Raw genomic sequence first — 70,568 nt, forward strand, 5'->3', positions numbered from 1 at the left:
TGCAATACTGGAAGAAAAATAAATAACTATGATATAACTCTGTGTCAAACTTGTCAAATATATGCAGCTGAGAACAGCAAACTAGTGAGACATTTACATGTATCCTATAGTGATTCTTTTTACATTTTGTAATGTGGAATGAAGTGTGAAGCTTTTGTTTTCACATTAATCTCTTACAAACTTATAACAGCCAAACTGTGATATATATAAAGGTCAAGCATGGACACTTTAACATACTATCTTCTTTACAACCAACTGCCAACATACTCATTACACTGTCTGAAGTGAGCTAACAGCCAAAGAAAATGAATAAAGGCTTATCTACCTGATTTCTTTCCTATTTCCTGATATTCTTGCATACTACATATGCAGTCCAAAGGATATTTTTTTTGGGGGGGGGGGTTTTGCCTTTATTTTTAGATAGTAACTGGCAGAAATGCCGACAGGAAACAGGGAGAGAGAGGGGACAATGACCTGCCGGATTCGAACCAGAGATGCTGTGATTGCATGTGCTCTAACCATTCGATCACACGGGGGGTGGGGAGGGGGGGGGGGGGGGGGGGGAATTTAAATACAAATTTAAAAAAAATGTAATCTTTATAGAATAATCTTTGTGGAAAAGCAGGGGATTCGTAATCACTTTCACAAGTTTGTTTACACATTAATCTGTTGTAGATTAATTTTAAGTGGTTGGCCTGTGAGCATGATTTGTGACATCATAACTAATTTTGAACCAGTTTGATGTGAATACTTGAAGCCTCCAGTACTTGTACACTGAGAACTGGGATTTTTAATGAGGGTGAAGGGAGAGATGCTGTTTTAAGAATTTTAATTATATTATAATGTTGTAAAAAGTTAATTAGAAAGATATTATTGTTCCCAGCTGAGGTTGTTTAAAAAAAACCCATGTCTGTAGGAGACCTTTAACCTTTTCTTCAGTATTCATTTATCATCATCGCACTCCAGTACAGTAGGTGGCGGTGTGCACCTGTAAAATTTGTTTACAATCGACATGACTCAACAGAACGAAGAAGAAGGAAGAAGAGGAGGAGGAAAAAGAAGGAGAGGACGCGGATTAACCATGGCTACAGCTGACAGTGGCCCGAAGCCCCTGCAGAATGCCATGAAAATGGCTAAAGTAGCAATACAGCTGGACGGAGGGAGCAGACATAAGGTAGAGTGACACTCCCCTTGACTGCACTGATAACAGAGTTAATGTAAACAGACGGAGCTGTCAGCTAGCTAACCTGTCACTGCACGTAAACACGCCTGCTGCCAACACACTAATGCTTATTTAACAGAGAGACTCAGCACACAGTGATGCGTATTGTACAATCTTGCCATTAAATGTAGGAACTTATAATATAAACTCTTTACTCAATGTTCTAGCACTTAAAGTCACTGGTGTCATTTTTAGACGCACGAAAAAGTCACTTTCAGAAGCTGTAATGGTAATGTGGTGTTCTTAAAGATTATTTCCCTTTTTTCTTTAAGCTTTTTTTATAATAAAGCATAAAGTTTTTTTGTAGTTGGCATATTCAGCTTCACTACAATGAATAAAGATATCCTTAATTCTGACTTGTTGATATTATCGTGTCATAACCATGCTATGACGATGCAAGCAAAGGATGTATTACGATATTTATTATGACATATGGGGTGTGTATTTTTTAAAATGAACTGCTCTGAAATATGATTTTTCTACTTTAATAAACATTCACTCATTCACACACACACACTAATGTAATGGTGTTGTACATACTATACATATACACAGAAAAACCCCGTGACTATTCGACGACTCACTTTATTTACTGAGCAATGGCCGCCCCAAACACCTGTTCCGTATCTATAACACTTTCTTAAACATCTTGACATAAAATGAAAAATAAGTTAAAATGAAAATAATCACTGTTTATTAATAGTTGCAAGACTACTCACTTGCATTACATAACCACAGCCTGGTGTTAATGTATTACCAGTATCCTGTAATTGCCACTGTGTGTATTAATGTATTTTCTAAAGTAATAACCGAATGATCCCTTAATCATCAACTGGAATACTATTACAAAAAAGTGCCCTCCCCCCTCCCTTTCACAAGGCCCTGTTTAGCAACAGGGTTTGCTGTGTGATAGATTATTCATTTCAGCCCCATGTTTCAGTTCATCTGTTAATTGATGATATCACACACATAATAAAATGTCAGTTTCAGTTGAGTAGTTTGGTTATGTTTTGTTGAAGGAAAGATGTGCTGTGATGTGTGGGGTTTTTTTTTTGGGTGTGTGTGTTTAGCGATGTTAGGGCAGATATGTGTTGCATCGGTGGGAGTGAAGACATGTGTTTCTCATTAAGTGCTTTGAGCAGTAAGTCACCAGGCAGCGTCAAGTTGAGGCAGGAAGGCTAAAACCGTTCTCTAGTAAATTCTATTTTGTTAAACTCGATGTACTCATGACTGTGCGCGTGTGCACATAAAAAAAGGGATGGTCAGTAAGAGAGAAATCTTATATTAATGTTTGTTTTGTTTGGTTCTGTTTGTGAGGTAGCAAGGTTTCTCTCTTTTCTTCAATGTTGTTATTCTTGTTTAGGCCTGTCACAGTCATTCTACAATATTGTGTCAGAAATAATTTGAAGATCATTTAATACCACTGATATAATGATAATATAATAACATAATAATGTAGGGGGGGGGTGGGGTTGTGATTGGAAGGTGGGCACTACACTTCCGTAAAAAACACAGACTGTCATTATAGGCCAGGAAAGAGTTATTTACCTTTAGTTCCATATAAGCAGCAGCGCTCACTTCTGCAGTCTCCACTCAGGATGTGCACAGTGAGGAATAAAGGCAACCGCTTGCTTAGCCAATGTGACATAACCTCTTAGCTGCTAATGTGTGGCAATATTGAGGTAATTGAGGTTGAGTTCCTTTTAAAAATGTCCACACAGGTTGCCTGTTTGATGTACAAGATCTATGAAGATGCCACACCATTCGAGCTTTGGGGGTCATTAAAACAACCTTGAAATCAATCCTAAAAGAAACAGTAGAGTCTTTAAATACAGAAAAGGCAATATTAGAGATGGGAGAACTGGAAAGATCAATAAAGTAATGACTAGCATCTAAAAGAATAGTGGCTACTCAGTAAAGAAAAACGTTCTGGAGTTGAAATTACAACTCCAGAACTTGAACTTGAACTTGAACTTGTGTGTTTACAACATGTGGCATTGAGACAACCCAACAAATGAACAAGCAACACATAATCCAACACATAAATGGTTTTAGAACGAACATAAAGTGCAAGAACATAGTTGAAATAACAGGCCAGCCAACAGTAAAACTCTTAACTTTTTATGTTTGAGTTGTCAGCCAAATGAAATCTTGATTACTATGTCTTAACATAGGCGTATTTCTAACTAACATGACACTGACAATGATTGTTACTGCGATGCATGACTATCTCTGTGGGTATCTTGTATTGTTTGCTGTTGACCTCAAAGAAAATATCATATGCGTGTGGTCTCTCTGCAGGAAGCCTACTGTGAATATCTTCGGACAATCAACTACATATCACATGCACTTCTGGAAGAAGCTGACTCACAAAGTAAGATCTGAGCGGTGGCATATATGACCGATGATAAAGACATATTCTAAAATGCATTATTACAATAAAATATCTTTGTTTGTACCAAATGGGCCTTCAGTCAACTTTTCAAAAATGAAACTTCCTATTTCTCCTCTTCTGTATCTTAGCTGAACACTTGAGCTTGTGGTCAAGTTCACAGGAAATGATTCAGCTGCTAGCCAAATTGTTTAGTTTACCATTAAACACTACTGACTGTGATAATGTGTTACTGCTGTATTGTCTACTAAATAAAACATGTCAGATTGATCAGAAAAGTTGCTGAAACCCTCTACATGACTTTGTTATACAGTAGAAACCATTATATCAGTATAAAATAAAATCAGTCTTTTATATATAGCTCACAACTGTAATTTAAAGCATACATGGGTCCCTTCTTCTGGATAAGTAACTTGGGCCCCTTCTCCATGGCAACATCCTGTTTTACACCTTCAGTTTTCAGGTCTTATTTTGTGTGAGCTTGTAAAAGGTCTAACTAAGTTGCGAAGACAACTGATATAAGCAGTGATGGTGCGTCATGGCTCCTAAACATCTTATTGATTGATTTTTTTATGGTCATTTAGATTTTACATGTATGGACATATACTGCCATTGAAATAAGAAAGATATAGGCTAACAATATTGGATTTTTTTTTTAATGGATGGTTTCACAGTTTTTCAAGTTAGGTGCTCAAATGAACATTCCTCCTGTTCATACTGACCATTAGAAAAAGATTACAATCACAGTCCTCCTGTACAAAAATGTATTTAAACGTTAATATGAAGCTAATATGAAGCTTTAGCTGGCCATATCAGTCAAATTGATATATTTCATCATTAAAGTCTTTTTAGTGCCAAAGTCCCTCTTTTTGTCAATATACTTCCACCACAGCTCAAAAGCGAAACAGTCAGAGGAAGCACAAAGAGGGAATTTGATGCTAAAAACATGTAAATGTGTCAGATATCCACTTGATATGACTAACTCACACTGCTGAAGACTCATATACGCTTCACATCTACTTTTAAGTGACTGTGTGGACACACTGTGGATTTGGCCCTCCATCACATACATTGAAAGCACATTTGAAAGGGGTCTTTTATGACAGTGAAAGTACCCAAATTGTGAACCAATCCTAAACTCTAAACTGCATCAAGCACACTCAGCTCTCTACTTCCCTCTGGTGACCACCAGTAGGAACTGCAACATCAATCAATTCATTGGTACTGATCAGCAGCCCTGTCAAACAGGCATATTACAGTATCTTCATTTTATACTGTGGTGGAAGTCAAACTGCTAAACGTGGCTCATTTGAATTATTTATCTTGCAGCCTTGTCAGTTTGATTAAGTTGACATGTAAAGCAGCTAAAGACAAAACAGCTCACTGTGGCCTACATTTAAGTAAAATCAGTGTTATCAACTTTTACTTTTTACTTTAAGATGTGCTGTACGATCTTGCTATATATTAGAAAATATTGTATATGTTAATGTATTATATATTGTAAACAAAGGGTAGACAAAAGAGAAAAAAAACAGACTGAGAATCTCTCTCCAGTCAACACACATCGCTGATGTGAACATGAGCTTAATCATTGTAAGTATTTAGACGACGATATTTAGGAGAGTGGGTAAGGGTCAAGGTCTCCGTTGAAACATAAGCATAGATACAAATATTATGTAACATACATGTATGTTTAAAATAAGTCACGAAAATTTTTCAAAATGTGGGTAGGGTTGGATGGGAGATATATCAGATATATATATCTGACATATTGTAGTCATAGGTAACTATATATATCATATGCTCTTTACTGGACCACGATGATGATGTCAGATCATGAGCTGAAAGGTGATCAATACACCAGACTTGCCTCACGGGACAAACAGACCACAAAGTAACAGCCCCTGCCAACCTAGTTAATCATTCTAACCAGGCTTGAACTAATCAACTTGATCACAGTAGTTGATAACATGAAATTGAATCAGAGCTCTCTCAATGCCACGTGATGAACAAAAAAATCCTTTCTCATGACGTCCTTTCTCTTCTCTTCCTGTCTGTCCTGGCTTCAGACGAGAAGGAGATGGTGGCAGTGGAGGGGGAGCGTATGTTGAGGCTGGCTGAGCAGTGTCTGGAGCGAGCCAAGTCATTTATAGGAAAGAGCGCTGACCCCCCTGAGGTTTCTGCCTCTGCCTCTGCCCCTGCTTCCTCCTGCTTGTCACCTGGCCAATCACAACTCCATCAAACCGCTGTCCCCACAGGCACGGTCATCAAAAACACTGGTAAATATTTCCTCTCCAGTGAGAAGCTATGACTCTCTTTCATAGCTTACTAAGGTGGAGCCTGCCCCAACGTTCCCAAATCAAACTCAGCCAATATACAACCACATGATTTTTGTCCTTTAAGCCAATCACCACTTTGTGTCTCTCTGACTCACCTGTGCTGTCATAGTCCCTCTCTCTGACCTGCCTGCTGACGCAGAGTGTAAAGCAACCAGCCCAACAAAAGCCGGTCACCGCCGGGTGCTGTCAGACGGCGGCGGGGAGCGCTCCCCCTTCCTGCCTCCTGAAGTCTTTCAGAGACTGCAAACAGTGGAGTCACAGGACAGAAGCAAAAAGTAAGAGACCCGTTTTTATCAAGGAAAACAAATATTGCTTCATTCAATGACAGAGATTGCCTGAAGTTAACAACACAGCAGGGATAACTCAGAGATTTCCATGAACCAGTCACATGCTTTTACTGCAGAATGTTTTCAACCGACCAATCAGGTCAAAACATCAAGTATATTCTTTAACGCCTTAAATTAATTTATCTACGTTTTAGAACCATGGTTGGAAATACAGGTTATAATATTACAGGTGATTTCCAGGGTTTAAAAAATGGTGTGTGTGTATGCGCATGTGCTGCAGGGGGCTGACACCTATTGAAGAGGCCTCCCGATTGAACCAGAAGTTGAAAGCCAATTATGAGGCTCGTCTGGCAAGGCTCACCCCTGGCCAGGCTTACCAGAAGACGTCTTTGGTAAGTGTGTGTGTGTGTGTGTTTTATATGTGAGCGAGACAAGGAGGGGGAGAGGCAGACCTCCAGATTCTGAGATCAGTCTCTGACCAAACATTTTGTTTACATGAGTTACAGGCCTACTAGAAGTTGCTTTCTAGGAATATGTTTGCTAATTCATTGGCCACATCTTCGTCTTAACGTTTGAGCAATGGACAAACTGGAATATGAGTTAATTACATGAGGTATTACAGTAAAAGTTATGGTTTTCAGGAATGCTATTACATTTGAGGGTCCCGTGCTATGTGCAGTACATCCAAAACAGAGCAGACCACTCTACCAAAGTAGCTGAAAAGTAGGAAATACTATGAAAATACTTAAAAACAAGTTTAAAATGTAGAAAACCTTTCTGTCTAAAAGTGAGCCTATTCTGTCACCACTGTTGCAGCTGTAAAATGGTGGATAAATTGTTGTTGAGTGTCACACAACTCCCATGAAATGTCATTTCATTGTAAGAATTTGATCGGTTTGGTCCAAAATGAAGTTGAGAGGAACCACATGATTAAAATGTTTTATCCCTGTTTGAGTTAATACAGAGTAACTGGGAGTTAGCTGGCACAGCCAGTGGAAGTCTACAGTGGCCCACAAGGGCAAACAAGCTGCAACTTAAGAAAACACATGCAAATAAACCAATCATCTTCATCAATATGCCAACATGTGCACAGCATTTGAAACACAACACACTAACAAAACATACTGCAAATACACCAAAAAACACATTACAGAAATGACAACGGAAGTGTTTCCATGGTGATGAACACATCAATAACACATAAGCGAGTTAAAACACAAATGATGCTTCTTTCCTACCGTAGTAGGGTACACAATGAGCTGCAACCTTATTTTCACCAAAACAAGCTGTCCTCCATGTTCATTACTCTGAACTGATAAACGTACATTGTCGTTTCTGTAATGTGTACGTGTGTGTGAGATCCAAGACCTTCAGAGTCCTTTATTTTGAACACTAGAAGTATATTTTCAATTGTATTACCTAGTTGAAATTAGGGATGAAAGTTTTATTTAAGAAACAGCAAAAGAGAAGGCAGAAACTGAAAGGTAACATGTTTTGGTTCTTATTTTATCACCGTTAGTGGCTAAATATAAAATAGTTGATAACACTCTCAGGTGTCCAGTCACAAATAACTTCTGACAAAAATGGGCTTCCCTACAGACATGATTGATCCTGTATCAATTTTTCTCTGAAGTGTGAAATGCTAAAGCATCGCAATTACTTGAATTACTTAATACCTTGAACAAGAGTGACAACAACAGTTGGTAATTTGTTAAACTTTTAATCTATATCTAACGTAACAGTGCTTGAGTCCATTCTTACATAATTGATCTCATTCATTTCACTCTGTTTACTGTACGGTTCCAGAAAGGCATGATATATGTTACTAATATGATAACATGCTGTTAAATACACACAGTGCACTTTTTACAATGGATACAGTACATTGTGTCATTGAGGCTCAAGCATTATCATTGTTGTATGTTAAACACTGTAGATTAGACTGTTGCTTTAAAGATCCAAATGATTGGTTGTTAACGTGCTTCATGGCCAGTAGTAGCCGGGTAAAACCGCATCAGGGATACAGTTCACTTATTTATTTGTGCAATCCTTGTCCACTTATATCATTAGATAAATAATGCCTCATTCAGCAGATATTTATATATATATATATATATATATATATATCATAGTACTTATCATCGCTATTTACCACAGGGTCTTTGTGATTTTTTTGTAGTTAAAATTATTATTATTATTTTTTTTTTTATAGCAGGCTGTACAGTAGAAGTCAAACAGACATCAACCAATGGTAAGGCTGGTGTGCTCTACATACCAGAAAGTTACTAGTCACTGATTTTCTAATTATAGTAAACCAACATTTGGATGAATTATATCCCAAACACCTGGAATGTGCAGGTACATTTGTGGCTGTAAATCCTACTAAAAGTTATGGTCCTAGGGATGGATTACTGCTCATTTGAAGGATATTTTTAAGAGTTTACATTCACTAGTGGAACTAAAACTAAATTGGTTGATCATGCGTGGTTGGACTGTGTTTTGTACAGTTAAGCCATTGGACATCCATTGTAAACACAAATAAAGTGGACAAACACTGTAGCTGTTCTCCAAAACAGCTCTATCAGCCACAGCCACTTTTCAAAATAAAAGCTCACTCAACAGTTTAGTAAGTGCCAATGCAGCAGTTACTTAAGGCTCATTTTAAGTCCTTAAAATCGATGATGAAGTGAGTTTGTAAAGCTTGCCTCCTCTGTTGATGTGAGTAGTCAGTCTGGAGGATCATTGGCACATGGTTGCTCTTGAATGGGTTTATATAGCTTTTTCAACCTCAGTCAGGACTCTGTCAAAAACGAGAAATGCTCACATGACTGCGTGTGTGTGTGTGTGTGTGTGTGTGTGTGTGTGAGATCTCTAATTGTTTATAGTTTCAGCAGAGTTTCTATCACATATATTCATAGTTAAAGTTTTAAAGGGATACCGCCTGTGCGTTGACTTCGAAGTTCTGGTTTCCGGTGGCATTTCCGGTTTAGAGGTGTGTCGCTTAATGAACTGATGAATGGATACCTGAGCATATAGGGGGTGGGCTGTGTAGAGGTCTGTATCGCCTGTGTTATTTAAGGCGAGATAAGGTGTTAGCGACACAGTAGTCTCTTTTCTTCTCCGTTTAGTCTCTATTTCCAGGCAGAGAAAAGATGGTAAGCCATTTAAAAACCTTTAGTTGTCGTCGGAGTTAAACTATTTCCTTTATTATTAATAATGCTACATTGTGTGCTGTGCCGGAGATTATTATTATTATTGTTATGTTAATATATCATCAGACACGGAAAATGTTTGGTCGTCAGGTGGAGCTGCGTGTTTACTGGAGAAAACTGAAGGCGTTTGTAAAGGTAAAGTTGCACTGAACTGACTCCATTTACATTTGTGGAAATTATGGTTTTTCTGCGGTTCGTTAAACTTCTGCCACTTGTAAGAAATGTTGCTAATATTCTTCAACTTGTTAACATACACAGTGACTGTCGTGTCGGTAAATGTAGCTGCAAATATATTGGTTTGCATTCATTTGGTCTTTACCCCCCCCCCCCCCACCGAAATTCAGCTACTGACAATTAACGTTATTTTTTAATAAATTAATTTTCTTAGTGCAGGTTGAGTGATTAACAAAAAAATAAATAAAATAATTTTAAATAAAATAAAATCCACATATGGCACTAACCAGAAAATAAACCAAACTAAACAACAGCATGAACAAAATACAGCAAATCTTGGTTTAAAACTAGATGAAAGTGTGTGTGTCATTGGCCTGTTTAGGGGACAACTTTCAGACTAAGGAGAAGTAAATTAGGGATTACTTGTGTAACTTGGGCCAAACCATGTCCTCAATTGTGAAAAAGCTGATTTTTGGGTTAGAGTTAGGGTTAGGCGGTTAGTGATGAAGGTAAGTAACTGGGAAATTAATGTGTGTAGGTGGTGTGTGTGTATGAGAGAGAGAGAGTGAGAGTGAGTTTAAGGATGTTTAATGTTAGTGTTTTTAATATTAAGAAAATTAAAACAAAATCTACAGACTAGTACTATGTTGTTTGATATATCACTATATACTTCATACGGTGTTTAGCTGTTTGTTGTAATGGTTGGCAGTATGATTTAGACTTTGGTCTAGATCATACTTTGGTCTGAGTGTTGTTCCTGCACCCATGGTGGTTCCTTTTGTTCCTATTTTGTTAATAGACACATTTTAAGCATGTGATTGGTCTATCTTTACATGATTTAATTAATTATAATTTTAATTTGTTTTTTTTGTTTTCCTCATACACATTTAGCATGAGTTGATTCCACAGTTTAATAAATGGATTTCATTTACTTATTGCATTTACTTATTGCATGATGCAGTGATATTCTCTCCTGTTTTCAAATGCAGACGCTCTCTCTCCAGCGCCAGATGATGGAGAACCTCATCATAGCCAAAGCCAGGCAGGATGCTGTATCCTTCTGTTGTCAGCTGTTGTCCTGTTTTCTGAGGTTTTTGAAAACATCTTTATGTTCCATTGCATTTTAGTGAAGGCTAGTCTGAGTTTGATTATTAACTATTTAGTTTTGCACTATATTAGTTAGCGACACTTTAATTCCCACATCTATTCTCCTAGCTTCTATCAGATTTGATAAAATCCTTGAATGGTTGGCAGAAATGGACAGATGGCACACATCAGTCTCATTGGAAACTAAATATTTAAGAGGTATCTAGCACACTGTTATATCTGCTGATACACTGAGGCATTTAAGGTTTTTGCTCCCAGATCACTAGAAATTACATATAATTGTGTGTAAAAATAATGACTGTAGTTCCTTGTAACATGTTTAATTGGTCATGAAATATGCAAAGCATTGCTTGGAAACAAGCTAGGAGATAGAGGCTCATGTGATGGGAGAACATACATTTACCTGTAGATTTATGATAAAATAAGGTCTGGTAGTTGATATAACTTTCTATGCTTTTGGGGGGAGGGTGGGGGGGGGGCTGTGATCTTTGGAGGTTTTCTTTAACGTTTGTTGTAACACTAGCTTCAGCGGAAGATGGAGGAGAGAAGACTGAGGCTACAAGAAGAGGCCAACAGGTACGCCACAAAGTTCTCTACAAACACACTGAAATAGCTTGAAAGTTGCGTCTGTTTTTAGCTACTGCCTTCTTTCTTTAGTCACCTGAAAATGTGTGTACTTTGTTTGTTAGTTAGTACTACAACAGCTGAAGCTTGCAGTGGTGTGACTTTACTGAGATGACATGTGCAATGCTTCGAACGTTGCTTTAAGAGATCACTCTGAATTCAGAAATTAAGTTTTCTAACAGGTAGTGTCAAAGTTGAACACTTACTGTAATACATGCAGACATTGCTGTATTTTACCACAGTTGTGTGCATCTTTGACCTCAATGTTCCTTAATTAACTGTGGTTAGTGTTGGTGAATATATATTTTTTTTATATTAGTTGTTTTTAAAAGTGATACCCATGTTGTTTCACACAAGGAGGTTTGCAGCATCTGGAGCAATGACAGCAGAGGATCAAGAGCAGCGTATTCTCTACACCAATGTGCTGGAATATGAGCAAGATCATGTAAGTTTGCAAGTAATCAGTAAAATGTAAAAAAAAAATAGGCACTAAACATCCAAGCTAATAATAAATGATGGTAACAATGGAACTGATCACATTTTTTGTTGATTAAGTAAATCACAACCAACTAATTGCCACAGCAGTTCAAATTTTTGATCCAAAAGGGAAGCATTTTATACACTTGTTGATCTTTTTGTTTTCTGTTTAGGATTGGCCCAAACTGTGGAAAGCAAACATGAAGACGAATCCTGATGACGTCACTTTAGTGTCAGGCCTAGTCTCCTTCCTGCTCAGGTAATGAGAGAAAAAAACTGTTAACTAATATTTTCTCTGATTTAGCTTCTGTTTCCCATATTCAGCAGTGAGTTTAGTCTACTGAGACTTTAATTATAACTTGTTCTTTGTAATTCTTCTGCTTTACCACAACACAACAGATAATATGTTGTATTGATAAAAACCTGACTCCTGAATATCCCTGTTACTATAGCAACTTATCGTATGTTCAAAACTAAGCTGCGATATGAGAAGGCTTTCAGCATGAATGTTAACCCTGTGTTACTGTCATCTAGGATTACTACACACACCAGTCATCATATTTACACCTCCAGCACTACACAACAACCGATTTTAGCTTGTGTTCAAAAGGTCAACTCAGACCTGCCTGATTGTGTTGTATCAGCCTCTCTGTCAATACATGATGGTTCAAAAGTTTTTTGTTTCCCTTTTGTAGCTTGACTGTAGAGATAGCGCCAGTTAGTATGACTCCAGATTGTTACTATCCACACGTACTGTAAGTCAAATACATAACAGACATGGAGAGTTTGGAGAGATGGCAATTTGGCCCTTGTCGAAGTCATTTAAATCCTTACACTTGCCCATTTTTCCTGCTTCAAACACATTACTCAAAGACCTGACTGTTAATTTGCACACCCCATCCCTTGATAGATGGCATTTTAACAAGATAATCAATGTTATTATCTTCACCTGTCAGTGGTTTTAATGTTTTGGCTGATAGGTGTACATAGGTATAGGTATACATCTGAATGGCATTACAGAATATTTGCACTCTATCTTCAGCCAGTCTGACCATCCGGTGGTGAGGCTGCTAAGGAAACACCAGTATCGGGTTTACAACAGGCTCTACCCCATCGTCAGTAAAGGTCTCCCCCAGAGCCCTCCAGTGCCACTGAGACCTTCTCGCAGCTCTCACAACCTGCTTCACCCAGGTAGGTTGATTTATACAAAGAATAGATCGCATTTATCTTTATCACATTTTCTCTGTTCTTATCTAGATTCATTTGTGACCATTTTGCTCTCTGCCCCGGGGTCAAAATTGTGTGAAATGTAGTTTGTACTTTCCATTTTGAGATGTCACAGAGTAGTAAATAATGTGATTTGGGCACAAGTCCATCAGCTGATAATTCAGTTGTCCTCTTGAAAACACAAAATGTACCCAGGAGTGTCAGAAATCATTAACATGTTGACCACTAACAATGTAAGAGATACTTTGTAAAGGACTGTATAGCGAGTCAGAAAAACAGAAAACAGTTTATCCAACAGTCCTCTGAATGCACCTTATTTTTTTGATAGTTGGTTCTCTTTTTTTTTTTTAATTTAAAGATAACTAAAACAATCATCACTTAATGTAGATTTACACTGTTAGGGAGTCACAGTTGATGAGGTGACAGTGCTAATTGCTGTGCTGAATGTTTGCCATTTTTCTAAAGGATGCTCGTCAAAACTCTTCTGCATTACACCATCATTTATTCCCCAAAAAGGTTTGTGTCTGAGGTTGCTTCTGGTTTCAATCAGTCACCGCCACAGATCATCACAGAAACTATGTATAAAAAATAATAGTACCATCATATATTTTTTAAATCCTAATTTTTAATACTGCATTTACTCCTAGGAATTTTACAAGAGAAATCCACTCATCATTTCATAATATTCAAATACAATCTTTAATCAAAAAGGTTGAATGTTATTTTTTCAATAGAAAGTTATACATTCTGTACTCTCTTTGTAGTAAATAAAGCATTATGTACTGGAGAGGAGTTTTTTAATATTGATGTATTTTCATTGGAGCTCACACTGGTCTGATTGTACTGTGTTTGCACTTTCAGTGAGAAATCATCTTTCAAAATGAAACAAAACATAGCCCTGACAGTGTTTTAATGTATACAGGAATGGCTGTTTAATCATACTAAATTACATACATTCCTGGCTGTAGATCATTATTATCTGACAATAAGGGGCACTACTTTACTGGGATCATCTTACAGAGACGCAGAAGAAGCCAACTAATACTGCAGGCAGTAGCGTTGGCGCCCAGAGCTTCAACACCGACTGCTCGCTCTCCCCCTCACTCTCCCACGACCTCAACACAAACTATGATGACGAGGAAGTGGAGGAGCAGGTGACGGTGGAGAGGGAGAACTCATTTGAAGATCTGGAGCAGTTCCTGACCCAGCTGGACTGGGCCCCACCTCACGGCGGCATGGACGACACCTGCTCCGATTCAGAGCTGACCTGCGATTCGTCAGTGCAGGCGGAGCAAGATGATACCCACGTATCCGAGTTGGAGACAAGGGCACTGAAAGAACACCTGAAAGCTACTGTCAAAGACATTCATATAGCGATTGGTGAGCATGATGAGAGAGCAATTGAGAGGAAATTGATTGTTGGAAATGTTCAAGGATGAATTTTTACATCAACAGTCAGTATGAAAGTTATTGGGTATTAAATGTTAGCTGTGTTTCTTTGTATTTCAGATCAGCTGCTGTCACTGTGTTTGCTGTCCTTTGAGTGTCTAAACACAGCCAGCTCTAAGGACCTGTGCCTCGCCAGCATAGAGGAAGCATTCTTCACGCCCCTGTGGAGCGCCCTAGTGGCTCTTTTCAGGTACTGCAGCCTAAAACACATCATGCTTTTGTTATCTTGAACATGGAACGTTCCTCACTGCTTCCACTAACCAGGTATGCAGCACTTTCTTAGACTAAGAGCTTAATTGTATTTTGAGCTCACTCAACTCTACAAAAACACTGTGTAGTATTGGTTAAACATGCTTAGAATCATTTGTTGGGTAAGTTTTGACTCAAACACAAGAATTTGAATTCTTGAAATTTGAATTTTTCAGCAAGAGCCTATTTTTTAAAAATCAGTCATGCTGGTTAAATGAAATACACTGCCAGATAACCTCTGGTGTGTGTGTGTGTGTGTGTGTGTGTGTGTGTGTGTGTGTGTGTGTGTGTGTGTGTGTGTGTGTGTGTGTGTGTGTGTGTGTGTGTGTGTGTGTGTGTGTGTGTGTGTGTGTGTGTGTGTGTGTGTGTGTGTGTGTGTGTTCTCTATGTTGGTTATGTTCAAAACATGACTCTTTGAAAAAGCGAGAGCTCATGGAAGAACATGTTTACAGCTAACCAGGAGGAGGTCACTTGGTTCAGGCATTTATTTGTGTCAGTTTATTATTATTATACTGCAGTTAAAGCAACTAATTTAGGTTTGGCATGAATTGTTCCCTAGCAACACAGTGAGTTAGTATCTTTTATTGACCAGCATGTGGCAGTGCTACGCTAAGTCTGTCAGCCTCTTCCCAGCCTCCACTGCTGGTTCAATTTTCATTACACTCAAATTGTTCAATTATCAGCTCTATTAGTATATTAGTAGGTTATACTACTGTATAGTATTTTCTACACAGACACACACACACACACACACACACAACATGCCGCATAAAGTTACATCAGAGATAAATGACAGTAACTGACAAGTTCAATTCAGTGTCATGATAACGATTTTATTTATTCTGTTGTTCTGGTCTGTGACTGTAATCTCTTACAGGCTAAAGGAGGGCACGTGTTGTTTTTAAATGAAAATAAAACAAAGATGTATCTTTTCACTTAGTCCTTCAGGCTAGTTTTGTTAAGAAATATTTATAAGACTGGTTAGACCATTGTTTACTGTGGTTTGTCTGCAGATAGTTGGGTTAACTTAATTGCCATTACAACAGTGTTGTTTGGAATTCGCCTTTCTGAGCTCATAGTGCAACAACACAGACAGGACAACGTTAAACACACTGTACTGGTATAAAAACCTACATTTCAAAATACCCAAAATGTCACAGATATAAACAACTATTTAAAATATAAACTCTTTCTTTCTTTCTTTCTTTCTTTCTCTCTTTCTCTCTTTCTCTCTTTCTCTCTCAGGAAGGTCCACAGGGAAAGAGAGCTGGCCTTTGAGACCAGTTCGAAGCTGTTTCAGGATGCTTCACCTGGAGATGTCGGTGTACCATTGAAATTGTTCCCCCAGGACCCCGGTGCATTACAAGGGTCCTACCCATACGAGTCTGCGGTTCAGGAGCTGAGGCTTCTCACTAAAGACTGCTGTCCGCAGAGGAAGCTGGAATGTATCGGTGAGTTGCATCGTGTTGTTCTCGCTCACTCAAAGGCTGACTTTCAGGACAGATAGCATCTCTTAGACAGGATTAATTCAACCAGAAGGGGGCAGGCTAGACCCAGACTCAGGCACCCATCTTAACTGCTTTTTTAGTGTATTATCTTAAAGTGTCATGCTCTCTGCAGGTTTTCGAGGATTTATGTTTTTTTCTTGCATATGTTGTCAGTATCATATTGACTTGTGTAGGTTTGGTTTGTATACCTATCATGTGGTAGTTAGCTAACACAGGTGGTATTGCACTTTTCAAAGTAAAAAAAAAGAAAGAAAAAGAAAGCACATCAAGCCACACACAATAATTAGTTCTGTTGTCCAATGCAGACAAAAGATTCTGTCACCTGTTTACTACGATGAAACTAGAGGCTGTTGAGCCAAGAATTAACAGTTTAACAACTAAAACAAGTAAAGTATAATATGGGCCACCTGATGATTGTAGTGAACAAGAGCTGGGTTCCTCAGTATTAGTCCTCATTGCAAAGGTTAAGGTGTTGCTCACTGTTTAACAGTCCACTTACTCACATAAACCATTGTTTTGTTTAATCCAAACGGGTAAGCCAGAGTCCTTTCAGCTTTGCTGCTACATGCAGAGAATGTGCGCCAAGCTGATGAAATTCAATCACACATAAGCGTCTATTGAAATTAGAGATGTCACAACTTGTTCTGTGAACTCGGGTGTCATGGAACTGGATCTTACTATTGTGTACCACTTTGCTAGCCATTTGTTTGCCATTTCATAGTAAATTCAGAAATGTGGAACTCAATGACTTTTGAAAGGTGTTGGCTGTAGCTACTCTCTATATACAACAATTAAAAAAAACTAGTCCATAATAGCCTAAATTTGATATGTAGTTTGACTATTTACCTTCAGCAAACAATACGTCCAATCAGTGCCCTGTGTCTGTATATTGTAAATTAGTTTAAGCAGAGGTTTTTAACATGGTTTATACATTTTGCTTCTGCTATGTTACAGTGAGGGTGTTACGCCTGATCTGCGCTTGCGCTGAGGACTACAGATGTCTCCACGAGGTCGAATCTACACCCAAAACAGCTGCCATGTGAGTGAATCATCAGTTTTTTGGTATTAGTCAACAGATAAAATCAGGCTTTTTACTGGAAACAGTAAACTCTGACATTAAGATGCTTCATCACATAAAAATCAATGGCACACACTAGGCAGTTTGAGGATACATTAAGTGGGATGAAAAAGTACAGAGCGGTACACTACAACTATTAGGGGATGTGAATTCCTACAAAGCACACCTCATTAAACTCAAAAATAGGAGCCATCTCACCATTAACTCCATGCTTACGGCAGGGAAGAAAAAAAATGTTCCAATGTCCGGTCGAAGTACCCAGACATGATTTTTTAAGGGCTCTCTGCCCACGGTAGCTGCTCTGTCAGGTCTCATCAGTGCTTAGCTAGGCCTGGCACAGCAGGGGCTGTCCTAGGTCTATTGCCCCCCTATAGAGTGCCTCTTCCTAGCCAGGCCTAAAAGTGGGTCGTGCTGTCTGTCTGGTTGTGAAACAGACCCAGGGTCCCAACAAGGAGCTCAGGCAAGACACGGAGGTTTGTGGAGTCTGCAATGATGCTCAGAGGGTCAGACAAAGGCTCAGTGGGTCATAAGCAGACTTAAAAAATTGTTCTGCTTTTCAGAGAGTTTGTCTGAAACATTGACATATAAATCGAACGCTGAGGACAAAAGTCTTTTCTGTGGATGCAATGACACACTTATAGTTGACCTCATCACTGCCCAGTTTAGCCCTATTAGTACGTTAGCAGGCTGAATATTTCGGCATCAGTGTTGCACAAGCATAGACGGAGAATTTTAGTGAACACACTAGTAAACAAACTGTTTTTTTTACTAAGGTGGGTGGAGATTTAACTACTAGAATAGGAGTGTTTACTGTGTTTTTCAGCCTGAAGTTAAAGTCGGGCACTTTTTTACTAGAGCTCAAACAGCTGACAGGAAACCCATGGAGACTGTCACACCAACATTTAAAGAGTTTTTATGTATGTGTGTGTGTATATGTGCACAGCGTTAATGCTGCTTAAAATCCTCTGTTTACAGTTTTAGTGCGACTCACAAAACGCCCAGTATCAGGAGAATAACGTGCAAAAAAAAAATCTCGTTCCTTCTGATATCTCACTCTCCTCAGACTCCCTTGCCTCTTCGTCCCTTTTTTTTTTTTTTTTTTTGGGATGGATGGGGTTTTTTTTTTTTTTAAATGGCTGTGGCTATGTCTCCTGCTCCATATCTGTCTCCTTGTATTGGAGCGAGTATGAAGTGATCAGAGACGGCGGAGTAGAGGAGACGACTGAGCAAAGCACTTCTCAAATATATCATCAGGAAAAGTTATGAATGATTGTTCTCTGTAAAGCTGCAATGATGAAGAAAATAAACAACTCTGCAACCAAATTTAGTTCAGAGAAAAGAAAACTGAATCATGCCATGTGGCTTTTGTCTTGTTACCTGGATACATGAGTCAAACAAGGCCAAACTTACGAGGAATCTAAATATTGTGTTTTTCTTGTTTATTCTTCAGAGAACCAATAATACAATCTAACATTTCAAGATATAATTTGTAGTCATTTCTTTGGAGTAGTTTGGAGTAGTTTGGCCAGAATAAGAAATAAATCAAACCCAGCATTTCAAATGTTTGCTTTTTTCCAAGGTTCTGGCACTTAAATCATCACAGATCCATTTTTATTTTTTTCACAATGTCATAATGTAGCCGGTGACCTTTGACTGCTCTAATTCAATCAAACTTTCATACAGAAGTGAACTTTTGAGAATTTGGCTTTAAATTTGATTGCAGATTCCTTGAAGAGGTTCACTTAAGCACACGTGACCACCTTTCTTAGTCCGTCTCAATCCAGGTTGCCTCTCTGCATATCACCCAAAGTGTATTTGATCCCTGAAGGACCTGACCAATAGAAGTTGATTTTTAACCGATAGTAATTGTCCTGCTGACAGATGACTTGTATTTTATATTTTCCATTGCTTATTTAGTTCTCATCGGTGTCTCTGCTTATTTATTTTTCACCACTCCCTGCCACTGCGGTTTCACTCACAAACACACTGAATTGCAGAGCTGTAGACACTGCCCTGTTTTTTTTTGTTTTTTTTTTACACTTTTTGTAACTTCTTTGTCTCATTTCTTTCTCCCATTCTCCTGTGTGCCTTTGTTCACATCCATTGTGCTGCTCCATCAGACCACTTTTACCTCTGTATCTTATTAATTAACCCCCCCGCCCCCCAGTTTCTGCTGTCTTTTGACTTGTTTTATCGCAAGTTTGGAATGTATCTCAAACTCTTAAGGGAACGTAATCTCGTTCATTTCAATCCATATTTATGCATGTGGGAAGAGTGCATTGTATCCTCGGAATGCAGAGACGCCTGTTTTCGTGTGAGGGGAATCGGTGTGTTTACAGTAGTGAACTCAGGAGATTATAAGTCAGAGGTTGCAATTGTGTGTGTGTGTGTATGTACATGTGCGTGTGAGGTCCAGCTCTCTGCGGTTACATGAGCCTGTCCACACCTTCCAGAACCTACAGAAAGGAAGAGTATCCAGTTGCATGCAGCCGGGTCAGTTGGGGGCCAGCAAACCTATCTTCTCACGCAAACTAGCAAGCAAGCAGTTAGCCCCTGCGTGTGAGTCCTGATAAACAAATGGTCACTGTCTGCACACAGGGAGAATGCTATCAGGCTGTCATCATCTCCCAGGCTGCAATTTGTCCTCCCAACAGATCTCAGAGAGAGGGAGAAAGACCAGGGAAGAAAAAAAAGGCTTTATCATTTCCATTCCTGAACACACATCCCATTAAGAGCTAAGTTTTGATTGCGTTTCCATTCAGTCCCCCGGAGAACACACGCCATCGTACTCTGTAAATGTCATTCTCAATTTTTTTCCCCCTTCTGCTCTATTTATTTATTTACTTCTGTTTTCCTCTTTTTTACTTGATCTCACCGCCTACCCCTCCTCCTCCTCCTTTTTTTTTTTTTTCCTCCAACAGCGGTGCAGATGACCTGTTGCCCATCCTGTCCTTTGTGGCTCTTCGGTGCCAGTGTCCACAGCTAGTATCTGAATGTGCAGCTTTGGAGGAGTTCATTCACGAAGGGTGAGTCATGGTTATGGGAGAAAAGATAGTGAATGGTTTCCTTTGTTTGCAGCAACGAGGTAAAACAAAGGTTTGTCTGATTAGGGTTTAGTCACAGTTTTGTGCCTACCTGCACAGTCAAATGTGAGGATATTGCAAAATGCCAAATCCAACATTAGAGCAGTAACCACAGTGACTAATACGTTTAATTACTGTTAACTCTCATCATCCTTATATCCAGTTGCAGTAAAACAAACCCTGACACTCTTCACCACCAGCTGCAGCACCAAAGCCATTTTCAGACATGGAATACATGATATGGCTTCATCAAGTAAAGTGATGTTTTATTTTCCATTGAGGCACTGTTTACTTTTATGTAGCAAGCTGCATGTCTAGTCAGTCGCTAATTTTAGCCCCTTTCAGTCTACATAATGGAACATTTAGCAGCTACAGAAGCAGATATGTTTCTCAGGACTTTGTGGAGACCAAAACAGAGCTAAAAAGATAGATGTTGGACATGTATTAATTGGTTAGCCTGCCATTATAGGCTGAGACAGAGTTATTTACCTTTTAATTCCAAATAAGTCTCACTACTTGCTTAACCAATGTGACATGAATAGCCTCTTAGCTGCTAATGTGAAGTGTCAGAAAAATGATCAAGGTCATGTCCATGTCCTGACTTTGTACATATATCTTGGTCAAAGTTCTTTTCAACAACTAAATTCAAAGGATCCTTACCAAAATGTAGGTATTAATGTAGTTGTGTCCATGCAATCACAGGTGAATGGTTGCTGACAGTACAGTATCCAGTTTTTAATGTTAAGTCCATCTTACTCTTGTTTTCTGATTATCATGATGGGGTGTTTGAACAACTAAGATAGCAAGATAGCAGTCCAGTTAGACAGTTAAGTGGGTCTGGGGGGGGGGGTCATGATTCAAGATACTACATCATACTATCATGGTATCATTGCGTGTGAGTTTAGACCACACCCGAGAGGTCTACTCAGCTATAAAAACAGTTGGTAGTAAAAGCCAGCTGGTTAGATTGGCAGTGGCTTAGGAATGGCAGGATATTTGGGATTTGGTTTTTTTCTTCTCTATAAAAAATACAAATAAAGTCCCAACTTGATGTTTATGTAGTTCAGCGGGTTGAGGGTTGAACTGAAAGGAAGAGGTGGAACCAAGACCGGCCACAAGACTTCTACTGTGACAGGGTTGATATCCCGGTGTTTCCTGAAGGCTGTGAATGAGGTCGCAAGGCCTCGTGATTGTCGGGAATACAGCTGGCACAAAAATCAGTCGAGTCATCAAGCCTAAAAAAAGTACATGAATAGAATTTAAGGGAACAGTTTTGCTTAATTTTTTTTGTTTTTAATAAAGAAAACAATCCTAGCGAGCTTTAAAACATTTTTTTGTGTGCTTTTCAAATTAAATGCACCTGTTGATGCTTCTCTTAATGCATTCATGGCACGGTTAACAAAACCTCAGTCAGAGTAAACAGAGATGGACCAGCTGTCATCAAGCCCACGAGCAAATGCCTCCACAAAGATGTCAGTTCTCATCAATCACAAAACTTGGTGGGTTTTTATTACTATGTCTTATATTGAATTTGTTGGATATTGATATAGTATCAGTGTCAAAAGCTCCTGGTACATTGATGGAATTCTAAATATACAACCTATGAGACTTTACCGTCCTTTACTCTGTGTCAAGGTATTTGACGAAAGAAATATTCTAATATTTCTTTCGTTAATTAACAAACCGGATAATTATAACAGGCAACAACATTTAAGAAGCAGTAGAACAGAGTAGAAGGTATCACAGGCACTCCAAACAATGTCATTATAAAAGACATTTTGGTATCGAGACAACACTGGTGCTACATTAGGAACAGAAGGGGAAGTAACAAATTCCAAGTACTCACATTACTGTCATTGACTACGTTTTGTTTATTTGTACATTTTTGAGTATTTTTCAAAGTCAGAAATTAAATTTGTACTTAAGTTTGGTATAGATTAGGCCTGTCACAATAACTACTTTTGTTGGACGATATATTGTCTCAGAAATGATCTCTTTAAACAATATTATTGTCATTTGAAGATCATTTTATACCACTGATATAGTAATAATATAAGAGCATAATGATGAAAGAGGGCGGGGGTTGGGATTGGAGAGTGGGCTCTATGCTTCTGTAAAAACACAGACTGCCATTATGGTTGGGGACAGAGTAATTTACCTTTTTAATTAGTCTGCAGTCTCTGAGGACTGGAGGATACTACTTGCTCAGCATTTAACACACCTCCCTTCCTTTTTCAGTTCATTGCATGAGATATAATATACTTTGAGTACTTTTTTAAGTGAGTTACTTTTTACTTTTACTTGAGTCATTTTTTATAGAAGTACTTGAATACAATTACATTCAAGTAACAGTACTTCTAATTGAGACTGGATATTTCAGTAGTCTTTACACCAATGATTATGAACATACAGTGCTTGTACACTATTCCCTGACCACAGCTCTCTCCACTGTTGAATGATAAGCATCCAAGGATCTCTCCCCCCCCCCCTTTCACTCCTTTGTCTCCATCTGTGCAGCGCAGCGTCATGGCTGCAGTCGCTCTCGTGTCTCACTCTTGTTAGTACAAGGTCAGCCAGAGTTGAGTTGTTCTCCTCCCTCCTTTCCTCACTTGTTCTTCTTGCATATCAAGCTTCCACTCATTACTGCCCACATTGTTCAGCCTGCCCATCCTTTTTAATATTTGTTTAACAGCTCTGAAAGTGTATTGTAAAGAAAATGCATATCCTTTTCACTTACTGTTCTGGTTAAGGTTGGGCAAAGATGTTTGATCTTTGACTCAAATGCTGGGAAATGCTGATGTGGCAATTTTCAGCAAAACGGATAAACTGGGGCTCCAATCTGTCTTTTTGGATGTTTGGGATTTTTGTGGTTGTGCTTCATTGTGTTCAGCATGAAGTTGTTTTCTGTTTGTGTCCCTATTTGACTTTTATTAGTTTCCCTATTTCGATGGATGAACTCACTACAATGTTTGTGATTTTTAAAAAGTGTGTTTTTAATTCATGTACATGTCTTCTCTGTTGCAGGTATTTAATAGGAGAGGAAGGTTACTGTCTGACCTCCATGCAGAGTGCCTTGGCCTATGTCGAGTCGTTGCACACAGCAGGAACTCACCTTTCTGCAGACAAGTTCATTTGAAACAGGTAAATCTTGGTCCAAGTTTGGACATGTATTTATCAAATATTACTTCTGCCTGTTAGATTTGAGAACTTACTAAGATGGTAATATATATTGTTTTAGCTTTTGTTCATTTTTTCAAGTGAAAAAAAAAAATATATTGCAGCTTTAAGACTTGCTGTACTTGCAATTGATCGTTCAAATTTAAATTCATTATCCTCTGCTGACATTCAGGAGAAAACCAAAGTATAGAATTCGAGAGAGAGAATGCCTGAGATGTAAATAATTGGCAGAGGACTGAAATCAAGATGTGCATTTTTGTTGTTGTGCTGTTTTAATGACTTGACCTGATGGCCTATACCAGACTGAACTTGGAAGCAGAGGCTGATCTCTCTCTCAGTTTTTGGCATGGAGGGATGGACAGAGTGAAGTAGACTGAGACTAATGTATTACACTGAGAGGATGAGTGTGTCTCTGAATGGCCTGTCTGGGGTCCAAGGTGTTGTTTCCACACTGCTACTGCGGCAGAGCGAGCATGTGATGACACGGCCGTTATAAAATGTGACATCCTCAACTGGCACTCCCCAAAACTCCCAGTGACACAAAGTTCCCACTGCAGCCAAATATTTAAATTTGTAGACCGCTGCGCTCCACGGAGCTGTCGTTTATCTTCCAGGTCGTCGGGTTGAAGAAGGGAAGGCATTCAGAGTATTTCATACTGATGGAGGAACAATATAATATATAGTTACATATATGACTGTACATGTCGTCTCTCTTATACAACAAAGATTTTGAATGCATTCGTATCTAATAAGGTTGAATATAAGAAAGAATATGACTTTTAATAATCCTTTCAGATATCCAGGGAGAAAAACAAACCTTAATTTAAGTCCTGCTCATTGTTTTTTCAGGTTTGAACAGAACACACACAAAGGACTGTCAAATTAAAGGAGAGCCTGAATGCTTATAATACTGCACAGGGCATAAGTGCTGATGACTACAAAACTCCAAACCAATAATGGTTTGACCCCATTAGCAGGTGTATATAATCCAAATGAATAATCCAATTTAAAATAATGTGGGTTACACTATTTTCAAGGACTCGACTCAACATATTCACAACAGCAGTTATTAGAGGCATCTGTACTTGATGAGGATGGGGAGTGTTTTTATGTCTGTTTATAGTCAGTCTGCTTTAGAAAAGTGCAGCAAGCCCAGTTGAATTTACAGTATAGGAGTATCTGAAGTATAAATAGTAAAAGTTTTGCTGCCACAGAGGAATAAAATAATTCTGGCAAGTGAAAAAGAGTTAAAGCCTCTCTCCTCTAATGAGGGGTACAAAAAGAGTGATAATTGCAGTTTATTTTTACTCCGTCTCACACACAGAAATACTCACTAGAACACTAAATGTGTGGATGCAACTGAAAAATAGTCCCCAACTAATACACTATTTCCTTCCTGTTAAGCAACATTTGCGGAAATATACCTCGACCAGCTGTTTTTGAGAAAATTACAGACCTCTACAGAGTGAAACTATTTATTTGTAATTGCCATATTTTAAAGATTTATGTCCCACAAGCAGAGCAGGAAAGTCAGAAGGTCATGAGAGATGGGTTAATGCGTTATTGGTTTCGGTACTTTCGTGAGTTATTTTGACAGTAAGCAAAGTGTATAATGTTCCCAGCCTTATTATTTTAACACAATGATTATTATTTTTTCAAATGTATTTTTATTTTGTGTTGTAGGCTGCTGCAGTCAGCTTTCCTGCTGCGCTACAGAGAGACAACAGCTGAACCTGCAGCTCCCTGCAAGTTGTATGGACAATGTTATGTACAGTGTATACATTATATTCAACAGTATGTTTGTGTACAAGATAACATCTTGTATACATGCACACACAGTGTATATTTAACAGGACCTCCTTTTCCTTCTAAACCAGTGCCTAAGGAGTCCTGTCTAACCAAATCAGACCCTGCATGGGGCCAAACTGGGCTTTACTCAGTCCTCCTCCTCTTAAAGATGTGTTTTCAAACTGTAAACATGTGATGCATTGCCTAGCACTGGATGGTTAAAAGGACTACTGTATGTGGTTGAGATTGGAGTTAATTTAGGGAACCTTTTGTAAGTGATGCCATTGATTATAGGAGCGCTTATAGAGGAATAACCTGAAATATGGTTTACAAATGTATTCCCTTTAATTTTCCCTCATTCGGGAAGTCAAATCTATGAAAAAGCACTACTGAAGTTGTCTGTCAGGTGTGAATCAGTCAGTCATGTGTGCTTAGACTGATAATTGTCTACCTAAGAGTATGCTATTAGTGATTAGTTGTTTTTAGGAAATCCTTGGGAAAATCGTAACACCTCAGACTGATACAGCATCAAACATTTTTCATCCATGTACCTTGTGGCATTTTTTTTCTCTTTCTCTTTTCCTTTTTTTGTTGTTTTTTTTATTTTTTTTTATTTTTATTTTATTTTTTACAAATTACAGGCAGACTCATAAATCAGATTGTGCATGTTTGATCATGTGAGGATGATGTTTGAATGAAATATCTTAATAAATGCACTTTGGGTGTTGAGGCTACACTGGATGATGATTTTGAGTTCAGACACTAGATCTAAAGACAGCTGTGCCTACAGACAGAGACGGTGATTGTCAGACGTTATATAATAGGGATAAGGAGAGACACTGGAGGAGCACAAGAATATCTGCTATGGGGAAAAGTTGCGTTTATAGCAGAATGACTGACACTTAACACTTAAAAGTAGTACTTCCTGTAGATAGTACTAATACTGTTGCACTTCGTTAGTTAGCGCCACTTTTCGTGTGTGTGTGTGTGTGTGTGTGTGTGTGTGTGTGTGTGTGTGTGTGTGTGGCCAGTAAGACTATTTGCGAATCAAACCACTGGGACCACAGGTACATGTGACCATTTTCTTGCCATTTTAATTGAAAATACATTATTTTACAACAGTTAATTTATTTTTACTTCATTGTCTGTATGCATACCTTGGTTTTTTATTTTTTATCCCAAGTGTGAAATCAACAAACTCACCAAAGGAAAGCAAAGGTGTAATCTCATTTGCTCAACCTTTGTTTTTTTTATCCCAATTTTCATGCAATTGTTTGATGTCTGCAGTTTCCCAGACTTTTCTGAAGCATCATTTAAAAGAAGCACTGCATGCCAACCTGTGTATTTAAAAAATGGATTAACCACAGGTAGTTGTTGAGCTGATTAGAAAATGCTAGATGCATGGTATTGAAGGGATTGTTTTATGACTGCTCTTTAATGCTTTTCTCTGAACCCTTGAAGCTGTCTTTTTTCCTTTTAAAAAAAATATGAGCACACACTGAAAAGAATTTACTTGTATTGGTTGTGGATTTTTTAGCCCCTTTACTGCAAGTGAGGAGTACTTAACTATTTTCTAAAGCATGCTGTTTTTCCTTTCAAGTCTTTTAGTGTTTTTTTCTTACCACTGGTTTCCATATAGTGTACAAACCAACTTTAAAAAGACTTGAAACTTGCTTTGTATTTGTCCCTCTGTGTTAGAGTTTCGGTTGAAACTTCAAAATGGACTGAAAAGTGCTGCTGGTGGTTGTAAACTCAAACTTCTGAGTCTCGCAGTGAAACAACAAAAATAATGATTATGTGATTACCAACCTAACAAGCAGGTTTCAAGTCTGGAATGAATGGAAACCAATAACTGGAAAAAAACATTTAAATATATTCAACTATGGTATGCTTAGTAGATGGTGGACAGGGATTGAAATTGTACTCATTGTTTAATAAACGGGCTAAAATATGCAAAATTATTGTTTTGTGTTTTGAAAGACACCTAAAGCAGACTTTTCCTACAATGTCTGTTCTTGAGATGGACTTAATAGACAGAAAACTTACAGTTTTATAGATTTTCATTTTATTGTGCTTGTTTTGTTTGCTTGCTTGAATTAACTATTTAATATATTTTTTTATTTTGTATGGTTCCAAAAGATGTGAAAATATGTTTTAAGAATAGTTTGGGGTTTGTTAACTACTACAAACATTAAGAGCAGGAACAGATTGATGTTTATATAAGAAATGTATATGGAAATCTAATAAAAATTGGAGGATGCCGTTATATTTTTGCCAAGTGGATTAAGCCACTACATTCATGTAAATGATTTATTGTATAGTTTGTGTGGCTTATGAAAAGTGAATGTTGTTTTGTTGTTTATTAATGTTTTACTGTGAACGCTTGGGAATAATGGGATGAGAATGATGAATGTGTGTGTTCAAGTCAATAAAGACTACAGAGAAATGTTTAAATTATTTAAAGTGTGTTTTCTGATGTCAGCATATCACCAAGCAAGTTCAACTTACTCATGTAGTGTCTGCTTGAGGTACCTTGATTTGACCCATCACTCCTATAAGAAGTACAATCAAAATTCAATCAACTAAAACTATGCACAGCATTTTAAAATTGCAACTGATACCTGAAAATATCCAACAGCCAGTTATACAATCATAACAATGGCATAGAATGAAATCTTAAACATATTCATATGCTATATACACTGCTATCAAAGCTGACCGTTTAGTTTCATGGTGGAGATGCTGCATGTCTTGTCTGTGCTCTTCTCACGTGCCTGAAATGTTTGGGGCTTCGTTAGAAATTGATGATGTCATGTATTTTCATGCAATGCTTAGCAATATTGGAATTAAAACATCATGATGGGTGTGGGGTTGTTTACTTATTTTGCCTAGCCACTGTCAAGATACAGTCAGATACAATCAAACCATCAGATGTTTAGGGTTACACTAATAAAATAAGAATTGAGGATGTTTTTCTCTCAACTTTAACTTTGACTGTTGCTTATTTAGTTGGAAATATTCTATACATGAGATAATACTAAAGGGCTTTTCATGTGCTTTAACAGTAATGCACATTGTGGAATTATGTTTACAAATACTTTTAAATAGTTAATGTTATGAAAATGTTTTTCAAAATAAAAGGCTGATCACTGTTTTAACTACTAACTGCTGTGCTATAATACAGGCCCATGTTACACTGAATCATTAAAGATAATCTACTCTTTTAGGCCTTTTTCATCACAGATATGTTTGATTTGGCATAGCAGGAAAAGCACATAACGTTAATGATAGCTGCATTACATTTCAGTTCACTAGCTCTGAGGCTCTTATAAGTCGTACGCTGTCTCACAATGCTTAACAAGAGAATGCTTATTCATTACACGTCTGCTTACACTGCTAGTTAAAATGTCTCTTGTGCATCTCTTGTAAATAACAACAACACTCTTTTCTTCTTATTTGTTCCTAATTGGGAACAAAGACAATATGCTTCAGGTACACTCAGTGTCGATTGGTTGAAAATTCAACCGTGGTGGCGAGAAAGTGTGGACTTTTTTCTTTTTTCACCAAAAGTTCAACATGTACCAGCAGTATTGACTTAAACAGTCCCTGCTTCAGAATAGAAATAGCAACCGATGTGACATGTTTTTCTTTGTTTTTCAGCTGTCAGTTGGTAGGGTGTCTGTATGATGCAGGATGTGTCTATGATGCAGGAGGGCGTGATGGGCACATGGCTGAATAGCAGCAGAAGCCTGTGGACTCGAAGAAAAAACAACATGCCACTCTGAATCAGTCAGAGCACCACCACAAGCCACAGTACCAGCCAGTATTTCGTCCTCCTCTTGTGCTCTCTCGCCATGAATGTTCTTCTTTTTCTGTCTCGCTGTGTGTTCTTTTTGTCCCTTTCCACTTCACTGACCTTGTCGCCCCCATACCGGCTGAGCTGCAGTCGCAGAGTTCCTCGGGTCCATTCTTGATCAGTGGGGTCATTGCCCTTCCTCCCTCAAGTTCAAACAACCAGTATACAGCGCTCTCCAGCTTCTTCTTTTTTCAGTTACATCAACCGTGTGTGTAACAACTATCTTAAAGTATCACAGTTACATGTTCAAAAATAACTTTTAAACCCAAACCTAATCATAATTTTTGTCCTAATAAATAAATAAATAGGATTTATTTGTCCCATTGATCACTTTCTGTTTATTCACTACCAACTGTTCCACCTGCAGATTGCTAGTCATATTATACACATTTCACAGACTGCTACTAATATACTATGCTAGTACTATGAACAACTAGTATGAAAAGTTGTATGCATGTAATACAGTTTCTAAACACTCTTTTTTGGTCATTGTTTTGTTTTAACAAATTATCAAATGACTATGTGCAAGAAAAAGGAGTTGCTTGTGTAGGCCTAGTGACAAAGCATAGAGAATTATCATCCAAATCCATGGTTAAAGCGTTTAGCGACTGGCTGGTAACCATAGTGCAGACCAAAAAAAGAACTAAGAGGAAAGTGACCACTGGACTTGACAATCATCAAGTGGACAGAAATAAGACTGAATGGACAACTGTTTCCATAACCTATGCCAGGGCCCTGATGTATTATATTACTTTAAAGGGGAACTCTGCTGATTTTACAGCCTTCAACTCTGATTTAGGATACACTAACTCTTGGGGAAAATATGTGGGATTTCAGCGACTGGATGCTTGACTTGCTTTTGTGAGTTGCTAACTTTGGCTTGCTCCCGTTTTCATTTTAAATGTTTGATAGGCGGTTAATGAGAGCTGTTAAACTGACTCAACAGGCTAAGCTGCAGAGTTAGGTGATAATATGCAATAGCAAATATTGATTAATGCAGGTTGAATGTCGTCCAAACTTTTAGATAAAAAGTCATATCTTCTGTATTTATGTTGCCACAAAGGTCCAGCTAGTGTACATTTCATCGTTAGCTCATGCCTGCATGCTTCCCAAAATGTATGAAGCACTGACACTTGATGTAGTACACAACTGCATACACAACCCAACCTAAATCTGCGCCAACCCAAATAATGCCCTTAGAGCAGAGGAGAAAAACAAAAGTTTCCCCCCTTTTCTGTCCTAATCTAATTGCGCATCATAGTGAAAGGAATGAGCACTCTACTTGGGCTCCTGCAAACATGGCAGCAGTGGTAAAATATTCTCTCACCCTGTTGACACACTTTGGCCCTAAAGCACTTTCCTAAACCACATTTTGAGCCAATTAGTTTATAATTGAGTAACTCTGTGTGACATGCTGGCATACATGTGGGTTTGTGATTGTGTTTCACTGTAGTGTCACTGATTGTGTGTCTTTAAGCATGGTGTGACACACCCTAGTGGAGATAGCGTGACTGCAGAGCTCTGACTCTGCCTTCCTGACCTCAAAGCTGGCCACTGATATGACACAAGCCTCTAGAGTGTGTAAGCCTATATCAATCATTTCCAAAGCAACAAGCATGCAGACAGCTGTTATTGAGTAGTTGGTATTAATGTACTGATCATCCCTCTGTCCCCTATTTAAACAATGCTGTGATTCCAAGTCAGTCTCCAGGCCAGGGAGACATGAGACTTACTAGAGACCACACACATACACATACACACACACACAAATAATCTCCAGCTTTCATAACTACCATGGCTCCCTATCTAAACTATCGTCTGTCTGTCAGTCTGTTTGCCTGCGTCTTGTGGTGTCGCTTGGCTTGTTGGTTTGTTCAGAAATGCAAAGTTTCAGCACTACTTTGGTGAGGTCTCGCTGCTCTCTCACGAAAGGCAGAGTGCAATACTGCCAAGATCACAACTTGTTTTTCCATCTGCTTCAACATTTTAATCCTTCTCTCAGTCACTCCAGTTTATAATCAAAAGCAGAGGAGCGCTTTGACACCCGCCTTTCAACTGTTGAAATTGTTCTTCCTCCCTCATCGCCATCATCACTGTGTTTTAACAGTAATCTGTTGTGTCATCAGGTAGAGGTCAGGGCCTAACTATTTAAACACTCTGTGGTTGCCTTTTCATCTACTGTACATTCACTTGCCAAAATAAACACATTCAGTCTGTGCTCTGTCTTAATATGATAACCCTAGTACTACATACCACTTCTTTTATCCTTCCCTTATTCTCATTTCAAAAAAGGGATCCATCCAAATCAAACTGCATGTTCTTGGCTGCTCCACAAGGCCCACGTATCAGCAGTTTCTTTTTTTGGTCCCAAATTGGTAGAATAAACCTCACAATGTGTCACTTCAGGCAAATGTTAATGTTTGCTAATATGCTCCTAATGACGGTGCTAAGATGTGGAGGCATAGCAAATATAACTGTTACCATGTTCAACATCTTATTTTTGCATATTAACATGATTACATTGGCTGATTATCAAGATGGAAATGACATTGGTTTGGGAGGTGGTTGGTCAAAATATTGAACAAATTGAGATTTTGACCTGGTAATAGCTCTAATAACACAAGTCAGGAGACCAAAGTTACATTTTAAAATTAGAATTCATCCAGTGGGGATCATAAATGTCTGTACCAAATTGGATGAAAGTCCGCCTACTTGTTAGTGGGACATTACTATACTAAAAAAAACTAAAACTAAAAATATCAACCTCAAAATTGTGTCGCCAAAACCATTAGGATTAAGGAATGTATCTGGGATAAATGAATGTCTGTAAAAAATGTTGGAAATCTGCAGTTGAAATATATGTGGGTGAACTAACAAACATTCCTAGAGCCATGTATAAAAAGAAAGTCTCACATTTTTCTTTTTACAAACACTGCTTTTTCTTTTATTGCACTCCTGTTCCTACATCAAAGCCCATGTTTCCCAATTTTCCTCTCATTTATTAAAATCTGTTCACCCACATTTACATTGTGGCTGATTCTCAATTTGTTGGACCTCGTTGAAAAACTCCACGGCCCCTTTTTCCCCCTCAAACAAAAGGCAGTTTTCTTTTCCTATTAGAATGAGATGATTCATCGTCCGAGGGTGAACATGGCCGTTTGCATGGTTGTGTTTGAACGTGTCCATTCCTTTCAGGTTGAGAGAAAGAGGGGGAAAGGAAGGAGGAAATGAAGAGGAAGAGAAAGTGGGGCCCAGTGAATTCTCCCTTGTGGTTTAATCATAATTTGGCCTAATTGAGCTGTCAGCCGACAAGTTCAAAACACTGTGACTGACTACCTCCGACTGCCCCCTAACTACTACTACTACTCTGCCTTTCCCCACTCTGCTTTTCATGTCCAATCACCCCATCCCATCCCATCCCTGCCCAAACCCAAACTTTTTATTCACATGACATATTTACATTGTTGTTGTAAAAGCACATACACATTTACATTACAGTATACAAAGACAACAATGCCCCCTGTTATAATCTAGTCTGTGATCTCCTGACCTCTGTTTAGTTTTTTCTATGGGACATGCTGCCCCAAATAATGTGTAGCAGATAAAGGGGCCTACAGGGGGTCGGTACTGGTGCGTGTGAACAGGACAGAGAGTCACGCTAAGGGGATGTAAATGTGTCAAACTCACCCCACCAACAAGAAGATCAACTTACTTGTTATTTGCATTAATTAATTATTTTTTGTGCTACAATATCCTCACAGAGACAGCTTTCTAAATCCTGACTAGACCCACACAGCCACCTGTACAATGTCCCTATATCACTAAAAGACAGATTTCCAGGCAACTACTACAATGAACACACAGGATCAACAGTGTAGAACATACTGCATCTTTATTGGCATTTGAATGCAAAAAGCTGCAAATTTAAGTCGTAATTTTTGCCCAACCAAAGCTCTACAAAGAGGTTGAAATGGGCCGGGCCACGCTGTGTAACATTTCTATCCATAATTAAGCAGTTTCAGATGTGGTGTATCAGATTGTGCTTAGCCAATAAGCCTCTGGTCTCCATCCTAAAATAGTTAGTATGCTTGAAAACAAAGTGATTGTCAGATCGTCGAATATCTGAAACCCCCACCCTCCACACTGCTCTGAAGTTGGAACTGGAGTGGGCTATATCTGACAAGTTTTGTAACTTTGTGAAACCAACAATTTGAGAAGCCTGCCCACTTGCAGTGATCGGTCATGTGTGCAGAGGTGACAAATGTATGCATCAGCAAAGCATTTTTTTAAAAATTCAGGCAAGTACTTCTGGCACTTCTTATGTCTACAACCAAGTGCAACACCATGAACGTTCTGAAGGAGAGACTGTATGCAGTTTTCCCCATTTGTACAACTCTTGCGTCAAGACTATAAAGATCTATAAAAGACACAGATTTCTTAGAGATTAAGGCGGCACTGTGAAGAAGCCTTGAAGAGGCAATGACGACAGGCTTTTCTCCTTAAGTGGTCGGATGACACGTCGTACAAATTAGTTTAAGCCTACTGAACCCCTAAGGGGTAACAGGATTTGAAAGAAATCCACCACTCTTGCATTTACTTCACATTATTTCTCCAACATTTCTATGTCCCCAACATGTCAGGTCTGCAACATCTCAAGCCAAGAATAGATCACATCCATATCATCCCCAACTTTTTAAGATTTACAAGTCTGTAAACATTTCAGGGCTGAAAATGTGAAGTCAACATATTGTGGCGATTGACGCCATTAAGGATGCATACCCGAGTTACATCCCAACTATGTTAAACATCTCAGGTCACTAAGTTTAAGAATTATATTGCCTCCATTCTTTCACCGTGTTGCACTTTTAACCTCTATGCCAAGACATTAAAGGTACCTTATGGAGTTGTCTTCAGTTACATTTACATTTAGTTTTTTCATGAGTTCTAACATTCTTGATTCTTCATTAAACATTTTGAAAACCTGCTATGTTTGGGACATTACTTAGCTTGTCTTTTCCTTTGCTTTTTGCTTGTCTGTTACTAAGTTTCTTGGCAGTTGCTGTGAGGCTTACTCATATCTGTCCTCTCGTGCATGCTAATCACAGAACACAATGGACAACTGCTCATCAAAACATTACTCCATAGTGCCACCAGTGGTCAGAAACTCTACAGGGTACCTTTAATTCCAGGATTGTAGACAAACAGTCAGGCAATCACAACCAAACACCCTCCTCTTTTATGACCATTTGTTATAATACCAATGGAGAATTAACCTTTATCTAGTAAGATATCCCTCCTTGACATCTATCTTCATCTGCTCTGTCCAATTTTGTACCAAGAAGATTTGGCAGATACATGGAGAAATGTATCGTATTGGGTATGTCCTTCAGTGATTCAGAGGACATAACAGAACTGTGATCATTTGTACAGATGCAGGCAACAGTGAGAAGGTGGTGGGTATTATAAATCCTGTGAGTTCTCTTTTACAAACAAATCACACAACAGCGCATGCAGAGAAAACATATGCTAATGATCTGAGAACAGGCATCAGAAGGTACAGTATTAGGTGAAACAACAGACAGTTCATATAAAGGTGTGCATGAATAGGGTTCAGAGTAGCAGGAGAAGAAAGCAAATGAGACACTGCAACTGTGTTTCTGGAGAGTTCAGTAAGAGAAGGAGCAGTGGATGTGTAGATGTATCCTGGTGGGGCTGGAGGAAGCGTTTTCATATCTAAAGGTTCCCCTCCAGAAGGACAGTTTTTAAGTCTGCGGGGCAGTTGACGGTGAAGGTGGTGTGAGAGGTGTTCCGTCTTTCCACCAGGGTGGCAACAGCCTCGCCCAGGTCCAGGTGGTTCAGGTACCCAGGGGCCATCCGCTCCGGAGTGGCTACACCTGTGTTGATCTTCACCTGCCAGAACCAATCAGTGGTGAGAATCATGCAAGAGAAGATAAAGAGGAAAGCCAAGAGAAGTAATGGCAGGTAGGATGTGACAGATGATTGGATGGGATAAATGAGGAACAACACAGGGTTGGAGAGGAAGAAAGTAGTTCTTCGTCAGCTTTGAGTGTGACTATTATGCTTCACCATTGCTGAAAACATTTAAATTGTGATGCTTGAGCAAGGTGTGTTAACTTCAAGGATAATTCAAGTTCATCATAATTTGAGTTTTATTTTATAGTTTTAGCCATTGCCACAAAGTCACCACAGTAATATCTGAGATCTGGGAACACAGTAATATGACCACAATAAAGTCCAACAGGGCATGACACACAAGCAGTCAGCTTTCAAATAAACTGAGGGTTTAGCCAAATTACCCAAACTGAGATTGAGGTGAATCTGAAAAATAGTTAATAATCCCTCATTGCACTGGAAAACAGTGAATTCACAGCACCAGAAGTTCAAGATTACCAGCAAGTCGATCTGTTCATTATGCTGGATGTTTCTAAGGAACACTTGGGTAATAATTTTATTGGTCACTGTTGTTTTCTCTTCCAAATAAATTTGGCCTACATGATCATCTTTGAGTTTTTGTTTCTTGCCCTGTCAGAGTTATTTTTAGTGATGTTGCCATAGTGCCAGATATGCAGTATGTAATCGACTTGATGAGTACAATTGGGAAAAGTGGCCAAAAGTACACATTAAGAACTAAGTTGTAAAAAAGAGACTCCAATTACCCTTGAAAGGGGCTCTAAACACCTTTTAGGATATATAAAAATACTTTGTTTGAGTAATAATCTGTGTCTGATATGTTTCCACAAAAAAGTTGCGGTGGAAGGGGGGCTTTAATTACTCAGACATCAAACAAACTGGAAGTTGCCAAAAAATGAAGACTTGTTTTTGCATCGACTCAAACAGCAAACAGTATTTGTTTCTAAGATCATACTGACAGTTTTCATACTGTATAAATACATGCATTACTTCACTGGGTAATAAAAAAAACAGTTCATAATAAACTTTGAAGCCTGGGCTTCTGTAGCTTTGCCAAGACAAACTTTACCTCACACTTAGTGATGAGCTTTATATTCCAGGTGTGTATGAGATAAATGAAAAAGAAAGGTTCTTATATAGTTCATAGGAAAGCAACACCCCACACAGAAACTCTAATTATGTACAATATAGTTATGTAGTGTATTTATGGTTGGTGAGGATCAGTACTGACTTTCATGATTGATTTCTAGGAACATATATAGTGTGATGCAGCAAAAAAAGTAAATCAAAATGATCTAATTTAGCTCAAAACTGCCAATCCAACTTTAGAGTAGTGCATTGTGCTGAAATAATTTACAACTTGTAATATATGAAAAGACAAATCTTGGAGTTGTGTTTCAGTAACATAGACCAGGTTCTAATGCAGGCTGTAACACATGCTGTCATGTTCATTTAAAGCCCCTGGCAGCTCTATGGGAGGAAGAACAGCATCCTGCCACTTCTACCGAAATCAGAGACTTTTACCGGAGGTCAGGTAAGACATCCCATATTAGCTCTACTGCTTTGTTAAATGAAATCGGGCTCTGTAATCCCATTAAAATCTTACCTGGTTGAGTTTGCAGGGCACCTCGGGGTACTCCTCTCGTAGTACCTGGCAGAAGGCCAGGGTGCTGGCAGCTCCTACGGTCAGGAAACCAGTGCCAGGCATCAGCAACTTCTCCCCTGCTCCCCCTATGGCACAAATCAGCGAAACACTACATAAACACTAGAGAAGAGAGGCTAGATGCTAGACTATAGACTCGGTATACAGTCTATACAATTAAGGCAAGTTTCTACTGCTCAAATCAATACAGTTTTTTGTTTATATGATACAAATTCCTGAATTAAGCGTTATATCAAATGACCACTTGACTACAGTTGATTCCTGAATGAAATAATTTGCTTCACCCAAAAAGAAAAAAACTTCTTATATGGCCTTTTTTAATGTCCTGTGTTACATATTGCATAGACTACTTTTCATAAGCTTTTGTGTTTGACTTAAAAAGCCAAATAGCTGTCACTCTGTCACAGTCAAATATTGCTTTAAATGTCTTCCATGGGCACAAACGAGTTCCTACTACACCTACTGCAGCACATTATGTACATTAAGACAGAAGGTGTGCAGAGTTCACCTGTGATGAAGGTGTATGTGCAGCTGGAGTCATCCCTCACCAAGGGGAAGAAGGCCTTCCATGCCACAAATGTGCTGAAAAGTAATGTCTCAATTACCTGGAGAGTTGAAGGGAAAGGAAATATGAAAGTAATCACACAAGAGTCAAACAAGTCATTCTTGAAAGGGAGGGAACGCCTCTGCAACAACATGTAGATTCATGAAGCAGTGGACCTGAAAACTACCACAAGTACCACTGCTAGTTCTACCACTGCACCCACTAGAATTACTATTACAAATGATAAATGTTATGTTGTATGCCAATGAAACTTGACATGTAATCAAAAACCACTGGGAGTCTGCTGCCTGTGTGTGCTCACCCAGTTCAGGTCTTTGAGAGTCTGAGTGTGTGGGGGTCCTCCCTGCCACCAGCTGAAGCCCAGAGAGGAAACAATATCTGTCACCTTCCCCACCGCCTTCAGCAGGGCCTGCTTTGCCTGCTCTGCTCCCTCCTCTGACCCTGGAAAAGAGATAAGGCTTTCACGTTACAGTCCAAGCTGAGAATGTCCTCCTGGATAGGAAGGCCTTTAATAAAAAACATTTTAGAGACAGACTTCTGTGGATTTTCAAAGGCTGATATTGACAAGTGATTTGGAGGATGATTCATAACAATTTTGGTGACTCAGTACCACTGTTAGGGTAACATTTCCTCCTGACAAACACTTGTCAATTCTAATGATGTCTCTCTGTCATATTATATAATATGCAGGCAGCTATCAGATTTACTGAGGTCAGTCATACTCCCAATGGAGATACTTTAATGACCTCCCCACATTTCAAAGTGACACCCTGAGGATGAATTTAACCTTTATCGGGTCAAGTCAAACTTTTTTTTTTAACCTCCAAACCTTTTGTCTGGATGAACCCTATATATTTTAAATAATCATTGAGCATTTTAGACAAAACGTTAACTGTTCTCAAAATATCTTATCATATGATATGCAAATCCAACAATTGCTCTGAGCATGTTCATGCACACAAGAAGATAATAAGTTTGGTTTCTAAAGATGGTATCCTCTTTTTCTGACAACTTTTTTTGTTTTGGGTATTCTGGTAAGGCTAGACAAACAGCAAAACTGCAAAGCAAAGTATTTTGTTCCTTCCTATTGTGAGGTGACAGGAGAGGAATGAGAAATTCCTATTGCACCTATCTTATCAGCCTGACTCATTCAATCCCTCTTCTGCACCTGCAGAAGAGATTACACATGTGGTGGCTTCAGTGGATGGAGCTATCTAGATGAATGAACAGATGTGTGACCCCACTCACCCACATTCCCCACTATAGTGGTGAGGTTATCCTTTGTGTTGGGAGAGACGAATGACCGGAGCCTCTCGAGCCGGCTGCTGTCCCTGGAGATCACTGCGACTTTGAAACCTTCACACACACGCACACACAGAACAGATATTACATTGATCCATAGCACAGACAGACAAAACTGGCACCTTTAACACATACAGTAGGACTAATCCCTCTTGCATGAAAACGAGCATTCACTAATAGGCCTACATTTTCCTAATCTGTTTATCAAGGTCATCAGAGGGATAAACGTGAGAGAGCAGCAGATGGTAACTTTCTGCCAAGTTCAACCAGCAGTGCTATGGACATGCGATGTGAATCCAAAACCAGTGCTGTCTCATTGCAGCATCCTGCACTCAACCAGTTCATTCAGAGTGCAGAGGCAGCAGAGCACAATGAATAACCCAAATACATGTCTGCTTCTGGACTGCAAACAGCCTCTGAACAGGGATTGATAGAAGATGGAGCCAAAACCAAAATTATATTCCACAACCTCTGACTATAAAGGTCAGAGCAATTCAGATCAGATTTTATGAGATGATTTTATTCAAAATATCAGTAGGAAAATCTCAAATATTATAAAACAAAAAAAGCCCAAATTATCATAATTTCATCAAAATTATCAAAATTTAGTGTTGATCACATTCTGCATGTGTTCTGCATCGGTGAAGGGTTCTTTAACGAAACATTATTTTCATATTGAAATAATTAAAAAATAATTATTTTCATGACTGCACCATTATGTCAAATAGGGAACTGTATTTGTATAGTACATAATGTTATGGATGTTTCCTTCTGATTAGGCATGCACTAATGAATAATCTTTGGAAACATCTGGATTTACATTTGAAATTAAATTCTGTGAGTCTGAACAGTCTGTTCTGCCTTAAAATATCTTTGCAATAACCCTTTTATGACACTATTTAATAATTAACGTTCATTTCAAGCCTGAAATAATCTGGGCAGTGAAGCTCTGTGTATAGTAAACAACTGATGTCACTTTACGCACAGCCAAAAACAATCCTGATGCGTTTTGAATGTTTTCTGACTTGGCACATTGCGCACCCCGAACACACAGACAGTCGCCTGGTTGTTGGGTCTGTCAGTGAAGCCTCAGAGATAGCTGGAATTTGTGATTCATGTCTAAAATTAGACACGCTGATGCGCCATCAAGTGAAAATGAATAGCCATTTATCCATTTCCAATTCAAAGCCATATGAGCTCATAAAATAATAAAATGCACATAAAATTACTACAATACAGTTTATCATGATGAAATTCCTCTGCGTAAAATCGTCTTTGCGTAAAACTAAAACTTTTCCAAATTAATATCTGCGTAAACATTAAAAGCCACCTTTAAAGGGATAACTTGTAATGTTTTCTTTAAATGTTCTCTTAGCTGTAGATGTATTCATTTATTTATTTATTTTGGGTAGTGTCAAAGCTCTCCAAACCTTAAGACCTTACCTTTATCCAGCAGTCCTTTAACTATCCCAGAGCCCACTGTCCCCGCTCCTCCAAGAGCTAAAACAACCCTGTCAGACTTTGACATGCTGGATGCAACTGCACAGGCCGGATGATACTTGAGTGCGACGGATGTGAAGCTGCTGACTTCTGCTGAGCATCTTGGCCAGTGCAGGATGCTTTAAACTAAACTCAGGGGCCACAGTTCCGCCCTTCTACCAGTGTCACTGAAGCCACGCCCGCAGGTCAACAACTGAGGTTCACCGCTGTCCTCATCCTAGGACTGTGTGTGCGTGCGTGCGTGTGTGTGTGTGTGCGCGCGCGCGCGCCTAAAATATGTTGCACGGTTAAATCGCATTTACGATGCAGCATGTGGGTGTGTGTGTGTGTGTGTGTGTGTGTGTGTGTGTGTGTGTGTGCGTGTGTGTGTGTGTGTTTGCGCGCGTGCGTGTGTGATCTCGCTGACTAAAACTGACGATGAGGGGGTAGTAGATAACAATAGATGAAATACCGCCATCTAGAGGATTGAAACTTTTCCGACAGTGCACAATATTGTTTATTCCATCTAGTAACTTCTGACAGATGTTACAGTTCTTGACTGTTTTCTCTGTGAATGTTTTCCATTTAGTATTTATCCAACATTTTGATTTCAAATATATCTTTTCAACGCAGAACCCCTCCCGCCCGGTTCGCCCTGTTACCCCGACCGAGCGCACCCTCCAAAAACAGGGGAACTCCGTGCCACGTGACAATGTTTACTTTACTGTGGACAATCCAGCAGCTACTAACTGCACGGAAATGTTCTCTGACTCATTGACCGACATCTGAATAAAGCGTCAGGTACAGGTGAGTGTGTCTGGCTCTGGTGTGTTAGGCTCTCATTTCGGTCACTGTCAGGCTCTGCGACGTAAAGCTAGCTAAGTGTCGATGCTAGTAAAGGTCTTCAAGATAGAGACCGTCATACACAATTAAAATCATTTATTGTTGCCTCGCTTATGGTCGAAAAGATTTACCCTCTAAAATCCAAAACACGACATTTTCCAAATTGGCGAGAGTCCCTCTTTAATTCGGCGTATATCCTAAACAATATGAAGCTCGTTTTCATGTTACATTTGAACCTTTTCAACGTGAATTTTCTGTGATTTCCTGAATTTCGTAGTCTTCAAAGTTGACTTTTGATGTTTTTTTAAACAGCGTCTACATGTATGGAAACGATTTGAGTCGTAATGTCTTCAGTGAAAAGACAACGAAGTTTAAACTAACCATGTTTTGATGTAAGAAGTCTGTGTGTGTGTATTAATTTAACTCCTTGTTAAAAAAAAAACAGGCCATAACATAACGTTAAGCGTTAGCAAATGTAGCTAATGCTAACGTTAAATCAAAGTTGCGGACAAGTGTTTATGTGTGTCATATTGTTATTTACTCATATTGGTCTGGCCCTATTCAACAAGTTAGCCAATAAACTATACTTAGCTCATGTTTTCTTCTTCTCCATTTCACTTAGTTAGGCCAAGGAGTTGACGTATGGGTTTCACTTTCGGTTATAAACATAAATGTGTTAAAGGTTACGATCTGTTTGTAATCATTATTGTGTCAAAGATAGAAATATTTCTTATATTCATTTATATGGAAATATCTCAATGGCTGCCTCATAACCTGAAGGAAATCATATATTTCATACAAGTCTCTTCAGCTTATTTGATGTGACACCAAATATCTATAAATGACTGAAATGAGCCACCCGATTTAGCTCATCCTCCTTTTCATTTAAGAAAAAAACAGATTTGTAAATGATACTGTGAAATAAATTGGATCAGGTGTCAGTGTTGGCCCAAAGTAAAGATGAATTAACATACATCATACAACTGTACATTCATTATTAGCAGAGAGGAAGTGCCATTATCCTTCATTTCAACATCTGATTTGTGTTCCCTCTCAGCTGAACGAAAGAGATGAGCATCTCTCGGCAGACAGCCACACATCTAGTGAGCTCTTATGATCACAGCTTGGAGCAACAAATTGTGAGAGGAGGCTCCAGCCTGGCATGTAGAGATGAGGAACTGTGGAAGCAGGTGGAGGAACTGCTGATGGATGGAGACGCTCAGGAGATGCACTGCCTGGGTCTGGATCCACTGAGGGTGATGGAGGAGTCGCTCAAGGCCCAAGTGGGATTGACAAAAGCCACTACAGCAGTCAGCGGTGGACGAGTCAAAGCCAAAGGAGGGCTGCAAGGCCTGGGTAAAGCCTTTGAGGTCCTAGAACAAGCGGCCCTGAACCTGTACCTTGGCCCCTGGAGGGAGGAATACAAAATAGTCAAGGTTAGCAAAAAATAAGGATTTGATTGAGGGTCCAGTGGTCTAAATGTTGTTTTTTCCTACTGTGACTTGAACAAAAAGTTTGCATTAAACATTCAATATCTGTAGCTTTGGCATGATAAGTGAGGGGGAAAAACACAAAATTTGAATTATGAAGTTACATGCTCATTTTTGACAAATTAGTTTTTCTTTCTCTCTCGTCTATCTCTCAGATGTACTCCGGCATGTTCACACACCACATCAAACCGGTGCTGTCCATGGCACACATTGAGGAAATGTTCGGCCTGCTGGGATACCATCCCTGCTCGACGCGGCGTGAGCAGCTTCGCCTCCTGTCCCCCAGAGTCAGCCCTGCCTCTTTGGATGACTTCCTACGCTTGTCTTGCGCCTTCTTCCTGGCCCGCTGCGAGTGTCACCTCCTCCTGACGGCCCTGGGCAAGCACGGTGGGGAGGCCCAGTGGGAGCTGAGTGTGGTCAGGGAAAGACAGAGAGGACACAGCCTACAGGTATGTCTGCTTTGTGTTTGTTTAATGAATTTACCAAGCATGGAGTGAGGTCAGTATGTTAATTTAATGAGAACTGCATGTTTTTGTGGCTCAATCCCAAAATTGAGATGTATAGTCTACGTGTCTGAGTTTTATCGACTTTCTAAATTCTCCAAGCTGTGTCCTCTGACCAGCTGTCGTAATCTAGATGAGAGACGAGAGTAGTCACTCACAGCTTTACAAACAGCAGAAAATTCCTTCCAGACATTTGTGCCGTGAGTTTCGTCTCTCAGGCTACATAAAGCCAACTCTAATGGTCTGTTCATGCTCAATCACAACTAGTTCATACTTTGTGTTTTCCGATTACGTAATTTTCCACATGAAAAGAGACAGAAATTAAGAATCAAGAATGAAAATGGATTCGCTTGGATGAGAAGTTCAAACCTGCTAACTTCCTCATCTCTGAACAGCTGGACAATCATGGGGTGAAGTGGGTGTGAATGTGGGCTCCTCGGTTTCAGAAAGTTACAGCTCAGCCTAACCCATCATTGTCAGGTGTGTGTATGTGGAGAAGTATTTTTGAAGTAATTTGACAAGTACTGGAGTACACAGGTGCCTTTAATGCTCTGATACAGTAGGCGGGACTAGTTCGGGCTGATAGACAGGCTGAAGACACACCTCCAAATACATATTTTTTTGGATTCACGAGTCATAACTCAGGTTATAACGTATATAATAATATCCTAATAAATACCTTTTTAGAATTGATTAATCAAACACGAGGCAGTAAATTACACTGCCTTTTAGTAGAGATGCAACAGTCAGCTTTCTGTTGGTGAAACTACACATGGACTATAACTAAAGCAGAGAGTGTGAATTAAAGGTACCACTTTTTTTCTTTTTTATGAGTGGGTTTGTGTAATGTTTGTCTTACGGACTCTCACACATGTGGATGATGCGGTATACAGCCCTGCCAGTGGTTTCACACGACTCCACTGATCTAGATAGATTACCTTATTAATGCTGGAAGGAAATTAAATTGTTATAGTAGCCAGTTATAGTAAAACACAATTTAAAAAAAAAGATATAGTGAAATACAATAAAAACAAAGACAGAGAAACATTAGGTGCACAGCAGAGCTTCAGTTCACAGAGTGAGAGTTTCAATAAATAATGAGTTATGTTTGAATAATAGTAAATAGATATGGTGCAGACAAACTCATAGAGTGACTGACTTCTTAACATACTGAATATAGTATAATGATATGACATAGTATAATATAATATAACAATGGTGGCTGTAATATGCCAGCAAAGTTAGATGAAGACTAAAGCTAGTAGACATGGATGTAAACGATGCAGGCCTGAAAATATCTTAAACACAACTTTGAAAATGATTAATTATTTACTTGGTGGTTTTACGGAATTTTGAGTTTTCCTCTAGAGCTGGCACAATCCCACTTAAACACTGGGGTTTTAGCACCAATACCTTAAAAACTTAATGTTTTTTAATGTTAATGTTACCTTACTTTGAGAAATATCTAAATAAAATAAAAAGCAGCCATACATTTTGTTTGAATAAAATGAATAAATTGGCAAAAGGTTAGATTTAAACTAGTAATTATCTCTTCACAGAATGAGTAAAACAGATAACAAGTCTGAGCCGGCATTCATTGCCCTCTTTCAGTACTTAACAGTTTTAGATTCTCATTGTCCAGGTGTCTCGACAGGTCGCTCTGGACAACACTAAGAAGACACTGGAGGTCAAGCAACCTCACAGGGAGCCGTTTGATGGTGAAGTGGACGTGGATCTGTACACTGATGAGCATATCAACGGGGGGAAGAAGGAGGTGGTTGTCAATGACGACGGGAGTCCCCGTTCTTTAGCGTGGGTGACTCCATGTGGTGCATCACCCCCTGCTGTCAAAACGCACAGCAACGGAGTGACGTCCAGCTCTGCGTCCACCAGAGAGAACATCTGCATCTCTCACCTGTCCCTCAACTGCCAGCTGACCAAGACGTCTCCTCTGGAATTGGACACTACTAGAAGCTCCTCGGCCAGCACGAGGCAGGGCAGACGCCCCAATGAGGAGATGAGGTCGGACAAGGCGGACTTGCAGCCTTGCAGTCTGCAGGTAGAAGCGATGGGGGTGTGTAACAATGAGGCTGAAACCAACCACTTCTGCGAATGTCTTCAATCTCACGATCTACAGGTCAGACATTGTATCGAATGCAACACCTTCCACAATGTCACCTGTGCCTGGTATCAGTCTTGCTGCGAAGACGGCCACAATCTGCTTCTCCCCGAGCAGATGCAAGAGCTGGCAGGAGTGTCACCTCAAGGCGCGAGCCTAAGAGCAAGACCTTTGAGCGCATCGCCGCCTCTGAGCAACAGCAGCACAGCAATGTCCTCCTTAGCTCTGTGTGACGACCCGAAATCGATGAGCCCAACTCGCCACCCGATCAGCTACCACGAGTGCTGCAACCTCAACCGCCTCAACCCCCAGCTCCTGTGTTTCACCTGCAGAGTCTTCCACTCCGAGCCCTGTAGAGATATCGACACCTGTCAAACTAAACACTCAATCAAAGAACTGGGCCTGTGCTCCTGTGGGAGGGCTTGTTCAAGAAAGCCTCTTGTTCTGTGCAGATATTGTGGAAATGAGTATTGTAGTCCATGTTGGTACAGAACTCCTGTTGTTTGCACCTGTGGCCAAACATTTGACCAGTCATCCTCTGTGTGATTTTGTGTTTTAAAAAGAATTGCACTAATGAGGCACAGTTATAAAAATCACAGTGCCTTAAATCTGCATATTGTGGAAATTGAATTTCTTTTTGACTTAAAGTACAATGAATCAGAAGCTCAAATGTTGCCTTGATACAGTATGGAAATGCAGTGTTATAGTGAGCACCACTTTTCTTTAATCGGGTCGTCTTTCCGAGACCCTCAGTTACCCTCGTTCGCTTGTTCTGTACGTGACCATATTTACCATGATCACAATTGTAAAAGCATTGTTTATTGTGGACATGAGAAGTTGTGATTACAGTTCATGTAACTCAATGCCAAACACAAAGGAATCTGATTTAAGCTGTATTTGTTGCCTGCACAGAGACCGGAGTAAAAAGTTCAATGTGCCATTTTGCTGTGTTAAATGTGTGGTTTTTTTTAAATACATGATTTAGTCTGGAGACAATGGAATTTCAGAGACAGTATGTACAAGTTATAATGTACCTGGAAAATGTAGAAATATGATGTATATGATCTCAAATTTGACCTTTTCATAAAACGGAACGTGTGCAATAATTCAGTCTTCTTCCGCTTACCCGGGGTCGGGTCGCGGGGGCAGCAGCCTAAGCAGGGAAGCCCAGACTTCCCTCTCCCCAACCACTTCGTCTAGCTCTTCCCGGGGCATCCCGAGGCATTCCCAGGCCAGCCGAGAGACATAGTCTCTCCAGCGTGTCCTGGGTCTTCCCTGGGGTCTCCTACGGGTGGAACGTGCCCTGAACACCTCACCAGGGAGGCCTCCAGGAGGCATCCTAACTAGATGCCCGAGCCACCTTATCTGGCTCCTCTCAACGTGGAGGAGCAGCGGGTCTACTCCGAGCTCCTCCCGGATGGCCAAGCTTCTTACCCTATCTCTATGGGAATTCAGTGTCTTTAATAAAACCTTTTCCTCCTGTTATACTGCATCTAATCTATAAACTCAAACCCTGCAGGTACATGCTTTTTAATTTTTTAAAATTATTCGCAGCTCAAGTCCAAACTATCCAATACATGTCATGTATTTGACCTTGTGCATTGTTAACATTACAATAACACAAATTGGGTCATAAATATGTCAAAGTCCTGGTGACTTAACTCACTAACATGGTTTAAATGTCCTGAGCGATAAGACAGATCTCTAAAAATCTTTCAGCGGATAGAACCACTGATATTATTCCTGGGTCATGTCCGCACATGTCCCACACATGTCCTGCTTCCCCCATTCAAACTTGACTAGCTTCATGTAGATCAGTGGTGTCAAACTCATTTTGGCTTAAGATCCACAAACAGCCCAATTTGATCTCAAGTGGGGCAGACCAGTAAAACCACTGCATAATAATATATAATATATAACTTTACTATAATAAGCCATATATTTACACAACAGAAAAACAGCCTGTGATGTCTCAAGAAAAATGAGTGAAATTTCAACAATCTTAACCTTCACAAGTACATCAATAATAGGTGTGAAATCCTGAGCAGTTGTCAGTTTCAGATTTTCATTCAGGTGCTTGTGTGTGAACCTGGAACACCATTTTCAGCATTTTATTGATGCTCATCACAAAAACATCTTGTCTACTAGTGGTCCCAAACATGCTCAAAATGTTTGCAGCCAGGTCTGTCAATTTGGGGTTACCCTGGTAAGAGCTACTGATCAAATGTGTCCATGCCCACCAAGGCAAATCTGAATTACATTGCAGGTCAGTTATCCCAAGTTGGATGTTCTTGACTATGAATTAGAATAGCGGTGCATTTCATTGAGCAATTGGACATTTTCTGTTATGTTCATACTTTGCAAAGTTACTAGTGGACCAGGTTGGAGCCCGTGGGCATAGATTTGACACTCTTGATGTAGATTCAACCATTTTCAAATTCTCAAGTAAAACTGCCAGAACGACCAGTTTTTAATCAGTGTCAGTGAAGTTCTTGTAAATCTTGTAAAGCACTTGTACTTAAAGAAAATAATGGGTAATAATCTTTATCAAGTAGTTCCATATTGGTATTTTTTATTGTGATTGTAGCAGACAAGGGCCTTTACATTTCACTGATTTGATCATGAACACTCAGTCTCTTTAAACATCAAACACAGGCCGAGGTCCACAGAAACTCCCGGCTTACACTTTTAATGTGATAAGAGGTAATTGGTTTGTTTTTTTCCAGCCCTTCAGCTTCTGGCAGTTTATGTCCCATGAAACCATTCACCAAAACAAGCCCACCTTTCTGCGAGCCAGACCATTTGTCCCATAAAAGATTCAGCAGACACTGCATGCTCCCAACAGCTAATGTAGAAGTTTTATTGATAAAGTGCCGGTCCTCATATAAATATCTGTGGTTTGTCCTGAGGATCTGTGGGGACCGTCTACTCATTGTGTGCCTGCCAGTTGATGTTGATGAAAGTCTTGCTGTCCATGCGGTCGATGTAGAGGACCCCATCCAGGTGGTCCATCTCGTGCTGGAGGATGCGAGCTGGCCAACCGCTGGCCTTCCAAGCCACTGCTTCTCCCTTCTCGTTCAGACCTACAGGAAGAACAAGCAGAGGGGCGTAAAAATACACAGAAATTAACGGGGGATTGTCCTCGAATGTGTCTACTCAATGCACACTGACTCCTCCACAGTTCAGTGTTTCTAAATAGAGAGCAAATGTATCTCATTTGGAAACTTTTCTTGTTTTGTGTGAATAATAAGATCATTTGGTTTTTTTAAAGTATTTTATAGCAGTCTAAACAACTAAGATTTGGCAAATCATCTGAAAGGCACAACACAGGATAAAGTTATAAAGGTGCGTACCAGACACTTCCACAGAACGGTAACGAGGAACTGTGGCAGAGAAACCTGAGATGCTCTCACAAGCCTCCTGAAACACCAGCGTCTGTCCGTCCAGTACCCTCAGCTGTGGGTTTACAAAGACCCTCAGGGGCTGGGTGGAGAGACCGCGGGCCTCCCTCGACACAGGCGAACTCTCCTCCAACATTTTCTGAGGATATTCTAGGGCCAGTATGCGGAGTGGCACTCCTATCTGAGGCGCGCTCAGTCCCACGCACTCAAGTTTCCGCATCACTGTCACCAAAGTGTTGATGACCTGCTGGATCTCAGTGCCTGTTATAGTGGAAGGGTCAACAGCGGCCGCATGGGACCGCAGCACTGGGTCTCCTACCTGGCACACATGACTGTACGGGGGACCGGAAGATATGATCTTGCGTTTCATGTACTGAAGATAGGAGCGCATCTTGACGTTGGTGGAGTAAGAGTGTGTGCCAGGTACAGGGGGGTATGTTGAGGTGCGGGGAAGCTGGATGGAAGGGGCTTTGGATGCACAAAGTCTGTATCCCACCCTGGAGAGATGAAGCAGTGACACACATGATGTTCTGTTCATGGTGGAGCTGCAGCTGGGACGATGTGTCGAAGGTCAGGGAGATGATGCACGATGCTGCAGGGACATCACACAAGAGAATGAGTTAATGTATAAAACCCAACACCACATTCTGAAACCTACATTTGCTGCTTTAATCACAATGAGACTTTCAGGTCAAATTTGGCCCCGAAACCTGACACGTTATATGGCCAAAAGTAGTAGACACACAATCATTACACCCAAATAATTGTTAAACCATTCCATGACCATTAACATGCTCCAAACACGTCCGCTTTGCTGGGAAGCTCTCCATGAGATTTTGGGGTTCAGAAATTGATTTTGGGTCATAAGGGCTAGCCATCTGCATTGAAGTTCATAACAAAAGTTCTGGGTGGGGTTGAGGTTAGGGCTCTTATATATGTAGAGTTATGTACTTAACCATAGTTATCGGTGAATTTACTACAAGCTACTGTAGAAACATGGCAGGCTCTGTGGGAGAGGACCTATTGTCAGGTGATTGTACACTAATTGAAACATACTTGTGAATATTATATTCCATTTATACCGAGTCCGTTGGCACTGAATTCTACACACTGCACCTTTAAAAAAACAAAACACCGCACATATCCAGTCCAGTATCAGTGTATATTACTACCACTGGGCGGCACCAAAGTCAAAACACTTCAAACGGAGACGTCAGAAGAACTTTGTAGTTATGATTATCACACACACACACCTTTGTAAGGTAAGATAGTAACAGTGTGAAGCTAGTTTGACGAAGCGTTTGCTCCATTCATAAATCTTAGCTTAGCAGCGTTTCCAAACACCGCCTGCAGGGTCGCCAGGTACAACGAAACATGCGCGCCCTTCCAGCTGCTATCACATATGCTACAAAGCTAGGCCGTTAACATGTTAATAGATATATATATGCCGCTAATGCTTCTAACTACGTATTGTAATTATATATTTAAAGGTGTCGCACAGCTCCGTTACCTCACAGTAAGGTGTACGCTTCAGAAAAGGACCACATATTGAGGACAGAAGGTGGTAATAGGAGGACAAGAGGAGACTGTTAGAGCGCCGGAAAGTGTTTCCAGGTCAACAATGTGAGCTTCGCAATAAAAGTCTACAAGCGTTAGTCGCATGGTTAAGTTACAGCCGTGCTGATTAAAAACTTTTATTTTGATAGCGACAGATGAGTTGACGCGGCAGAGCTTTACAACGTTTTGAAACCGAAACTCTACCAAGAGCCGGGATGTTGAACACTTCACACATCCTCAACTTGCCGGTACATGTCTAGCCGGGCGGTTGTGAAAAAGTGCAGTGGTGGCCTCTGCTTCCTCACATCATCAGCTGATGATCTGCCTCCTCACATCAACATGTCTCACAGCTCCCAGAGGCTGCCGCTGTGGATCATAGAGCACCTCTGGGCTCACAAGATGATGGATATGCAAGAAGGTTGGGAAACGTTTTCACTTATTTTATTTCCATAGTATAACCCAGAGTTATGATGACTGTGTAGTACACTTACAGTTATTTCGTCGGTTTGCCTCATTTAGATGTTTGCAGATCGCACAGCTCATTTTAAATATGTATTTCTACTCGTTTTCTTGCATTATCAAAAGATTACAGAGTGATGCAGTGTTTAGATTAATTCCAAGTTATCCGAGTAAACAAAAGACAGATTCGTGTGCATCCATTCAAATAATTAATCAATTGATTTTATTGCTAACAACAAACCTCAAATGAATTGACAACAGTTTTGATGATTCAGTTTTACTTGTTGCCACATAATCAGTTGTATACAAATGTGCAATGAAATGCTGTTTAGTGTCCCCAGTAGATGTGCAAGTATTTAAATTAGGGCAAATGTAAAAGAGGAGCAAATATGAAATGTACAGTAGTAACAATACGATAATATAGTAACATTTTAGTAACATTAGTCTAATGAGTATCTCCAGAAAGATTAATTGATAATCAGTAGTTGTATCACTAATTTATTTTTGTTAAATGATTTTTTTTTCTGATACTAAATTTTCTGATTGTTGCATAATTGATTCCTGGCAACATTATTTTGTTAGTGAGTTTACTCTCTTCATCCTTACATGTTTCTGGAGCATGTAGTTACAATACATGATAAATCCCCAGTCTGCATGGCTGGAGTATATACGGACACATTTTAGCTGAATTGGAGTAACTTTCACTGCAAATTGATGGATACAATGAAATTAAAATCCTTCCTCACGTTGTGTCTTCACAGTTGTGGATGCTTCCCACTGGCCAGAGCTGGACTCACAGCCTCTGAGCCTCGAAGATTCGGGGAGACTGCGTGTTGTGTCTGCACAGGTCTACTCCATCATGAAAAACAGGGATGTGGAACACTTTGAGAAGGTGATGGGCTTTCTTGAGGCCACTTACAGACTTCTGCCTAGACTCGTGGCAGCCATCAAACACATGAAGATCACATTTGGCCTCAAGACTATGGTATGGAAATGAGTCGTGGTAGCATTCATTCATAATAAGCATGTAAAATCTTTCTTGGAAATGTATTTGTTGCAGTTGTTCCATGGCTTTATTTTTTTAAAATGTTCACTTGCATCATAATTGAATTTCCTTCTCTCTTGGTAATTGTCCCCCCCTTCAGGTCATAATGTGGATGCTTAAGGAGGGTAGAGGCATGATTGATACCGTCCATAAAATCATTCAGTTCTTCCCAAGTAAACTACCTCAGTACCAAGATCAATGTGTAAGTATCTAACTTTGTCCTGCGTATTTATCTATTATTTATTTATTTTACATTTAAATAAGTTATAATCAGTGGCGTCAGTTTTACTTAAAGCTGCACTAATCAATATTTTTATAATAACAATGTAAAAAACAAAACAAAAAATCTCAATCAGTGGGACTAAGGTATCCAACTGGGTGACAAACCCACAAAGGAGCTTTTTAGAATATTTCAGTATTTTGGTTTTATGACATGAAACTTTTTGTTCTACTCTCCCTTATCTTTCCCCACCCAAAGTTAGCTCTCGAGTTACTATGGACCACAATAGAGCCGCAAAGAGCATAAATATTGCACTTCAGACTGATTTTTTGCCAACACAAGGGGTTAATGAAAGTCCCACTACAGATTCCCCACTGTGTTTATATTCTTTATTTCACTTTATGATATTCACAAGTATGAAAAAACACACTTGTAATAGGAAACACAAGTAGCCAATCACAGTCTTTGCAGTTCAAATGTGGTATCTCTGTGGCCCCACCATGGGATGTCAACTACTGTGTAACCTCTGAGTAACCTCTTAACCCCTTAATTAAAGTATAAATGCACTTTTCATTGATGAGGTAGCCAGAAACTTGTGCTAAGACTTTTGCCAAATGCTAAATGCTAAGGCTGTTCAGCGTTTGCTAGATGTGTAACTGTTTGCTCACACATTCAATTTATTAAAGTCCCTGCAATCAAGAGGGTTTTTTAAAGCAGTGACTTATAATCAGATATTTTTATGTCTTTATGTATCATTTTGAATGTCTGATTAATTATTGAAATGCTACATATCATCGATTCATTTCAATGGATTTAAATGAACTGTATTTTTATTGGCGACATATACCAAAAATATGTGTCCAGTTAAATATGGTAACACCTTGCCATGCCAAACTATTGCCTACATTAACATTTTGCCAGCATTAACAGATTCATCCATTATCCTTTGTTTTGTGTCCTTTTTCCTGTTCAACAGAGCCAACATGAAATGTTCCTCATGCGAAAGAACCATCTGGACTTTAAGACTCTGGCACAAACACTCGCTATGGACAAAGACAGACTTGAAGATTATATCAAGGTTAGTTTACTTCATCACAGTTCATCACAGTTCATCACAGTATATATACATATATATAAAAGGTACAATTTTTTCTGTTATTCAGAATGTTGACATTTCTTCTTGGTACTTGGTGATATATGGCACCTTAGAGGAAGAACCGTAAATTTGAAAAAGCATTCACTCTTAACTAGACTTTGCAGTGACACACATGTAATACAATTATAGATGACACAGCTGTATAGATAAGTGTGTCCTATCATTATAAGACAATTATAATATATTATTTATATTCATTTATTCTGTTAAATCAGCCCCATACTGCAATTCCTTTTCTATCCAGCAGGGTGCACTACAGATCAATGTTTTAAAACAAATCCTTCTGTCCCCCACACAAATGTGGAACTGTCCATGTCCTCAGAACGTCATCAAAAAAAACAAAACTGATGTAATGAGGAGTAAGACATGCTTTGCATTGTTATTTTGTTTTTGTGCATCAAATGAACTCTTGTTGACCACGAGGGAAAAAGCAGTTTCCAAGAAACCTCTGGAACTGTTCACAGGTCAAACAGTAAATACACAAATGGAGAACAACACTGTGAACATGTTGTTTTATTTTGCACAAAAACACTGTGCAGCCCACGTTATGTTTTTTAATGACATTGCACATTCAGACTTTGCTTTCTGGCCTTTGGAGTGTATAATTACAGCCAAAATCCTATTTCTAATTACTCAAAATTGTATGAGATCAAAGAAATGATAAACATAAACAAGTCTCTGCACACCTGAGTAGTGACAGGTACATGAATGTGCAACCAAAAATGAAAAAATGCTCCGGGACACTGTCTTGCTCATTGATTTAGTTTTATTGAGTTGCAACGTTTCGTGATCAAAGGAATTATAGAAAGTCTAATTGTGTTTCTGTACAACTTGTTAATTGCTGCCTGTCTTTCAGAACCAGATGGAGGAGCAGTATGGTGAACATTATGCCCAGAAAGTAGAAGACAGGTTGCTGCACTATCTACAAGAGCTGGAAACTGTCTTACCAAAAGATACCTACATTGATAAGGTGAGTCTTTGTGTTGGTCCATGTTTGCAGTATTTAAAAAAAAGAGGTCTATATACTTTGATGGTGTGACTAACAAACACATGTACAATGCAAGATTTTGGACTACAAAAAAATGTAGCTGTTTTGATGCCTTTCTGTTATTTCAGAGAATTACAGAGAAAATACAGAATTATGTTTTTAGCCGAAAATGCATAGTGTGTATCCTTGATGCCCACTCAACAAAAAATTGCTCCATAGCACCACTAGTGGCCAAAACCCCAACTGGGTACCCTTCAAGACAGTGTATAAGAATTTATTAAAGGCTGCAAAAATGACTTGATTTGTGTCTAATATCATAATAGCATTTTTTGACTAATTGAGTGTTTGCCATGTATGAATGTGTGAACCAGATACTGAAGAAAGAAAGTCCTGTGACTGAGGAGGAGAAGCTGCTGTTAGAAGTTATTACTTCTGACGCCACCACCATAGCAACAACCCTACAAAAACTGCTGCACTGTGGTAAGAATCACTTTGTAACACAAATAATGCACACAAATGTCAACTATACGACATACAGGGGGAGGAACAGGTTGACACAGCTTTGCTGTAACTTGCAATTGTGCCATTTGTATTTTTCCACTGGTGATATTTCTGTGTACAATTTAACACTGAAGAAAAAATGAATGTACAGTACTTCTCAAGAACAAGTGCTTTACATAAAACACGAAAGGCATTAAGACAAGATGTAAAAGAAACACATGACATTATTAAAAAAAGATATTTAAACAGCATTTAAAACAGGCATGTCAAACTCATTCCACAAAGGGCCATGTGGCTGTAGGTTTTCATTCCAACCAAGCAGGAGCACACATGCACACCAATCAGCTGACTGAAGAGTGAGTTCAGCTGATTAAATGAGTCGAGCCTGGTGTGCTCCTGCTTGGTTGGAATGAAAAACTGCAGCCACATGGCCCTTTGTGGAATGAGTGTGACACCTATGATTTAAAAGATATATTAAATAGATAGATGAGGCCTAGATAAGCCACTTTCAGACATGCACAACATTACATAAATGTCATTGCAATTAATTGATGAAATGAATGAGAATATTAATTTGGCAAGTTAGTAGAGGTGGAGATGGAGAGGACATGCGTGTGCCTTCACATTTAACCAGTAATGTGATTTTATTCTCATGATAATTGTGCATTGCCTCTGAATTCCTTTTAGATGTTGCTTCCTGTCGTGCAATCAGTGCTTCTCAGAAATCAGAACATGGAGCAGAATTGGAAAGCTTTCAACTCCCAAACTCTGTTCTGTATACCAGCTCCTCAAAAGCTCTTCTTGGGTCGCAGGTTATTAGAGGAAAGGAGGCTGCACAAGATTTGTCTCAAAGCTACATTTTTTTGCTGGAGGAGGATGAATCTTACCTGGATGCACTGAGAGCAGGTAATAGCAGTGACGGAGGAGTGAAAAATGTGCTGGAGAGAGAAGAAGGAAACACTTCAGAGGAGAGGGGCAAAGGGGGAGAAGAAGAAAGTGGTCAAAAGGAAAAGGAGGAAATAAGTCAGAGCAGCAGTGGATGTTCTCAGGAAGTGGCCTCCTCCCCTCAGTTCTGCTCCAAACATCAGCGATGGGTAAATAGCATCCTGCGAGAGTGTCCTGATGAGTGCTCAGAAGAGCTGCTGCTTCAGGCTAATGTTTCTTCATCCCCACCACTGTTCCAGTCTTCCTCATCTACCTCCTCATCACAGGACCTCACCCCTTCTGACCTCATCCCATGTCCTCCTAACCAAGAACGTCCACCTTCACAGACCTCCACTCATGTTCTGACAGCAGCCCAGGCATCTGGACAAGGAAGCCCTGAAAGTAAGCTGAGTTCTGGACCCCCTGCATCAGCCAACAGTAGCCCTCAAATGGTACCCCTACCTCAGCCCTCTTCATCCAAAGACACTCTGCTACCTCCTATGCTGTCACCGGTTGTCCGACTGATAGACATCGCTTCTGTCAGAGGGAATTACCTTACCTTTAAACCATATAAAGCATCTCTAAATAACTTCACCATGTCTAGTAAGGAACAGACAACTTCCTCTTCTAGTCATCAGGTACTAACCTCTTCACACGTCTTTACCTCAGTGAACAAAGAGTCTACATTTAACCAACCGGAAACGGTGTCTCCAGCAAATCCCTCAAACACAAGACACAAATTGCAAACATCTCCTGTATCTCAGGATGCATCTCCCTCTACCAGCTATCAACCACCAACTCGGCAGTCTTTCTCCAGACTTTCAAGAAAGTACAGACGGGCTTGTGCTGCAAGAGGGCATTCACAGGCTCTGGACAGATTTAGTCAAAACCTTTTAACTGAGCAGTTCAGAATGGCCCCATCTACCTTTCAGATGAGTTGTCTGCCCTTGACACACCCTGCTTCTACCTCTGCTGCTCAATCAGGGACTATATCCTCAATCTGTACTGATAACCAAATCCCTATATCTACAAACTCAACTCAAGAAATTTTCCCTCAGAAATCCATCAAACCTCATCCTCAGAAACACAGCACCAGTCCTCTTCAGCCAAAGACATTACCATGCACTACTGTCGTTTCCTGTACCTCCAACTCTGATTGTCTGGCAGTCAGGTCTGAGATCAGTAGAGTCTGCAGAGCCCAGCTGAGGTTATCTCTGCAGAGTCAGGTTGTGCTGCTGCAATCTAAGTTGCTACAGCCCTTTGTGAATCTTACCAGACTGAGCATGGAGGAGTGTCATCAAATGACCGAGGGGAGATCTTCAATCAGACATGTACAGTCTGTGGAACAAGGTGGAAATAGTGACAACAATGAGGAAGGGAGCAGGGAGGAGGAAGAGCATGCAGATTCCTCTTTTGATCTCAACACTCTTTACTCCAGTTATTCTTCAAGTAGTGACAGTGAGGATACCGATCCTGACTACAAACCTAGAATTAAAAAGAAAAGACTTCAGCTGTGAACCTGAATCATATATGAGAACATACAAATATACAGAACAATTCAGCTAACTTTTAAGTTAGTGAAGACCAAAACAGAACTAAAAGAATAATGAATGTTTGACTCTGTCTCTGCTGGATGTGTAAACAGACAAGTTTTGTAACATATTACCACTGTCCGTTTACAGAGGAATATATTAAACATGGGATTTTTAGATTTTCAGCTGATACCTCAAGTGCTCCCCCCTCAAAGGATCTATCAATGTAGCTACTAAGAACCTCTGAAATGTTTAACACTGTTATTTAATAACTCATATTTAAAATGACGTGAAACCTGATGATTGCACTGTTGAAGAAGAAGAAGGGGATGATTTAATTGTTTATATTGTGCTTCATACATTATTAAAGCTGTTACATTATCTGTTGAATTGTAATTGGAAAAGAAAACTAGAGTTTTACAATTAGGTTAATACACATTACAATGTAACATAACCTTTCTGACTTGAAAACCACCTATTATCATAGCATTTACTGTAGCAGTTGTCTCTTGATTGTTTGAGTGTTTTGTAACCATTGAAAATGGTTTGTCAGTATACATTTGAGAACCACTGACAAATCAGAATAAAACTGTCTTTACATGTTTCTTTTTGTCAGTCTGTCAGTTGTCCACCACTTAGGTCCAGATTTAAAGATCTCAACAAATGTTTGATGTATTGCCATGCAATTTGGTACAGATATCCATGGTCCCCAGAGGATGAATCCTAATGGTGATCCCCGATCTTTCCTCTAACACCACCAGCAGGTTAAGTTGTTCAGTGAAATATTTTTCACAATAACAATGACATTCACAAGCTGGATTGGCTGAACATTTTGTATATTCATGGTTCCCTAATGTTTTATCCCAATGACTTTGGTGATCCCCTGACTTTACCTCTGCCACCAACATGAGACATTTGTGAGTGAAATGTTTTTGCAACTGTTGGATGGATTGCCATATCTGGTACAGATTTTCATCTACTGCCATTATCAAGTCAAATTTTTAATTCCTCCAAAACTTTTGTTTATGACCAAATAATTGCAAGACGATGGTATTCCCATCAGCCTCAGTTTAACTTTGGTGGCCATAGACTCTTAGTTGTGTTCATTAAGGGATTCAGTGTAGAAAGTAGTGTAGTCTGTGTCCACTTGCCTGTCACCTTGTAAGCTGATGTTAGGCAGATATAGATCTTTACCTAATGGACCGCCTACTCTGAGTCACAGCTGCTCCTCTTTGGCCAGATATGTCTCCTGAATCATCCAATGAGCTCTGAAAGTCAGTTCTGTATGTCGTGGCTGTCCAGTGGCATGACATGACAAAGAAGAAAAAGAAAAGGTTTAGACGTGAGTGACAAATCACCAAGGGTCATCGCTGAGGTCAACAGTACCCCCTCTGTTTGCATATGTGTGTTTACAGAGTGCTATTGGAGGGAATAGTAGATAGGTCCGGCTTCTGTGGTGGAGGTAAAATGAGGACACTGCTTAATGGCTTTTGCCCTGAGCACTGATTAGGTGTGCCCTTGAATGATACATCCAACAGTATGCTGGTCACACAATAAGTGTAGGAAATGTATTGATTTGACAGCTGTAAGTACTGGATTTCACCTGGAAGTTGTCATGTTACTGTCTATTTAATTCTAATTCACACTTTTATAGTAAGACTTTTCAAAGGTATTTTATAATTGGGCAAATTGATATCTGTGGAGTGAGTAAGCTTACATTTTTCATAGCCAGCAACTGAATTGAGATTTACAGTTGAAGCAACCTAGTGTTTTTAGTAGTTTCAAAATAATTTCTAGATGTACTTTAGAGTAGGGTCGGTTAAAGTAGGGTATTGAACTCCTCTTAACACTGTGAGTCTGATCATGAATGATATTGAACCTGGCACTTTATCAAGCTATTGCAGTCTGAAATTGAAGTACATGAAGTTTTCATAGATAACCTCACGTTGTGTTCTACTTCTTGAGGTCCAGCCAAATTTAATAGTTTAGCTCAAAGCTACACATGTTCCATGTCTATTCCACATAGACATGTATACTATATGCTAATATATATTATTATCACAGTCACCATGCAAAGATCCAGAGTAGGATTTTAGTCTACCATGATCTAAATATTTTATTCTTCTTGCTATACTTACAGAATACCTATTTAAATAACCCTAACCCTATCAGCAGCTTTAGTCCACAAAGATCAGAATCAGCCATCAACAGTCTTTTTTTGATGTTGACACTACATTTCTTTGATGAAATATTGATGTTGGATGAAAACATTGTACACAACTCAGTCTCCACAGCTGATAAGAAATAAAACACTACCTGCTCAAACTGGCACCAAGGCCACCTGTTCACAGCATGATGTTTATTGGTGAATCTAGCCCAGACAGGGCTAGACGATAACATTCAATCACCAACTCTGTGAGATAGGATGACCAAGGCCCTTGGCAAAGTGATACAGTGTTGATTTCATGACAGAGTACAAAGTTTCACAGGTAAACTGTGTGTGTACTGAGTCATTATATAAGAACTTAGGAAAATCCCCCCTAAATACGAATGTACGTTATACTGACATTCTCAGTATTTTAGACTATTAAACTATTATATGGACAAGATGGATGGTCATGATTGAATTGGTGATGTCATCATATTATTAGAGACCATCTCTGAAGGTGCATAGACCTTCTATTTGACCTATTTAATTAGAATTGGTAATTCAGTTAAATTCATTAGACTAAGTTTCAAATGTGTTGTCCAATTTGATCAAATCATTCCATTTTGGGGTGGATGTCCTCTTGAAGGCTTGTATTTATTTATTCATTTATAGTCACAGAGGTACGAGCTGTGAATGTTTGCTTGCTTTTTCCTCGTATCAGTATTGCATCAGATACATTTGATGTTGCATGTTCCCAAACTGAGGTTAAAGAGCAATGCATGACTGATGAACTGCACGTTTCTTTTCTCCTTTGTTTTTAAAGCTACGGTGTGGACTTTCTATGTGATTATAGCATTTTTAAAAATATTGTGATAAACATTAAGTGTTTAATGTATTGTTTTGTTGGTTGAAATTCTAGACAATGGCCATATCTGCCAGACCATTTCTAAGCCCCTCGGTACAATTGGGGTGTGGTGGTTTGAGGCGTGAAATACTGTCTCTGTGCTTTGTTTGGACTACCAGGTGGGGAAGTTGGAAATCTTCATATACAGTACTACACATGGGGGTTTGACCTATATTGATTGATTTAAATCCTCAATACCCTCAGAATTTCTCAACATTTTTTTCCCAAAAAAGTAAGCAGATTATTGTTTTTAGCCAAACTAGCAGTACGGCTCTCCACTTTGGTCCAAAGTTAAATATTTCAGAAACTATTGACAAATTGCCATAAAAGTGTGTATTGACATTCATGGCCCCCGGTCAACTGACTACTGGCACCCTGATTTCTCCTTTAGCACCCCCTTGAGGTTATTTTAGTGAAATTGTTTCTCTTCACATAAAGGATAGATTGCCATGAAATTTGGTTCCCATGGTGCCTCAAAAGATGATTCCCAATAATTAATGTGATTTTTCCACAGGCACCATTTGCAGGTTGACATTTTTGGATCAGAAAGTGAAATGTGTCAACAACTACTGGATGAACATGAAAAACTGATTATTATATGAAAAAAACCTTGGCAACACTTTCACTTTTACTCAAGCGCCATCATCTTTGTCCACAACTTTAATTTATGACCAAATACCTGCAAAGCTAATAAACTTCCCATCAGCTTCAATTGTGCTGCTAATTAACAAACGTTATTAGCAATATATTGATCATGGGAAACATCAGCATGTACGTATTTTCATGGAGATATTGTTATCATGCAGATGTTAGTGCTGTACATCCTCATAGAGCTGCTACAGTGGCTGTAGACTGAAAGGCAAACGTTTTATAGTAGCTACTTGGAATAGCCTTGCTTGAAAGCGAGGTGAAAAGCTTTGTGTCATAAACAAATATTGTTTAGTTAGAGTCGGAGATAGTTATGGGGCAACAGCACACATTTTCAGAGAATACTGGTGTCTTTAGTCTTATTAGACCACTATATTTGATATTATCCTACATTGTTTTTCTTCTCATGATCTGCTCCAATAAAAAACCTTTCCATTTTCCAAGGGTGACTTTCATTGATTTTGTTTTGCAGGAATTTTGTAGTAACTGGTTTAATAGATTTTTAAGAATTCAAGGAAACTGTCCCTTTGAATGATGAAGTTGTATCTCTGTAATGATAATCAAGCTGTGTTTACTGTATGTACTGTAATGGAGTTTTCTTGCTTTCCAGAAAGAAAATCAGTGTTACAGATATTCTCAAAATGTGTTTATTGTCACAAACAGTAACAAAATCAAAGCTGATAACGGAGCGACTGTGTGCCATCAGGCTGGGGCTGCACAGGAAATGCTTGTTATTAGAAAAAACTAAGTATGCATGTACAACCTTGTGCTTTAGTTTTTATTACTCCATTTATACCACTTTTCCTTGATGCCATTTGTCACAGGGGACTACTTTGACCTCCACTGACACTGTTTCACTCAAAGGGACTGTAGATTGACGTGAAAAAAAAACTGGCTGACTGGTCATTATGTAAGGAGTAGGTTTTCCACATATGTTGTTTAAGTTTGACCCCCCCCCCCCCCCCCCCACTCCCTCATAGCCAGTCAGGCTGTTTGCTGTACCCACTGCAAATCACACTGTACTCAGCGTCACTGAAGGAAATGGGATATGCTTGAAATACATGCCACATGCCTTCAGCAGTATAACAATACCATCATAGGTGTGTTCTGTCTCAGTGATTGTCTGTCCAACATATTGATTTAACACAAAGTGACCGGACAGTGTGGAGAGGCACACATCTGGTAAACATGAACACACATGAAATAATAACATGTTTTGTTGACTCACGTATCAGTTTCAGCATGTCGTTCCCATCATGAATAAGTAACTTTTTGTTTGGGCAGCGTGCCCCATAGACGTAAGAGGATGATACTTGAGTTTTTGTTTGGAGTATTTTTTTGGGGGGGTTTTACATCCATTACACACGGGATAAACTCAAATTCAAGTCAAGTTACACAAAATGTCATTTGTAGGGCTTTTTCCACAGCAAACATTTTATATTGTCATAGTAGGAAAAGCAGAGATGTTTATCCTAATTTTAGGATGCCTTTTTAACATTTTAATATATTTAAAATCAGGCTCATTTGCATTTCCCCCCCCTGTGGATTAATGATCATTATCCATGCCATATGATGAATAAAAACCCCATTAAGGCAGCAATAATCAATATTTGTATATTACTAATGGATCACATGACTATTGTATATGAAAAGAGATTGATCTCTGCAGATCCCCTCAGCTTGAGCTTTTTATTGTGGTTCAAGTCAATGTTTTGGTGTTCCAGCTGCAATTTACCTATTTTGGTTCACTCTCAGGGCTCTCATATCATTGTTTTTGTTCTAAGAGGATGAATCCTAATGGTTATCCCCTCAATTATTCCTCTAACACCACTAGCAGTTCAAATTGTTCAAGTATTATTGTTAAAAAATCTCTGAAAAGCCACTGTACACTGTACCTACTCTGCACTAAACGACAGATAGACAGTAGCTAGTGAAACATTTAGCAACTAAAGAGTCAGATATTTCCTTCAGCAATTGATAGAGAGCAAAATGTTGTTAAATGACTGAATATTGGACTTACTGGAAATAAGCAACTGTCGATGATATCGGTGTTTTGTGTAAAGCATGTTTCTGCTGCCCCCAAGTGCCTAAAAAAATCACTTGAGTCGTGAAGTCATATCTCTCTGGTGTCAGGAGATCTTTGGTTTAGCATAGCTCTGTCCAAAGTTTTTGGTCTGGCACTGTGACTTCCTGGAGTTTTGTCATTAATGTGGGGTTGTCAGACAAGCAGCAGAGACTCCAGGAAGTCAAGAACTTTGCAAAGAGCCACATATCCAAACTTTATTCTAAACTAAGCTAACCGTCTCCTTGCTCCAGCTATATGAGAGTGATCAAAGTTAATTTTATTTATAGATCAAAAAGATTTGCTTCACAGTGCAGAAAGTTAGGTCTTCTCATGTAACTCTCTGCAAGAAAGTGAATAACCATATTTTTTCGAACGTCAATAATATTCAGTCATCATTCACTAAATATATGCACATGTGAGTTTCAAAAGTCATGTCGTGGAAGCAAATGGTTGAAAAAAAACAAGAACAGAAGCATTTATCCAGACCAGTGTTCTGGAGATATCGACAACTGCATACACATTACATAACATCATTGGGTCATGTCATCAAGCTCAAGCACGGCCAGCAGCTGAGTAAGATGAAATCCTGAAGGTTTCTGATAAAAGATATGAATCACTGAAGTATTACAGGAGGCAAACAATGCAGCCCATAACAATGTATGAGAAAAAGATGAAGTGATCAAGATGTTACGTCTGTGCATTCTGTCCAAAACTACAGCAGACTGCGGAGTGTTTGCTGTGTTACATTGATTATTGTGGAACTGGATCCAGACCAATTTTTTTTAAAGCTCTGATATCACTCTCTCTCTCTCTTTTTTTTGACGTGGATGAATGAGTCAGGAAGGGTTGTTACATAAGAACGTCATGTACACATTAGTTGAGGAAAAACACGTTCCTAAAAGAAGTAATACCAAAATGTAAAAATACAAGTAATGTAATACAAGTAATGGTCCAGCGTTACTGTATGTGAGCATTTTAGCCTACTATATTATTAAGGGTTGTAATGGGAATTCTCATTATTCATTTTCTCTGATACAAATGAGCAACTGTGTGTCATAATCTGCTGATCACCGACTCAGCGCTGCAGGTTAAGTCTGTATACAGCTGGAGTCTGGGACTCCAAAAACCTCAAACCTCCCTGTCAAAGAAGGTAGAGAAGTGGGGGACCTGACATGTGAGGACTGACGCCCACCCAACTATATTATTATTATATATTATGTTATTGGATCATTATTACAATGTTGGATAGCTTCAGATGACTGAGATAAATGGGAAAGGAGTGCATGGGAACTGCACCAATTCAGTGTGAATGGACGTTTGTATCTGGCTAAAGGCTGTAGGCAGAGATGGGAAGTGAGGCCCTCAGAGATGGCCAACACACTCAATCCCATCAGGGCCATTGTGGATTGGATGAAGCTCACTCCGAAGCCAGATAAACCCATGATTGCTCTTTCCGTAGATGAAAAGGTTTTACTGACTTCTTCACTTTGGTGCTTCCCTGTCTGGTATCTGTTTGTTCATTCTAAGGTTAAAGATTAGGTATTTCTTAGGTTAGAGATTAAGATCAGGTATAGTTTATGGTGCCTACAGGCTGTTTTTTCCTGACTGATCAATTGTTCAGAAGGTGGAGTTTTTAGAGATAGGAAACTATAGTGTTGCCAAAACCTGGAGTAGGGAGAGAGACTCAGATTGGCACCAGGCACTCTCTCAAGATTGGATGTTTGACACTGTTCTCTTTTGTAATAAAATATTTAAATATACAAGTGAGATGTGTCAGCAGTGGTTTCCTTCTTTTTCATCAACACATCAAGAGACAACCATTTTATACTATACCTGCAATGCAAGTTTACAATCAGGCATACTCTTCACATTAATCCAATAATGTGTGACTGTAATCAAGTAAAAATAACTACATCCTTAGATTAGTTTCTAAGACCCAAAATCAATAAACTATATTATAATACATGTGCTTCAACAATGTTGTTAATCTTTAATGTGCTCCTCTGGTCATTGCACTGATAGACCTGACCTGACTCCCAAAATGACTTTTCTTCTTGATTCCTGAGACCACAACATCACAGCATCACACAAGAATCCATCTTGTCATGACTCAACTTAAGTGCTTGTATCCGGCATACAAGTGGTTCGAACCAATTAGCATCATGAATCTTGCATGATGATAGATAGATGGTTCATCCAATCACCTGCCAAGTATTTTTTGAAAGCGCCTGCCTCTGTAGAGGCAGATATGTATGTATCATGGGTGAAATGTGAAAACAGCAAGAAGAGATGAAGGGTCAGTTAGGAGATGTCGCAACAGGACTTACAGGGAGTTTACCATGTTGATTTCACCAACTCCTTACAAGGAGTTGATTTATTTAAGGGATGGGTCATAACTCACTTACAATGTAGCCCTACGTGATGGAGAACAAAATCCATAGTGTGACAGCTTCTGAAAAACCTTTAAATACAGTTTTGCACAGAAGGAGAACTGTGAATTTTGTCGTCCATCACTTACATTGTAGTGCATTATGAAAGGAAACCCCACACACTGTTCCTATAGACACCTGACTGTTGTTCTGAAACAGACTTTAAGATCAATACTTAAGTGAATTATTTACATTGAATCATCATGTCTTCTCAAGTGGGTCATGTATCCTAATATTTATTTTTATTTTGAAAATTACATTTTATAGTAAAATAGTAATACAAATAAAAAATGTAATATTGTGTTAAAATCAGTATATTAAAAAAAACTAATAATAATAATTTAAAGATACTTAACGATACATAAAAGATACATTGCCTAAGTTGAATATATATAGTTTTCCTGTCTGCACCCACCACCTTAAAGCACCTGCACTTTGCGCCCTCTCTATTTGGAGGCATATGGGCATGACGCACTCCTGCAGACGCTACGGGGGGAGGTGGGGTGTTGGTGGGGTGGTGGTCCTGTCTACTTACGTGAGATCCCCCCACCCATCCGTTCAAAAGCGGATAATAGATGTCGTTAAGGTTTTGAACTGGTATGGTTCTGTTTAGTGATGTAAGAGGGGTGTAATGGCACAACCCTCAGCCTCCACCAATGGAAATATGGGCAGGGTTCAACACCCATTTTCGTGAATCTTGCTATAAAACCGGCTTATAACATCCCTCACAATTCATTTAGTGTGAAAGTTAACCTGCGCTACTATACTGTTTGAGAACATTGTGTTGAATTAGGTAAGTAGAAATTCTTTAATTATTATTTTTTTATCAATTTATACTGTGACAATAAAAAAAAACTATAGATGAAGTTGCATAATAATTAAATGCATGTTTTCTAAATAATTCAAGGTTTACAGCAGTTAAACTTTTTTTTAAAGTAGGAAATTAAAAAACCAATGCAATTGCTGCTTCTTGATTGATGTGATAGTAGGCTACAGTACGGGTTCCTGCAGGTTTATTTAAACTATTTTATCCACATTTCGAAGATATGATTTTTATTTTAAGTTAATTTTATGAAGTTTGTTTGATTTGCGTGCTGATTATTTCACCATGTATGAAGACTATGATCTTTATTCAACTTATGTGCAACTGCAGTGAATCTCTTCTCTGTCGGTTAAATAGAGAGAGGACAAAGAAAAAGCTACAACAAAATTTATTTCTAGGTATTTTGATGATTGAATGGGTAAGTTTATGATTTGGATTATCTGATAACTGGGTGGTCAAGATGGTCTTGGTAATGACGCAGTTTAAGAAAGCTCAATATATGGGATGGGGATTTTTTTTTTTTTATAAATAAATGAATGAATGAAATGTTAAGAATCCAACAGAGCCTAATGTTTTGAATCTTTCAATATGCAGGAGTTTGATTAATAGCATATTTTAAAGACTGAACAAGAGTTTTACAATTACACTTTTTTGGTATTTGATTATAATCTTTACCATGTTGTGATTATTCTTGGTTTATGAATAAAACCCCAACTTTGAGGTAGGTTTACTGCAGTTGTCCAGTGGTGGAAACAGAATTGAGATCTTAGTAGCAACATCTCCCTGTAAAAAATATTCTGTTACAAATAAAAGTTATGCATGCTACATCAAGGTTGAATAGTATTAAAGTAGAAGTACTTATATAATTGGAATATTATGATTATATATATTCAATACTATGTAAGGGGCATGCTCAAGTTATAGCTGATCAAAGTGGAGCTAATTTTAGTATGTATTACATTGTTAGGTAGTTTAATCTGTAACAATTCATTGTACTTTATAATCACATTGTTGTTTTGTTTTTTTAATTCATATGTAAAATAAATATATCTGTGAGATAAATGTCCCTTAATATTACTTCTCTAACATTCATTGTCCATCATCCTCATCAGTTCTAGGATGGATAACAAGTCTTACTTGGTTCAGATGAATGGGAATGGAGTTCATGGCAAAACCACTGTCAATGGCAGAAGCCTGAATGGGAACGGAGTCAATGGGAAGGGAGTGCATGCCAACGGCATCCACCACGTCAGTGTGAATGGCAGTTTGTATCCGGCCAAAGCCAAAAGCCGCAGGCAGAGATGGGAAGTGAAGCCCTCAGAGATGGCCAAAAACACACTCAATCCCATCAGGTCCATTGTGGATGGCATGAAGCTCACCCCAAACCCGGATAAACCCATGATTGCTCTTTCCATAGGTGAGCAGATTTCTGTACACTGTCATGGGCAAAAAATACTGAATTGGTGATTAAAAAACTTCTGGTGTAACTACTTTCCTGCTCATGACCAAGGCAAATTTTTAATTTGTCATTATTAATTGATTAATTAATTCTCCAACAAGCAATAAAATAGTAATCATGTAATCTGCAGGTTAATACGATAATGTGTGACTATAATCAATAAAAAATAAATACCACATTAGATTTCCAATTAATATCTAAAACTGGAAACATAATAGACTGATAAATTACACAATTCTCATACAACTGCTCATTATAAAGGCAAGTGCAATAGTAGACTGTCCAATCACTAATGTTTACTGATGTATTTATTTTTGTTTGACCACAATTTTACTAGCTCTTTATCTTTCAGAAATGTATAGGAAGTATGTGGTTTCTTACATATGTATGTATCCTTTATCCCAGGACTTGTGTTTGCAAATTTCAGCTTTCTTTCAGTGTTGACTGCTTGTTTACTATCACATGCTTTCCAGGTGATCCAACTGTGTTTGGAAACCTGCCAACAGACAACACGGTGCTTCAGGCCATGAAAGATGCTATAGATTCCCAAAAATTCAACGGTTATGCTCCTTCTGTCGGTGAGTCACAGTAACCAGACAAACAAACTGGCTAAACCTCATCCTGCAGGCTTTGAGGTTTGTGTCTAACCAATGTATATCTGTTGACCCGGTGGCAGGTTATCTGAAGAGCCGGAAGGCAGTAGCCAACTTTTACAGCTGCCTTGAGGCCCCACTGGAAGCAGAGGTGCTCACTTGCTACACACTTCTTTACCTTTGCTGACACAGTTTTTAAGTCTACCTTTAAAGCCAATTTAGTGCATGGTAACCACATTGTTAGGGAATGAAAGTGGCTCAGCAGCAGTCATCTGACTGTAAAACATCAAGTTGCAAGTCTCAAACGTTACTTGTGACTTTATCAAGTTAAACAACAGAAGATGTATGTGTTGGAGACATGTATGGTTCGATTGATTATGCTCTTGAAAATAAGATGTACCCACCCTCTCTTGCAGGATGTGATTTTGACCAGTGGCTGCAGTCAGGCCATTGACCTGGCTATCAGTGTCCTGTGTAACCCAGGGGACAACATCCTGGTCCCATGCCCAGGTTTCTCCTTATATAAGACTCTGGCTGTTTCCATGGGCATTGAGGTCAAACTCTACAACCTGCTGGTACGTAGGAGGGGGCACCACCCCTACGACCCTCGATACTGTTTATTCTGTCCTCTCTTTTGGTAAAAACACACTTACCTTAAATCCCTTTCATTTTGAAGGGAAAGTAAAATCTATTTAAAGTTCAAGAGTTTAGAAAATGTTCTCTTTGCCTTTACTATCATATGAATCCCTGGTTGTGTCTGATATCACTACCTTATTCACTTACTCACTACTCCTATATAATAGACACTAAAGAGTTCACTCATCATTGTCATTTTGTTTCATTACCGTCAGTTATAGAGTTGTGTGATGGCTTTCACATCTTTAAAAATGTGGAGCATTGCGGGATTTTTGAGGGCATTACACAGTCGATATATTTACACACTCATCATTCGGACACTCAAATATAATGGCAGAGGGTAAATGCTGTGCACTATATGGTAGCCTAAGTACAGCATGAATTTGGAGCACAAAAATAATTTTATTATCATGTACATCTACAATAACACAATCAGGACATGATTAGCCTAGAAACAAATGTATTTCCCAATACATGTGTTGTTGCACATTAACTCATATAATCTTGATGACAGGCTTGAGGTTCAGATTGTTGGTCAGCCGCAGTTGTAATGGATAGCCAGTACAAGCTAACAGCCTTGTACTGGTGCAACCTCTAACATTACAGCAACTTAACTCTCTGTAGCTAAAGCTTCTGCCCTCATCCTGACATTTTTGATCCACAGCCAGAGAAGTCATGGGAGATTGACCTGCAACACTTGGAGAGCCTGATCGATGAGAGAACTTCCTGCATGATTATCACTAATCCCTCCAACCCATGTGGCTCCGTCTTCAACAAGGAACATCTACAGAAGATCCTCAAAGGTTAGCAGCTTTGTGCCTTACTCTTGTTTAGCAGGAAAGAAAATTCTCCCAAAGTTTTTATTTGAAACAAAGTCATACATGATCCATCCCATAATTAAATATGTTTTTGGTGATTCTTGATTCTAGTTGCTTCCAAAAACTGTGTTCCTATCCTGGCTGATGAGATCTACAACGACATGGTGAGTACAACTACACACCAACACAAGTCACATCTCAGGACAGGTTGGCAGGTGGGCTTGGCTGGTTTCTACAGGGCCTCATGTAACACTAGTGAGGCACATTTTTCACCACTGTGACAGCAGAGGTTGCGTTTTAGTTGGTGGTATTTGCTCTGGCTCTGGATGGTGGATGGACAACCTCACATCAGCACTGGGGGGATTAGGGGAAACGTGCTGGGAATGAGGGCTGGAAGCAGCCATCAATAAGCAGCTGGGTAAACGGGCAGCAACGGGTCAGCAAGGGCAAGCGGTGCCATCCAGAGTATTGATATTTTATGGAGTTAGTTTTTTGATCCAGCACCTGTAAAAACATTTTGGACATGCACACTCTACATTCTCATGGGTTTTAAAAATTATAATTACAACTTCAACTTCAAATTATCTAAATATTTCAATTTTCTTCTTACGATATTACGACTAAAATTCTCTTCTGGATATTGCAGTTTTTTCTGCCTAATCATCAATACAGCAGCAACATATCAGAAACAGCGTCCCTGTGAGAATATAACATGTTAGAAATGAGCAATTTAGCAGGTTTCAGCATTGTGTCAGTTAGGCAAAGTTTATGCAGTCTGTCTTTATTGAATGTGAATCTACAGTGGTTAGCTGTAGCTAGCTAGCATACCACAAGGCCAAGTTGGAATAATTTCAACGTTGTGTTCTTTCACTCATTACCTGAATTCAAGCCACCTAAAGCAAATTCACATCTTATTGTGCTCACTCACAACTTATTTTGAACGTTTTTTGCCATTGTGTTGCCTCTGAAATTAGCTTTGCCTGCTATCTGAATACATCTTTACTCTAACTCTCTCTAGGCCCTTTTCTCTAGAACCAGAACTAGAAACTGTGGTTAGGGTTAAGGTTAGGAAGTAACATGGACACCATCATTTTTTGTGTGTAATATTTTAATGCTG

General features: G+C 39.2%; 7 protein-coding genes across 8 annotated transcripts in view; 5 read left to right on the forward strand and 2 right to left on the reverse strand.

Annotated features, from left to right (window-relative positions):
• Positions 1-8, forward strand: part of LOC128358387 (C-C motif chemokine 4-like) — a 1,336-nt gene extending 1,328 nt beyond the window's left edge. Inside the window, exon 3 of the mRNA XM_053318639.1 lies at positions 1-8. This exon is cut by the window's left edge and continues 295 nt beyond it. The gene's annotated coding sequence lies outside the window, so the exon portion shown is untranslated.
• Positions 9-1,061: 1,053 nt separating this feature from the next.
• Positions 1,062-27,497, forward strand: vps9d1 (VPS9 domain containing 1). Of its 2 annotated transcripts, XM_053318622.1 has the most exons (17): positions 1,062-1,174; positions 3,524-3,596; positions 5,684-5,893; positions 6,063-6,228; positions 6,521-6,632; positions 10,616-10,678; positions 11,257-11,309; positions 11,715-11,802; positions 12,008-12,093; positions 12,877-13,025; positions 14,082-14,441; positions 14,571-14,700; positions 16,005-16,210; positions 17,222-17,306; positions 20,267-20,371; positions 23,453-23,569; positions 25,289-27,497. In XM_053318622.1, the coding sequence occupies exons 1-16, from the start codon at positions 1,082-1,084 to the stop codon at positions 23,562-23,564; spliced, it is 2,091 nt and encodes a 696-aa protein (XP_053174597.1). In that variant the 5' UTR covers positions 1,062-1,081; the 3' UTR covers positions 23,565-23,569; positions 25,289-27,497. The 2 variants fall into 2 exon arrangements, with proteins under 2 accessions (XP_053174597.1, XP_053174598.1); XM_053318623.1 differs by lacking the exons at positions 20,267-20,371; positions 23,453-23,569; positions 25,289-27,497 and adding an exon at positions 20,000-20,160.
• A 7,485-nt stretch (positions 27,498-34,982) lies between these two features.
• Positions 34,983-40,238, reverse strand: si:dkey-238o13.4 (uncharacterized protein LOC560780 homolog). The gene is made up of 6 exons (XM_053318636.1): positions 40,154-40,238; positions 38,657-38,764; positions 37,710-37,849; positions 37,352-37,448; positions 36,787-36,911; positions 34,983-35,159 (listed from the first exon to the last, which is right to left on the reverse strand). The coding sequence occupies exons 1-6, from the start codon at positions 40,236-40,238 to the stop codon at positions 34,983-34,985; spliced, it is 732 nt and encodes a 243-aa protein (XP_053174611.1).
• Positions 40,239-40,857: 619 nt separating this feature from the next.
• Positions 40,858-46,244, forward strand: spata2l (spermatogenesis associated 2-like). The gene is made up of 4 exons (XM_053318628.1): positions 40,858-40,996; positions 42,090-42,468; positions 42,678-42,971; positions 44,680-46,244. The coding sequence occupies exons 2-4, from the start codon at positions 42,103-42,105 to the stop codon at positions 45,688-45,690; spliced, it is 1,671 nt and encodes a 556-aa protein (XP_053174603.1). The 5' UTR covers positions 40,858-40,996; positions 42,090-42,102; the 3' UTR covers positions 45,691-46,244.
• A 1,461-nt stretch (positions 46,245-47,705) lies between these two features.
• Positions 47,706-49,118, reverse strand: pdf (peptide deformylase, mitochondrial). Its single transcript, XM_053318635.1, has 2 exons — positions 48,498-49,118; positions 47,706-48,227 (listed from the first exon to the last, which is right to left on the reverse strand). The coding sequence occupies exons 1-2, from the start codon at positions 49,081-49,083 to the stop codon at positions 48,070-48,072; spliced, it is 744 nt and encodes a 247-aa protein (XP_053174610.1). The 5' UTR covers positions 49,084-49,118; the 3' UTR covers positions 47,706-48,069.
• A 3,725-nt stretch (positions 49,119-52,843) lies between these two features.
• On the forward strand, positions 52,844-57,126 carry LOC128358374 (uncharacterized). Its single transcript, XM_053318625.1, has 4 exons — positions 52,844-52,904; positions 53,839-53,952; positions 54,342-54,450; positions 55,159-57,126. The coding sequence occupies exons 1-4, from the start codon at positions 52,872-52,874 to the stop codon at positions 56,910-56,912; spliced, it is 2,010 nt and encodes a 669-aa protein (XP_053174600.1). The 5' UTR covers positions 52,844-52,871; the 3' UTR covers positions 56,913-57,126.
• Positions 57,127-67,028: 9,902 nt separating this feature from the next.
• tat (tyrosine aminotransferase) overlaps positions 67,029-70,568 on the forward strand; it is an 8,437-nt gene continuing 4,897 nt past the window's right edge. Inside the window, exons 1-6 of the mRNA XM_053318629.1 lie at positions 67,029-67,362; positions 67,878-67,982; positions 68,081-68,148; positions 68,414-68,572; positions 69,298-69,436; positions 69,563-69,615. Of these exons, the coding sequence (XP_053174604.1) occupies positions 67,065-67,362; positions 67,878-67,982; positions 68,081-68,148; positions 68,414-68,572; positions 69,298-69,436; positions 69,563-69,615 (822 nt within the window). The 5' untranslated portion in view covers positions 67,029-67,064. The remainder of the gene's footprint in view (positions 67,363-67,877; positions 67,983-68,080; positions 68,149-68,413; positions 68,573-69,297; positions 69,437-69,562; positions 69,616-70,568) is intronic.

This window comes from Scomber japonicus, chromosome 5, assembly GCF_027409825.1.
Source record: "Scomber japonicus isolate fScoJap1 chromosome 5, fScoJap1.pri, whole genome shotgun sequence".
NCBI classification, from domain to species: Eukaryota; Metazoa; Chordata; class Actinopteri; order Scombriformes; family Scombridae; genus Scomber; species Scomber japonicus.

What these genes read in the sequence shown, in the direction of transcription:
- vps9d1 (XM_053318622.1), top strand. Translation starts at nt 1,082, where the DNA reads ATGGCTACAGCTGACAGTGGCCCGAAGCCCCTGCAGAATGCCATGAAA. An exon ending in CACGGTCATCAAAAACACTG is followed by an intron (nt 5,894 to 6,062) that starts GTAAATATTTCC and finishes GTGCTGTCATAG; the next exon opens with TCCCTCTCTCTGACCTGCCT. An exon ending in CTTACCAGAAGACGTCTTTG is followed by an intron (nt 6,633 to 10,615) that starts GTAAGTGTGTGT and finishes TTTCAAATGCAG; the next exon opens with ACGCTCTCTCTCCAGCGCCA.
- si:dkey-238o13.4 (XM_053318636.1), bottom strand. Translation starts at nt 40,238, where the DNA reads ATGTCAAAGTCTGACAGGGTTGTTTTAGCTCTTGGAGGAGCGGGGACA. An exon ending in CACTATAGTGGGGAATGTGG is followed by an intron (nt 37,850 to 38,656) that starts GTGAGTGGGGTC and finishes TCTCTTTTCCAG; the next exon opens with GGTCAGAGGAGGGAGCAGAG. An exon ending in CTCTCAAAGACCTGAACTGG is followed by an intron (nt 37,449 to 37,709) that starts GTGAGCACACAC and finishes TCAACTCTCCAG; the next exon opens with GTAATTGAGACATTACTTTT.
- spata2l (XM_053318628.1), top strand. Translation starts at nt 42,103, where the DNA reads ATGAGCATCTCTCGGCAGACAGCCACACATCTAGTGAGCTCTTATGAT. An exon ending in AGGAATACAAAATAGTCAAG is followed by an intron (nt 42,469 to 42,677) that starts GTTAGCAAAAAA and finishes TCTATCTCTCAG; the next exon opens with ATGTACTCCGGCATGTTCAC. An exon ending in AGAGAGGACACAGCCTACAG is followed by an intron (nt 42,972 to 44,679) that starts GTATGTCTGCTT and finishes GTGTCTCGACAG; the next exon opens with GTCGCTCTGGACAACACTAA.
- pdf (XM_053318635.1), bottom strand. Translation starts at nt 49,083, where the DNA reads ATGAACAGAACATCATGTGTGTCACTGCTTCATCTCTCCAGGGTGGGA. An exon ending in CCGTTCTGTGGAAGTGTCTG is followed by an intron (nt 48,228 to 48,497) that starts GTACGCACCTTT and finishes TTCTTCCTGTAG; the next exon opens with GTCTGAACGAGAAGGGAGAA.
- LOC128358374 (XM_053318625.1), top strand. Translation starts at nt 52,872, where the DNA reads ATGGACAAAGACAGACTTGAAGATTATATCAAG. An exon ending in GACTTGAAGATTATATCAAG is followed by an intron (nt 52,905 to 53,838) that starts GTTAGTTTACTT and finishes CCTGTCTTTCAG; the next exon opens with AACCAGATGGAGGAGCAGTA. An exon ending in ACAAAAACTGCTGCACTGTG is followed by an intron (nt 54,451 to 55,158) that starts GTAAGAATCACT and finishes AATTCCTTTTAG; the next exon opens with ATGTTGCTTCCTGTCGTGCA.